Source organism: Corvus kubaryi, unplaced genomic scaffold (assembly GCF_017639235.1).
Source record: "Corvus kubaryi isolate FWS band 111438036 unplaced genomic scaffold, C.kubaryi_AGA036_p1.0 split3-73, whole genome shotgun sequence".
NCBI classification, from domain to species: Eukaryota; Metazoa; Chordata; class Aves; order Passeriformes; family Corvidae; genus Corvus; species Corvus kubaryi.
In genome coordinates, this window is record NW_024582091.1 from 42,891,477 (window position 1) to 42,963,565 (window position 72,089).

The 72,089-nt window shown below is 38.0% G+C and overlaps 1 long non-coding RNA gene across 1 annotated transcript; it reads right to left on the reverse strand.

The window, feature by feature from the left end:
- Positions 1-26,611: 26,611 nt before the first annotated feature.
- On the reverse strand, positions 26,612-54,829 carry LOC121659346. The gene is made up of 3 exons (XR_006014292.1): positions 54,606-54,829; positions 28,101-28,272; positions 26,612-27,265 (listed from the first exon to the last, which is right to left on the reverse strand). It is a non-coding gene; the product is annotated as an uncharacterized LOC121659346 (long non-coding RNA).
- Between the last annotated feature and the right edge of the window lie 17,260 nt (positions 54,830-72,089).

Below are 72,089 nucleotides of genomic sequence, written 5' to 3' on the forward strand. Positions count from 1 at the left end.
CACATAGAAATAAGTGACTTTTTTTCCATTACAACTATTCTCCTTACACTCTAATTCTTCTTGTCTCTTTATATAAAGGAAAAAACTTATTTTTAAATGTGATTTTTCAAAAAGCATTGAGAATACATAGTCATTTAAGACTACAAAATTTTGTCTTTTTTTTTCCTGTACCTATTTGCAGCATTCTTTTCATCAACTTTTCCTGAAATTCCCACCAGTTTCTCCCATTACAAACTCTACACAATTTTTTTTTTTTCTCTGTAAACATCCTGTGAATACAGACTTTAATTAGTAGAGTGTTTTCCCTAAGGGTAGATTTTATTAAGGACCCTCCAAGACCCACTGGAGCTCATCAGCTTTAAGTGAAGCTGAGAAATAGGGGTGGAATGAAAACTGTTAGAGGAAATTCCTTGAAGTATTTCTATCCCATTATACACTGCAGAGGAGTATGCTCAGGTTAGTATCAAGAAGAGTGGCATGGAAATTTTCTCCCATCTTTTATGGCACTGAGTTACTGGTATGGGGTTCATGAAGTTCAGCTGCTCTGGACAGCTTAGATGTGGAAGGGGTAAAAATATTTTCACTCAAAAATGTGAAACATATTGTGTTAAAATTTGGATAAATGCACAGCCACTGTCATAAATGGAAAACATGGGAAAAGGAAAGGGCTTAAACAGTCCTATGGGGGACCATTCACTGGCCTGAAACTTTAGCTCACCATGGAATGTTTGCTCATGTTATAAACATACTAAGGAATTTGGAGTTTGACTTTATTCTTTTTTGTATTCAGTACTGGGTTGTACTTTGTGTTTCACATACTATCTTTGCATTGTATAGATCAAATACAATCCTCTTCAGAGTGATAGAGAAAAGATGAAACCTGTAAGTAATGGCCTGAAAAGCTTCTCAGTGAAGAACAGCTTTTAGTGCTCTTGTCGGAGCACAACAGAGCCTGGTAGGACATGGTATTGAAATATTGCCCATGTTTCCCTCTCTCAACTAGAAGCTCTCCTTTGAAGACTGACAGCTGTGCAACCCTTTTCTGCACTGCCTTGTGATGCTTATTGCTCGGATACCCTGTGAGGATCAGGGGTGAACAGCAGCTAAGGAATGAGGCAAAGCACTCAAAGGTAGTCAAACTACTGCACTTTCCATTCATCAGAACTGCAAACATTTATTCTTTTTAATTTCATTTCTGCAGCATTTAGATGGGGACAACCGCCTCTTCATACTTCCACACAGGGGAAATTATTTCACTCATCTTCCAGTTTGATAGCCGCTGTTTCTTTTATTACCCCCCAACACTGTCTGAGATCTCAAATAAGATATTTATTCAGTGCAAACAACCTCTGCCCTCCAGGCCAGCACAGGATTTCTTAGATAAACAGCTCCATATATGCTAATGATGATGTCTGCCTGGAAGTAGGGTTATAAAACTCAGAACCACCCCTAGCTGCTTTTTTCCACCATAAAAGAAACAGGTCAAAACATGCCCCTTGGGCTTCAAGAGCAGCTTAAAATACCAAAGAAAAAAATCCATGACAGCGTAAAACCCCTGCATGTTATTGCACAGGGAAGGCTAAGTTCTTTTAAAAGAAGTGATGGATGCAAAGTCTAAAAGAGAGATGAATCTATTTTGGCACTTGCAGATGCAGGTTGCTCTCAGGTGCAGCACAATGTAATTCCTCTTACTAATTGACTAATTTATGCATGACAGAACAGTCAAATATGCCTTTCAGGAACATTTGCAAAGACCTGCTCCTGCTTTCCTCTCTTACACTATCAGGTGAGATCTTTCACTGTGACTGGACCATTGTCAAAAAAGAAGGAAAAATGCCACAATGGTGACTCAGACTACAGAGGATGGATTTCGTGCTGAGCATTCTTCCAGGACTCTGGAGCATCTAAATTACACTTGTGTGTTTTGGGATCCTACTTCAGTGCTCTTCTCATACATCCTAACTGCCTCCATCAGGAAGGCAAGACAGAGCTGTAACACCCAAGATTTCCTCCTTCTTTGAGATAACCTTCTCTCCTTGTGACATCCCTTTTTTTTATCCTGACAAAACACAAAGCAGTAGCTGGGGAGTGATACAAGGATCTAAGTCTCATCCATTTCAAGGGATGCTCTATTAAAGTTGCAATTTGGATTGGAAGTCTTCTTATAAGTGCCTATACATTAAGGTTGTTAACACCCTGTACAGTGTTTCTTTAAAACAAACAAGAGCATCTTTTTCCTGCTATTACTCATGGTTGAACGGTGAGGCAAACTAAGTAACAGATCTTTATTCTCAGCTGAAAAGTCAACCATCAGTTGAGAGAGCAGTCACTACTACTGAAAAGATGCAACAGCAATGTCAGGAAACAGGGGGGAGGGTGGGGGTGGGGCTGTTTATGAGACATATGTGAACCAAATGCCCAGACAAGCCTAGCCCACAAAAAAAAAAGAAAACAAAAAACGAACACCAACCTAACTGTTCAGGTTTTCTCCTAGAGACTGACATGAACTTAACCAGGAAAAATTCTCATCAGATTTTTCTCAGGACAGATGGGTATAACACTATTAAAAGTAAAAGGAAAAAATTAACAAAAAAATAGGAATAGCAGGCTCATTACATGCCAGCTGGGATGTCTGGTTATATTACCCCACTCTTGTCTGTTAAATACTTTTATAGTTATTACCATGAAAATGAAACCACTGGGTTTGTGTTGTTTGCTTTTTTTTTTCTTTACAGCGTTTAAGAATGACATGACAGAAATCACATTCCAAATACAAATGTTCTGCAAATTCACTGGTTTAATGGTTGTTAGCAGGCTTCTCTTTGGGAGGAATAGGTCCTCCAGATCAGTAACCATATCAGAAACACTCCCACCTTATCAGCTTAGCATTTGTTCCTATTTAGGAGTGCTATGGATGTGCCCAAGGAGGCTGGGTGGGAAGATGCCCTAGAGAGACGGTACTGCTTAGCACTGAGGTTTCAAAAGTAGTTTAGCAGAGAGAAGAATAAGATGAAAACACTGCCACTGAAAAACAGGAAATTAATGTAAAGAAAGTCCTTCCACTGTATGCATTTAGTCCTTGAAAATGGCTAATTGAAGCACAAAAGAAGAGCTTATGTGCTCAAACATTCCTGTATTTTCAATGTTATGACTTGCTCCCACAGAAAATAGTGCTTCTTTCCACAAACCTGGCTGATCAACAGGAGAACACTGCTTCAACTGAATCGGCAAAAAGAAGAAGGCAAAAGGAGAGAAAAATAATATTGAACCAAATCTCAGCAACAATAGTGCAAAGGCCTGTGTTAGTTTAGTAGTTTGTCTATTTTAGTTTTGGGTTAAATGTGCACAGATAATTTTCTGGTTCATATTAAGAAATAGGAAACAAGTTTCATTGTCAACAAACAATCACCTCCAACCAGGATGTGACAACATCTTGAAATTAAACTCACTCTTGGTCTAAAATAAGTTTAGCAGAAGGAAGCAATTTTCTTGCATTTTTATCATTAGAGATTTTTTTTGCAGTACATCAACAACAAAGTGACCATTTAGACTTATTCTACCAGTCTGGAATTTAGACAATGCTTAAATGGTTATTTTTGCTTACACAAGCTCTTGAAATATTTTCTTTGGTGTTTATGGGCCTGATTATCAAAAGAACTCAGCAGATTTTGAAAATCTGGCCACCACATTTTACTTGGAGGCAGAGGGAGATTGATTGTGTGACTGAAAACATTTGTTGTTTTTTATTTTTTAATTGATACCAAACATTCATCATCACTAGGCACTGTACCTCAGACCTTTGGCATCAAACTGCTAACCTCTACCTTTTGAAATAAGGAACTAATCTGTTGGCTTCTAACTTTATGTCCACAGTCTTTAGAAAAGAAAGAGTTTGTATGGATTGTTCATATACATGACATTTATATCAACTGAAACTCTTCAAATTCTGACACATGTCCTTTGGACAATCAAAATTGAGAATCATGTGCATAGACCAGTGGGTCACAGCCAACACCCATCTGTGAAAATACACCTGGACACCAAAATCCCATTGAGTCCTCAGGTAGGACTGACTACCTATACCTATTGGTAGCTACACATGCTTTAGAAAATACTGCCCTCAGTGAGCATGGAGTGTTCTTTAGCCATTCCACTTTCAGCTTTCTGCATGCCTGTGAAGGTATGAGCCTCACCACAGCCCTACGTGGTTTTATTTTGCAATGCAATGTACCCTCTCTCCACTGCACCAGAACAGTTATTTCTCATCACAGCTGTGCTTCCCAGTATAGCATAGAAGAAATCTGCTTTAACGTCCACAACAAACTTCCCACCCCAGGAGTGAGCTACTCTCTTCAGGTACTGGGGAGGTCACTGGGCTACATCATCAGGAAAAAGCTGCCTCCTGAGAGGACTGCTGATCTGCCTGGATCAACTTTGGATTGGACCTGGAGGAAGCAATGATATGAAAAAACAGATAGAACAGTACCTGGAGATTGCAGCATCATGTTGCGGTGACTGTTCTTGCAAGCAGTCACCTTCCAGTCAAGACTAATGCTGTACCTGTGGAACAAAAAGCAAAATATAGAACAAATATGCTTACATGTTCCCATGTCATGAGAAGAAAACTGTTTTCTCAAGAGCACAGAGTATCACTCAGCTCCATCCTCTAATGACTTCTGAGAGTTCAAAGTTCATCTGATAGGAAACATTCATTATTAAAAGCAGGATAAACTGAGATTACATCCAGTACTAAAACTTGTATTTGTTTTGTCAGAAGATACACCACTACCCAGTTTCACAAAAAATGAACTTTATTCACCTCATTGTTGTATGGGATAGGGTCAATAGGGTTTACAACCTACTGTTGTATAACAAAGAACTGTTATCATATTGGTGTACCACTTGTTTTCCCTGCAAAGTACAGATGTTTTACACCATAAAGGCTGTTAACTCTACCTTGTCAGCTTCTGAGATCCTTGAGACTCTAACCCTAAATGTCACTAACTAGCAGTTCTTCTTGAGAAAGGTTTGCTGCTAAATTACTTTTATTGAAAAAATATGGCAAGTGACACACATTCATGGTAATATAATACATCACCCTCCCCATCATAATTCAGCAGGGTCAATTACCATTTTTGACATAAAACATGCATCTTATCATCACTACAATCTTGAAATGTATGCTAACTCATGGGAACACACTAAATCATTTCTTAAAGAAATAATACAGCATATTGTTTGTAAGGTATAAACCTTTTAATAGAATTATAATCTAGTCCGTCTGTATTTCAGCACAATGTTTGTGTTACTCTATAATCCTGGAGTGTGACATTCTGTGTCATGTATTAAATATTTACTTTTGACTTATTGGGCTCTCAATCTAATATAAAACACCTTTTGGGTCCACTTATCCTCTCATATAAACTAATATTATTTGCTAGGGAAAAGCATTCCATATTCCCAGGGGCATATTAACAGCTGCCTGGCTTAAATCCAAAATCAAAATGAACAACAAATAAAAAAAATTCTTTTCAATGACTATTTTATTTCTGAGGGGTCTAGTATCACAGGAGGCATTATGAAGTATAGCAAATGATTTTCTTGAGTTACACACAAAATCTCAGCCACATGACTCACTATTCTTTATGTTATACAGGACAGTGACTACATCCTTTATTTGACACCTCAATCACTAATTTGTCCAGACCATCTCTACATCAGGAAACTTTAATTCCAAACTATTTGCAAGGAATAATCTGGCCCAAAATCAGTATTTGAAAAAAAATACAACAAATAATGGAGAAACCTTTACAAATTAAGACAAACTTTTCCTTCATAATTTTTCCCACCTTTCAGGCATGGCATATAGCCTTAGACTGCATCTGCAGACGTCGGGAAGGAGAGCATGTTTCCGTGAATACCAGAGTGCTTGTTTTAATGTGACTATGGCACCAGCTGAACACACTCACATGCACATTAGTGAATGACTTGCAGAATCAATTCCTTGGTCCTGCCAAGCACTTAAAAATACATGACTAATGACTTTTAACCTAGCATCGGAATGAACCTGAAACTTCAATGAACACTCATTCGATGACAAAGTTATGGTGGGCTGTCTTTTACAAGCATTTTCATCCATGTCTTGTTCTGCCTTTTTGGCAAAATGTTGTAGTCAAACAAAATTTATGAAAAGTACACAAAGTAATGACCCTCTCAAGGTCATTCTCTTGCTTCTGGTAGCGTGCCACACCTTACTATATAGCTTTCTTCAGCTTCTACCTAAAGTATTTTAACAGGAAGTGTTTCCTAGGAGCCATTAGTGTTGTATAGTCAAAATTTCACATTAACTGCAAATATTTTCTCCTTATAACTGCTCCTTTTAATTTCTTTCCATTAAGATTCTTCATTTACAAACTGTTTTCCTTATAAAAACTAAGCATTACACCAATTAATTTCTTGGCTTTATGTGTGCTGTGCCTATGGACACATCATGTTATGTTCTAGCTCTAATGCTTGTCATGCAAGTTGTAGCTTTACACAACATTTTAGCCTTTATTTTATCGTGTCCTGTTGGGCTTACTGTATAGTGGAAAAAAAGACCTCCCTTCCAACAACCCATAGAAATAAAAACCTGTCTAAATGAAAACAGAAATCAGTATGTTACTTTACTGCAGTCACAAGGAATATGAGCAGCTATGACCAGATCCTAACACAAAATAGTCTTTAACAAGCATCAGTCTATCTGTACACGTGATCACAGTTGCCTAATTACTAGGTGAAGATATTTTTGAAATGTTGTGGATGGAAGGAGTCACTGAGCTCCCTTGCCACCATAACTGAAAAATGATACCTGGGAAATGGCAATTTTCCAAGAAGGCAGGGAGCTGCAGACCTTGTGCAGCTCCCTGAACTGTAGAGAAAGGATAAGGTAAAGAAAGATCCATGAACAAGCTTTGAAATAGGTATTCTGTAAATCAAATTACCTAAAGCATTTCTGGTTAAAAAAAAAAAAAGTAAAAACCCCCTAGGATTCATATCAGCATGGAGCAAGGAAGACAACAAACATGCAAGGAAGTGACAAACCTCAGAGCCACATGGGGACCCATGTCAGTGGGAATCCTCTGGGGCTTGGAAGACTGAGGAGGAAAACCAAAAGTAATACCAACTCTGCTTTGGGAGATCAAGATAGCTCCAAGACCTGCCCATGTGGGAAAAGCTTGAGTGCTTCATACACACAGATAGTCTGACATATGTTTTTTTATATATAACATATGGTCTGTGTGTGGACTGTAATTAAAGGGAATCACTCTTATGAATCAATATATGATCTCACATAAGTTCAATATGTAAAACATATGCTATTTAGGCATATATAGCACTTGCATATAGCTTACATTTATGATGCATCATGGGCAAGGATAACAGGAGACGTTTGGACGACTGTGGATGCAGAGGGAAGGAATTTTCAAGGTGGAAGAAGACAATGTTCTAAAAGAGTGTACAATAGTGGGAATGATGGAAAAGACACAAAGAAAAATCAGAGAAATTACTTAGAGACCGTAAAACCACAGTGTGAGAGGAGGAGGAGGAGTAAAAGGGGTACTTCTGTTTTTTAGCTTGGAGTGCAAAAAGCCTATAGTGAGAAAAATGCATCTTATAGAACAATTTCTATGACAGATGGGACAGAAGCAAAAAGAAAATACAAAATAAAAGAGTATAGGAAAAATAAATAAAAAACCACTATCAGGAAAAAAATAAAAGTAACAGAAGAATGAAAGAAAAATTAATGTTAAAAACAGGGAAGTAAAGGAAAATCAAATGCTAAAAAAACCTCACACTAAAAAAGAAATGGGGAGTACAAAAAAAGAAACAAAAAGCAGTTGATTATTTTATTGATAGCAATTAAATACATTAATACAGCTTGAAAAATAAAGTATCATTTTCTGTGTATTAACAAAGTAATATTAGACATTTTTTCCTCAGCCTTTGTCACATCATGCCTCCTCCGGATGTTGAGATTATACATCATTAGGATCCATTCCGATGAAAGGCACTATGTAAATTTAAACTTATTAGCATAGTAATTGTGACATTTTCACAAATGCATCATGATTCACTCTAATTTATTTGTTATTTGAAATAATTTGCCAACTAATTTCTATAATTCTTGGTCTGCAGCTCATCCATAGTTCATTGTGAAGAACTGAAATTCATAACCTAAGCTATTTTGGTTAAAGAAATAATCACATGGTGATTTTTTTGTTTCCTGATTGGAGGACTGTGACTCTCAGAATATTCATTTTTCTCCATATATCCCCTTGATTACCAATTTAAAATCTGTTTGTAGCTAACAGTCTGTATTTTTCCTATAAAACCCTGTGCTCTAGAAAGAAATCTTGCAGAAAACTTGTTTGTAAGAGTGGATATGGATGGAAAGTGAATAAAATAGTTATATCTACAAAGTCATTAAAATTCATTTAAAATTGCAAATGAATGTTCACAGTATGTTTCTTCTAGCATTTGCCAGCTCTGGAAATAATCATGGCCTAAATTACACCCAGGAACATGTGTGTACACCATATTTAAGACAGATTTAAAATTCTCACTAATTTATGTGTGAAAAATGGAGTTGATAACACTTCTAATTAGCTTGGTTTACAAAAGAGCAACATACTATTGTTCTTCTAACGACAATAACCTGATAGGCCCGAATATATCAGCAGCAAGTGTAGTTGTATCTGTATTTGTGAGTCTTTTTCTAAAATGTAGATTTTTTTGGATTAATTCAATGTTTGATACAAGTAAGACATGACTCATTAAACCTGAATTCACAATAAACACCAAGAAATTTCTTTATTCTTAAGGAAAGATTGTGTCAAACTCTGGGATGAAAGCACTGCTCATGATTTCATCTCACTTAGAAATATTGTGTGCATTTACATTTGTATTGAAGAATTGTCTTTCCATCAGAAAGATTTTAATTTGAATCTATAATCAATGTCTAGTTTCTATAATGGCTAATTTCTGTTTCACATGGCACTTTGCCACATCAGCTTGTGTTTCACCTATAAAGAGAGAGATGAATCATAGCCAGGATACAGCAAGATGCTTCCAGATGCAGACTTAACTGGAATTTTTTAATTACATCCATGTACTCAGTTATTAGTCCTGTATATCACATGTCAATTTTTTGGTCCCCATAGCCATGGCCCATTGTCATTCAAAGACACAGTTTCTTTTATGACACTTTCTGCCAATGAGTGAAGTTTTTGTGAGGCAGAGAGTTTTTGTATAGTCAAAGGCATGAGATACCCAAATTTTGCTGAGAATTTGAAATTAAACTGAAGCTGTCAAGAGCCATTTGCTTATGCAAGCAAAATATCCACACTAGTTGTAAGTTTGTTGTCATGTGTGTCCCCCCAAACTACAGAATAAAGTGGCAGGTCTACACACAAGCAGAAACACATGATGTTCATAGGTAGACTACAAATTTGCACCAAGAATAACAAAGGTTAATTTCTAATTCTATTATTTCATTTTATGTCAACTTGATGCTTGCAAAAATGATAGAATAATTGTCTACGGGAATTAGTTCCTGTGTTCATCAGCTGTAAATTTAGAGTAGCAGTAAGAGGAGTTTCCAACATTTTCCCTGAAAAATGCCTCAAATCCTCATTTTGAAGATCAATAAAAAAATCATTCATCCACTTTTATGTTTCTGTGTTAGATTCCTAACAAGTGGTAACTGTCATGATTTTATGTAGGTAACACACTGTGGGCTTAGATACACAGCCAGTCAATCCAGATGTGTAAGATAATGTTTAGATTAGTGAGCAGATGTTCTAGACAGCTATACTTTAAAAGTGCAGGGAATTTCAGTATTGCCTGCATATTCTGTGGTGCATATAAATATTCTTCTATTGTTTCCTTCACATTTAGGAATTACATTCCATTGAAGCAGGTAAATTTGTGCAAAATACACTATACACTAGATGTTTGATAACGAAATTATTAAAATAAGAAAGGGTTAAAGCAGTGAATGCAATTAGATTGTCTAAATCAGTGTTATAATTTCTCACTGAAAATGGATACAGTAATGGATACATTTTAAATGACAATTCTCTGTGACGAAAGAAGGATCAGGCACTGAGGTATATGAAAAATAATTTTTTTTCTGCTAAAAATGTGTTCTGTTTTTAGCTCTAATTATACTCTTCTAGGAGAATAAATTGAGCAGTTTGACATACTTAGAGGTTCTCCATAGAACATCAATAAATGTCAATAAACTTCAGCAAATTTTCAAGAAAATCAAGCTGTGTTTTGGGAAAACTTGATTCAAGTTATGGAAACCATTCAGATTGTACAGTTTAAAATTATTCTTGTCACTAAATATAACAAAAATACTGTTGCCAGTCTGATTCCATTTTAAGAACCTAGTACTCTTCAATTTAACATGAAAGCAAAACTCTGTGGGCGAAACAAAACCAGAAACAAAATTATTGACGTGAAGTCAATCTGTTGAATCTCATAGAGTCCTATCAGTATCTCTGTGAAATCAAACATGATATTCAGAAACAAGGGGAAGAAGAAACAGTACAGTTGCAGTTTACTACTATAAAAGCTTTCCTTATTGTTTTCCTTTCAAAGCTATCACTCATTCTAAGATTTAATTGGCTAGCTATAAAAGTTGCTGAACATCTATTATAGAACTCAACATGGTACTTAAGCATATATATTTAGACCTTCGCATCTGTTCCCAAGCCCCCACACACTCTTCGATGCAAAGAGAATTTACAATCCGGTGGAAAACCTTGAGTCTCAGATCATAAGACTAATTCAAAACACATTCCAAATAGACAAAGAGTGGGCACAGCTAGAATCTAAATACACCCAAAAAAGCACAAGAAAAATATGTGGGCAACTTCCCCTTATGGTGGACAATACTATTTGTAAAGACTGTGCTTACTATATAGTAAATTACGTATTAAAACACAAATTAAACTAACCAGGTTTTATGTAGAAGAAACTATCAAATACAATGTGAAGAAGGTGCCACCTTACAAAGGGAGCATTGAAGTACAGAACAGGGTTACTGCTCCTCTTTGAATGAGCAGTATACACTCTTGTGTGCAACATAAATTTATTGAATGGCAGTGTAAAACATAGTGCATTTATTAAAGAAATAGACGATAATGTTTCCTCTCTAAAAGAAAAAAGCATCACATCACCGATTATCTTGTTTAACTGGGGCAGAAAAGGCAACTTACATAATTCTCCTAACAAATCAGTAGTGAATCTTTTTTTTTTCTACTGTATCACCTGAAATATTTTTCTTTGCTACTAGGGCAAGGAAAGGCTTTTGAAAGATAAATATCGTAGCTTGCTCCTGTCATTTTTTTCAACCACAGTGTTCCTGAGACTCTCTGACCATAGACATTTAAAAATCAGAGGTGATAGTTTGTATTGTGAGTCTCGGTAGCAATTCAGGTATCATCTCAGCCACACCACAATGGGCAGTCCAGCATATAGATCGGTATTTTTGGAAGACACTTTTGGCACCAAATTACAGGACTGAGAGTGTTTATGGAAGAGGGCTTCCATGGATCGATGCCGTGTGTGTCCCTACTGGGTCCCTTGTGGATCACCTAGGCAGCACTCTCGTAGCACCCACACGTGCACATGATCTCACCTTCGCAGGTGGTCACGAACAGCCGCTCACACCCACAGTCCATGCACAAACTGGAGATAAAGAGGCGAGAGGGGTTCTCTGCATGCAATTCCAAGGCATTTAATGGCAACACACCCAAGGGAACAGAGACAAGAAGAACCGCCAAACCAAAAGCCCGGGCCTGTTTTGTCCCAAAAACTCCCAAAGGAGGGCAGAGCATCCAAATCCAATTGTCTGAGGGCTAGGGAGCAGAGGCAAGGTTGAATGGCACCACAGGGGCCAATGGGAAAAGGGATGGGAGGGGGAGAGGGCCAGTGACCAGCAGGATCTAGACAAAGGGAGAACCTTCTAGCACAGTGTTGTAAGGAGAGGTGACCACTTTTAAGGCAACTTGGGGAGTGTAAAGTGGACTTAGCCACTGCAACAAGTGTTAGATACTTGAATGAGCTGCTTGGCTGAACATTGCTAAGTGCTCTTTAATAAGTACTCTCTTTATTCTTCTCATGTGGAAGGCTAGGTTACAAAGCTGGTGAGCTTTGTAGGTGGAAGCAGGCAATTAAAGTCTTTTTCAAACATGTAAGCCCCTTCAGGAAGGAATTTTGTTTCTTGAATTTTATTTTAGTTGCTTTGAACTTTAACTTTGGTGTTAAATTGTTTTCTTCTGTTTTTATTGGTGTAATTTCTATGCAGACCTCCCACACACGTCTAATACAATATACTTCATGTTGCACTGTGTTTTTCTGTTTTTTCAGGCAAAATTTTCATTCAGGCTTGAGGTTTTTTCTAGGCTCCAGTGCTCCTGAAAAGTCAGCTAACTGCACTAAGAGCAAAACTGCTTCCACTTGGAGGTAGTAAACATGTACCATCCTCTCTTGGGCTCACTCCTGCATCTCCCATACTGACCTGCAACATGTCCAGGAGGGAACTATTTATTGGCAGATCTTCCCAAACACAGGCAATTTGGTCACTGCCTTTGATCCCAGCACAAATCTACCAGGACTGAGAAAAATATGCAGACATATTTCAGCTGATCAACACTCGGCCCAGGTGTACAATTCTACCACTCACATTTATGTAGCTGCCATGAAGATACGTGCATCTGAGCTAGTCACCCTGGGTTCTGTTTGTAATTGAGGGGGGTGAAGTCACTCTGAGATGCATCAGATCTACCATCAAGTGTTAACATTAGAAAAAGTTAAACCTTATGCTGGAAATGCCTAAGAGGCATAAAAGAGAAAGATGTTAGAGCAGGATGGAAGAACTATTGGGAAAGTTTTTTCTGGCAGATGGAGACTTTTCAACTGTCAGCATGTGAGAAAATGGGAAGCTGGCAACAAAGGAAGGAAATGTAAAAGGAAAGAAGGAAATTACTATTCTAAAGAGGCTAGTTGAAATATGTGAAGGCATGCACTACACTGAAATTCCTGGACTCCTAAATGACCCAAAATATTTAAGTATGTTAAGAAATCTGATGTTTTTCCCTGGATTGAATAGCTGTTTTTCTTTCTGGATTTTTCTTTTAACTAACTAAAATGCAGTTGGCTCTGCAAAGCTTGTAGGTTTGACTGTTTTCACCATCAAGTGTCAAAGAAGCAATGAGCTGTAAGCCAGAGCTGTGACAGGGTGAATCTTCAGGGAAGTTTTCCTGGGGACCTTTAAATATCAGCTAGTCTTGAAGAGCTGAAGCTCTAAATTCCCATTTCTATCATCTGGAAAGTCTTTTTACCTAAACAGCATGCAAAAGAGGCCACGAAAAGTACTGATCCTGGAATGTCCTTGGAAGATAAAGGCCCACGAACCCAAAACAGAATGTGCAGACCCAGTGCCTAAAACTTCCAAGTATTCAGCTGAAGTGCTTGGCCAGAATTTACTTTGCAGAGTGTTTGATCTCATGCCAAAGTAACTCTCAATCTCCTACAAGTGCTCTGTTGCAAATCTAAGATTGTATAACAGGATTTAGATTATGGCAGTAGAGTATTTAAGAAATAAAACCTGATCTAATAAGCAAAAATTCCCAATTCACTAACAGTATCACTGTGTCTTAAAACATTTGTTCTAGTTTTAATAGGCTTCCAACACAGTGACCCATACAGACAGTAAGAGAGAATTTTGCTGAGTCAAACAAAGTATTAAACCATCTATGGGAAAAAATGGTTAAAGGAAAGGAAATTAAGAAATGTTTTTGCACCTCAAGGTGCAAGTCTGGAAACATCAGCATAATTAAAATCTGGAATTAGCAATTTTCCTGGGAAATAAGAGAAATTTCATTGTTTTAATAATCTGAATTGCACAATATGCTGTAGGTTATAATCTTAACGTGGCCGAAAAATGGACAAAATGGTGTTGTGTCATTATTGTCTAATTTACATGACACTAGAAGTCAGATGCTTGGTCAATGAGAATTTGCATAGGTCCATTGAATTCAACGGACCCTTGTTGATCTACAGGCAAAGAAGGAAAAGAAGTGCACTCCTACATACAGCAACTGGAGATTTATTAATTATGGAACAAGTGTTTACATCTCCATTTGAATGGAATACCATCCTATTTCTTTTGCAGCTCTTGAGCTCTTCAGTTTAAAGATATTCGAAGCTGGCTTTAATTCAGTTCTGAAGGTCTAACAATTTTTTTCAGAGCCTCTAATTCAGTTCTTGCATTTTCACTCTATAATGAATTGGAACATGTGCTCTTGACACAACATAACTACATGATTACGTATGTAAAGAAGTACTCAGGATCTTAACTCTTCTGTCAAAATATACAAAATGCAAGTGCTAGGTTAAGAGCATATGTGAATGCCATCACAGAAGCTGATCACACATTTTCCTTTCAACACCTCTTTTCATCTGTATTTAGCATTTAGCAATAGTAACATACATTAAATGATTTGGAGCCTTTGCAGGTGTAATTAAGTGAATAAACACAAAAAGAATGGAGAACATTTACCTCTCTAGCAACAACACAATATTTATCTTTCAGATATTGAGCAAATGAATATTTGATCAGTACACTTGATTTTTTTTCTAATGCTGTGAGGGTATCAAGCAGCCACAAAAAACAATCTTAGTCAAAATCTTAGCTAATGTGTAGTTTTCACAAACTGAGACAAAAACTGTTTAATTGAACAACAAATTTCAGAGAAATTTAGCAAAAAGTTTTATTTAAAAAAATAATTGAAATTTAGACAGGGAAAAAGAAAGTATGTGTGTTAAAGAACTGTGGTTCCAGGAATATCCCTATAGAAAGTTTAAGGGCTTAAATTAACTATGATCTTATAGAAAAAGGAGAAAGGTGGAATATAAAAGTCCAGAGCTGCATTTAACACCAAAAAAAATTGCTTAAAAGACAAGGAAGTAACCCTTATATAATTCAGCAAACCTTAATACTTAATTTTAAACCCCCAAAAATATTAGTTCTTAGCACTTCCTTATCTGAAAATATTAATTTCAACTGTAAATAGTCATCAGCTCATCATTAAGGCTGAAAGTTTTTTAATTATTTCTCAACAAAATCAAAGATTAGTCACATTCCCCTCCCATTTGGCAGACCTGTCCTCTACTGGGCCTTTGGCTAGAAGCAGCTTCTCCAAAGCCTGTGGTTTTGCTTGGTTCCCTGGCTCTGAGCTATCTGATCTTCCAAAGCCTATCCTAATGAAAAGCAAAACAAGCACATGCCCATACAGTGCAAAGGCTGAGCTGATTAATGCTTGTAAGGGCTTGCAAACATTAAATGTTAACATTCAGGAAACATTAAATGTTTACATTCGGGAAAACACATTCAGAACTATATGGGCCTTGGAAGCCAAAAGGCGCTCTGGCCTCCAGCTTGCTTGGGTGTTTGTGATAACATTTCTGAGGTCAAATTTTGCAAGGCTGCCCATGCAAACTTGCGACACTTATAGCACAGTTGGCACAAACAACTGTGGGTCACCTTGAAAACAAGTAATTTATGGTTACAGGAGAAGAGATGAGAAAAAGAGATGCAATACCTCCATTGCTGATTGACATTATCACATCAGGATTCCTTTACTCTAACTATACAATATATTTTCCAGTTGGATTTGCTTGATTCATTGGAGGCCAATACAATTATTTTTGACTTTTAACCACTCCAGAGCAAGGGAAATATATTTCAACACTTTTTTTTTTTTCCCAAGAGTATCACCACCTTACAGAACTTTCTGTACATAAATCCTTCTCCATATGATCATGATTTTTGTCAAGAGCCTCTTAAAATGCAAAGCAGTAAAATTTGCTTTAATTTGACACTGAAAATATCTTGACAGTTTTCTTTCTAAAAAGAGGATATATTTCTTAGCCTTGTTTTCAGAAAAGAAAGGACTTAAACTCACAGATATAAAATAATTATTATTGTTCATATTTCAAAATTTACATCAATTTCACCAGTAGAAAGACTGCAGCATATATCTCCATATGATACATATCAGTCATGCTTCTCAAAGCAGATCTAGAAAGTGCTTGTATAATATAATGGTGGCATCAGAATTTGGGTTAAGGCAACATCTGTGGCTATGATTAATTAGACCCAGGCACCAAACTGATTCCACAATGATTGTCTGTGGCATTTATCACACGGCTAGTATGGGAAATGGGAAAATTTGTACAGGGTTGGAACAGTACATGACTCAGATGCTGATTGTCTAGAAACTAGCTCCTCCTTTTTATCCCATTTGTCAATTCAACCACAACTAGAAGGCAGATCTGAAAATAAATAAGGGTAAATGGGGGACCCAGGCACTGACAGATCCAGCTTTTGGTAACTGAACATCATTGCTGCTTGCATGATTTGGCCTCATATTTCTTTGAAGATATTGTTCCTCATGGTTTCTCTGTATAAACTGTCCTGTTGAAAGCAAAGACAAGAGTTATACTGTGGGATTTAGGAGTGCTCTGTTGTGGTTGAAAGAGGGTGAATATCAGCCCTCTCCTTCTTACCACAAACCCAGGATTCCACATAAGGACATCTGAGTCCAAGCAGGAAGGAAGTTGTGGTACATTTTAGTGTATCTATAATGAGATAAGGGGGGGACCAGAGCTTCATTACTACATAGAATATCTATCACACAATATAAACACACCTGACATGTGACTTTGCAAATGTATGAAATTAATCAGCTAAGCAGAATAAAGGAATCTTAAAAGTGTCAAACCAGCACTGTGCTCAAAATTCTGAACTCCCACTTTCCAAATTTGTTCCCTCATGACATATACCTATACTTGCACTTGTCATCCATTAAAACACAGCTTTATTAGTCATGCTGGACAGGCACACAGCAGATCATGAAATTTCAGTTGTGCTGGAATTAATTGCTTGTGGTTGTTCAAGGTGATAAAAGTGGGCTATCTTCTCTCCCTCTCACACATAGTTTCTTGCTCAAACACATTAAAAAACCAGAGAGCTGGCACTCTGAGGAAAGCATCCACATTTTACTATTTTAAATATCAGTGGAATATCATAACTGAAAAAAGGAGATGACCTGAAAAGTTCAGAATATTTCTCAGTCCTTCAAAGTTAAGATATTACATTTCAAAAACCTGATACAATTCCTTTAAAGGGCAGAAGTCAGAAACTTGAAAGCAGCTCATCCATGCTAAGTGCCTACTTTCCAACTGAATCAGTCTTTTTCCAGGACATTCTTCGAGTTGGAGGTCTGTTTCTGAACTATATATAGAGATCACATCCCACTGCAATATTTGGTGTCACATGTGGAAACCAGCTGAAACAGCTGTCTCATATTTTGAAGCCAGGCTATTAATTGTTAAGTACCCATTCATCCCATTCACAAACCTGTATCTACAGAGCTTTATAATATAAGCAAAAATAAATATTCTATGAAACATCTTGGCATGGAGCAGTATTTCCAAAGACCATATTCTGCAAAACCTTAAGCATGCCTGCACAGGGAAATTGCCCATTACAACTACAGTAGAATAAGCTCTCCCTGTAAGCTCTACCAGAACAGCTATTCAATGAATACTTCACTCCAGAATAAAAGTGATTTAATATCAAAATAATTATTCCACTGAGATTTACTTTGCCATTGGTAAGCTGAACAATTTCCTGTTTCCAATTTTTCTGTTCCAACAGGAATACCTACCTGAAGGTTTTAATCGTGTACTAAAAATAGAAAAAAAGTCAAATGTTGTTTGTGCTTTCATTATACTTCTGTTAAAATGAACATTATTTATTTGTTCAAATATGGTCCAATTTATGTGAAATTATTTATTATTTCTACACTGATAGAGATCTTGCAATTCAGCAATCAGTTACTGCACATCTTTAGCAAATATTTCAGAATAATTTGTTGGAAGGATTTTGTTCACAACATTGCTACATTTTCTAATAAAGCAGAACTACCTTCAATGAAATTACTTCCTATGCATATATAAATAGAGATTTTATACATAAAACTGGAAAGTCTTTTGGTACAGTCATGCTCCATTCAGGTATGATAATGTTTTCCTTTTGCTTTAAAGACTTTATTTGCTAGAGACCATGTATTGGAATTCACTAGATAACAGTCTTATATTTAAAAAAGGTTTTGTGTTATTTTTAATAACACAAATATTTTTAAAGGACAAACAAGTGTGACTAAATATTTCTTTCACACACTTATGCCAAAAATGCTAAAATTCAAAGGGAGTTTGAATTCCACTCACATTAGAATTTTGCTCTTACTTTTCCCCTTCTCCATCATGGTCTTCTCATCCCCTTCTAGGATATGACAGGTTAATTGAGGACTGTTGACTTTCCATTGTATTTTCTGTTTATTTTCAGCTTCATATCAGATGCTTATTGTAGATCAAACATTTATGATGGAACTTAATCTTTTGAGTCATGTAAATATCTATGATTGAGATTTTTCATATACATATAATATGAAGTAATTTATGCAGCATAAGTTTAAACAACTAAAGAGCTTTTGTCTTCCACCACTTCCTCTATGGCATATATGAGATACCCTCACACAATGGGGATGAGACCCATGCTGAACCAACAGTCGCCTCAAGCAGTGGCTTGAGGTCAAACTGACAAGAGAAGAGGAAAAAAATTCTCAGGAAAGTCCAGTCTCCATAGAGTTAATTCCTCAGCTGCTTGTTTGAAAAGTGAACAAGGAGAAAGTTTGATTAGCTGATGTATGTGCAGATCCTTCAAATGCAGCAAGGAAATGATCTTAACAAGCTTTGTGATACCCTTATACCTGAACATCCCCAGAAATTTTGGTTTAATCAAAAACATTTAATCAGCCTAAAGACTTATCTTTTTCATATAGAAAATATTTGAGGGAAAAACCCTAATCCCAAAAAGTGTGTAGATGATCGGGCAAAAAAGAGAATGAGAAATTGCATAATTATTTCAGAAAAGGATATAAAATGTGGAATAAAAAATACGGAATTAGTATAAATTCCATATTTCATTTAAAGAAGTTTGTCTACACTTGTGTCCTTGAGCAGCACCCAAAAAGAAATACAAAAGACCACACCCATGGTATTATGAAGTCTAATCTCCTTTTGAAGATCATAACCCTCTTTTAAATCTGGGAAGTTGATACTTGTCTTCAATAAATGAGGAACTAGAGTCATTCTTAAACAACTGCCAGAGGATTCCTTTTCACCCTGGAGGAGACACATAAGGTACTGGCCATCTTGCTTCTTCTGGAGGTTGAACCACATCTGATCTAGTGGGAACCACTTATCACCATGTTATTAGCCATTCTCCTCTGCAAACCCAGCCAAGGTACCAAGCTCCAAGGGTTAAACTCAGAAAAGCAGTAAGTATTGTGCTATCATCGAGAGTGATAAAATCATCATATAGTTATGAAATGAATATTTTTGCTATTGATGTTACAGCTATTTTCGCAAGATGAAATGCATTTTGATTCTTGAAGCTCAATTTGTGTGTGTGTCTGTGTAAGATCTAAATATTTATTAGACCACTGTCATTGGAGAATGACTCTGCACCTTCTATCAGCACTCAGGTAGGAGTACAGAAACTAAGCTTCCATGCTTTAAGCTAGAGCTGTAATATATTAGTGAAGCAGATTCTGAGCGTATCTTTTGTAAGATGAAAAATCGGATACCAAAAGTATGATAAGAAAGGGAATTATTGTGTGAACTTTGACATGGGAAAACAATAAAACCGGTATCTACTAACTCCTTGCTGCTAAAATTGTGGAAGTCATTCTGATGCCTTTCAACAGAAACTTGAGTATGAATGCAGTTTTAAGCACCTATGAAAAGGTGGGAGGGGTGATGCGGGGGTGTTGAATAGCACTAGCATTTAAATGTCAACCCTGGCTGCCTGAAGAGGTATTTATGTGCCTACATTCTCCTTGTTAATCTAGGTCTTTAATGTTTAATGTGGATGTTACTGATTGCTGGAGTGAGATGAATAATTCACAATTAGCAATGTATTCATCCAGCCTAGCTCTTTTTTGCTTGCAGAATGTGCAAGAGTAAATCTAGATTTTCCTGAATTTATTTGCTTTATTCCTTTAGAAGGATTGCAAACAGCCTCTGTCAGAGATTTGTCCACCACAATAGAATTCTGAGCTTCATAAATTAAACTGTAAGAGTTCAGATTATTCGGTGCATTTTTCTGATCTCTGATCATGGTTTCTAATATGTTTTGAACCTCTTGGGGAGTTTCAGTAGATAAAGAAGATTAAGAAGTTTTAGAACACTTTAATTCTTATCCTCTTTAGTCACATAGCTTTTCAGGAATTCATAGCCACCAATATTAGTTTTCTATTGAATACCTTTCCTGAAAACTGAGTTAAAGTTACTTTTTCTTTCACTCTGTTGGGAAGTCTTTGCATAGAAGACATATGAACTTGAGTAAGGGCAGGGGGGGAATGACAGAAGCCTCATAGATCAGCCTCAGTTGCCATATTTGTTACAAACATCTTCATTCTCTTGGACTGCAAATATTTGCAGTCAGTGCATGGCACTGCTACCTCCCAGTCTGTAGAAGTCACCCATTCTCAGTGGGGCAGCTGGATGCCACTGTTGTCCATCTCTCTGAGTGATGTGTATCTCTGAAGGTGCTCTTTTATCCTGAGATATCAAACTTGCACTGCAACAGGCAGCATTAATCCAGTTAGATTACAATAAATCCCTAAGAACACAAAAACTATTTTTGAATCAGTTTTGCACCCAGGTGTACTGCTTCTCTGTTTCCTCTGTACAGTAATAAATGTCACCTATTGTGTAAAATGGTGCAAATAAAGCCTGTTTGCTCAAGCCTTTGTTGAAAGTAAGTGCAAAAGGAATAGGAAATGGATGTAGAACTCAATCAAAAATGAACAGAAGATATTTTAGAGTATTTGTCTAGCTCTTAATGATTAAACAACCAAGATGTCAAGCAGTTGCCATGCAGAATACATTCACTGTTTGTTTGGCAGTTTAAGGCACCTAATGTACTCCAGTGTAAAATGCTGATGTTTTATTAACATATCAAGATTTTTAGTGTGTCTTTAATTAAACATTAAAAACAATTCTCCAGGATAAATGTTTTGATAAAACTCCAGTATTTGTCACTGCTTTCCAACCATGTGCCCTATCCACTAAATCTCTACAGAACCAACTGCACTGTAGCAATGGGAATACTCTAAATGTCCATCTTGGTTTTAGAATAACAATTATTTTGCTTCACTTTCTTCTCTGGACAGTCTCAACTCTTCCTTCTCTGGAAGTGGAGAGGTTCATACTGTCTGGGGTTTCAAACAGGCAGCCTATTTACAATCAGAAATCAGGTGCTTACTTCTTCATCAGATCTTAGCCTAACCTGGCTGGATTCAATGGGGAAATGTCACAGCAGAAAGAGCAGACTCTCCTCTAGAAATGCCCACAAGGATCCTCTTCACTCCATGAAGTGAACAGAGACCTTGAAAATATAAGAGAACACTTCTTATACACATATTTTGCATTTATTATAGCAGCAGATTTTGACATTATGCCCCTGGGAAATAAGACAGAGGTCAGTAACATGTAATAAGGGATCCAAAAAATATAGCAACTTAATTGCTGCCACAAGCAGCTGCAATTGAATGAATATTAAAACATCTTTTGATGTTAAATCTCTAACAGCATTGACATTTCACATACTATCGAGCTTGGACAATCATAATATCAGACTCAAGTGTCTGTTTCTGGTTAGCTTTCATTTCATAAATTTACATGTAATTCCTTGTGTTTCAATGTAGTACTTCAGATTTCTTCCAACGTGAAAGAATATTTAAAAGCCCCTAAAACACCTTTCCATATAATAAATAAATAAATAAATACGTAGATATATAAATTATAGCTCATGGGTATTTCTGCAAAATTTAGTGGATGGGAGAACAAAAGTTTCATTAGTAGAGTTCTTTAACTTAGATCCTTTCATAACTTGAGCATAAGGGTAATACTTGTAGGACACAGGTGATACACAAACCTTTGGTGTGGATTTTGATTCAGGAGAACCTAACTTACACTCTTCCTGGCAACATCACTGCACTGACAATGGATCACAAGAGAGCACATCCAAGGGAATATCCAAGTCAATTGGAGTCCTTTACATTTCTGTTTCTAGAAATACTAACACGTGGTGCTTATTCAAATAGGCTATATTCCAGTATATTTCACAGCATAATATAACTAAGAGACATTCATGCCTTTGAGCACATAACGTTTGAAAAACTGCAGTTGCTACAATAGGCAACTAATCAAACGCATGGAAAAATCTTTCCATGAAAATTTCAGAAGAATTAAGTTTTCCCACTCCTGTGGCAAAATAATACAAAGAGAGGATGTTTTAAAGGACTGTTCTTGTCATAAAACCCCGTATTCATAAGATCTAGGCTGGTCCCTTTGGGATGAATAAAAAATACAGTGCTAGAGTTACAGTAACTCCCCCACTTGAAAAAGAGACTCTGATAACAGACTCCACTGACCTTTCTTTCATTGGCAAAAGCTTCTTGAAATCCAAAGGCTTTTGAAAGTTCTTGCAAGTCTTTTCATCAAAGATCAAAGAATTATTAAGGCTGGAAAAGACCCTTAAGATCACTGAGTCCAACCTTTAGTCAGGCAGTCATGTCCACTAAACCATGTCCTTAAGTGCCACATCTACACATTTTTTGAACACTACCAGGAATGGTGATTTCACCATTTCCCTGGGGAACCTGTCCCAATGCCTGACCACTGTTTCAGTGAAGACATCTTTCCTAATGTCCAAGCTAAACCTCCCCTGGTGCAACTTCAAACTCTTTCCTCTTGTTCTATTGCTTGTTACTTGTGAAAAGAGGCCGACCCCCCGCTGGGCGACAGTCTCCTTTCAGGCAATAGAGAGCAATAAGGTCTCTCCTGATCTTCCTCTTCTCCATGATAAACACCCCCAGCTCCCTCAGATATTCCTCATGACTTGTGCTCCAGACACTTCACCAGCTTCATTGTCCTTCTCTAGACATATGGCACCACAATATCTTGTAGATCTACTGTAGCTCCACAAAACATTATTGCTATAAGACTCAGAATCTTATATTCCTGCTGTCTTCTTAAAAGACAGGCTTTCACTTGCAATGTTCATTGCTGCTAGGTAATATGTGCCCATAATTTTATATTTCCTGCCAATAACGCTTCAAGTGATGGGTCACAGTTGTACAACTCCTAATTTTAAAAAAGCATGACAACTCTAGTAAATCAAGATGAAATTTCTACCAGTTCAATTTACTCAACAGCCATGGGTGAATCTAGCGACCTTGGGATTTTGTCTGCTTTGAATGGTTGAAATCAGGTGTGTGGCTCAATGATGAGATTTTTTTCAGAAGAGAAAGTGAAAATAATCACTTTTTCTCAGCATCTTTCTCTAATCTTGGCCTGGAGATGCCATTAATGAGAGTCAGATGACTGTGCATTTCACTCTGCTTGTTTTTGTCATCAGCTTTCCTGATTTACTCAAGTCTCTCATTAAACGTGAAGTCAGTAAGCATTCTAGAGACCTACATATGTGTTCATTTGTTATCTGAAAATGTACTTGTTTGTTTTCTTTTAATGCAGAAGTTCTGGGGCAGGGTAGCCCTGTACTCAAGGATTGCATAGACAGAGCCTGCCTGCATGACCTCAGCCCTATGCATTTACACTACAGATTTATATTCCTGTGCTCAGCATTAAAAAATAACCTGGTAGCTCCACCTCTCTCACAATTTAGACAGTTCCCATCCAGCTCTACTCATTTTAATGGTGCTTATATTCAGCTGGCACTGGTGAACAAACCTACAAGGGAATTCTGGACAAGCATTGAATGGAAAATTTAAGTTTCTGAGGGACTGATCTGCCTAACAACTGAGACTTCAAGGTACGAGCTTAGACAAAGAAAATGCAAGGTGATTAAGATCTCTAGATACCCAAGGTTGCCTTCTGAAATCATACACTTCTAAAGGAAGGTCACATGGGCACTTGAAAGTGCCCACTATAAAGATTATATTTAATATCTTTGCCTTGCTACTGAGCATTCAGGAGCCAGTCCTGTGAATATGAACTCTGACAAAAATAATTTCATTCCACCATACCCACTGGCTCTAGTGGCATCACTGTTTGATTAACCTTTCGGCCCAAGAGCAGGAAATTGCCAGATCAGTCCAAAATGGTGGCAGGAATAAGAAATATTTGTAACAAAAAGTGATTATTAGAACAAGGGGCATAAGATCAGAATCTCTTCTTATTGCTTCATAAGTAGTAACTTATGCTTTTAGGCCATTTGAATATTTTCTAGGAAGATTGACATATAAAATCTGAATATTTCTTGCCCTTTCAGAAAAATATGTAGTTTCAAGCAACAGTTAGATTTTCTCAGCTGTTTTAATGGTTGTGTTCATCCACAAAATAATCTGATTGTGCTATAAGAGTTGAATAGTACATAATATATAACAAGCTAATTGCATCTCATATAATCTCTATTTTATGATTACTAAATGTATTTCTTTTCTCATAAATAAAAATAGACAACTAAAAAAATTAGACTAAACTGCTGTTCCTATTAAGTAGATGCATGTGGATTTTATTTGCACTGTTCTTCATTATCCAGAAATCAATTAAATTAAATTAAAAGTCCTCTGTATAAGGAATAGAATCAAAAAAATTCCAATACTTTCACACATATGGACAAAACTTGATTTTTATGATATTTCCTGAAAAACCTCTTTTTTTTAGAAGAGCTAGCATTTGAACATTAACATTCATCATCCTTATTCAAGAATGTATGGGGAATTATAAAAAAGAGTTGGGTTGTGAGCTGTAAAACCTGCCTGCAGAGGCACATGGCAGCACAGAGGAGCACATGGTGGCACACAGAGGCTTGTCTCCACTGGACCCTGGGCGGAGGAGGTATCACATGGCAGACCCCCACGGAGAGGAGCCTGCCCGGTGCTGACGGACAGGTGAACAGCGAGTGACCACCCCATAGAAGGACATTGAGGAAGTGTGTTGCTGATGTGGCAACACGGGATAGGTCATGCCATAGAAGGAAATGCTTAGTAAGTGTAAATGCTAAGTGTACAAAACCAACTCACTCCTTTGAATTGAGATTCCCTGCCAGTCTGGATCTGAGATTCAATTGCCCACAGATCTGGACCTGTATATCACAAAAGAATCAGAATTCTTATTCTTAGTGGGTTTTCCCACCTAAATAATAATACCTTAATACCAGTATTAATGTTAAGGGACTGAAAATAGATATGAATGGCCAATTACCAAGAGGTCTCCAGGACTAGCTAAACTAGTCATAAGCCCAAGGAACTGCTGTAGAAGTGGCTTTTTCCCAGAGGCTTATGAAGATAAAGAAGATCACATTTAATTACTGCATAAATAGGATACCATCTCATATTTCTCAGCATATGTTCTCACAGAAGATAAAGGTTACTTTTGTGTTAATTTCCAAACTTGTTTTTATACATAAATTATCATTGGATGGAATTAATCTGTCACTTTCTTTCAAGAGAAAAGATCTTCAAAGTACCACATAGAGCAGGTAGAGTTTATTTAAGCTGAAATGTAGAATTTCTCCAACAGTCTTCCAAGAAAACTTCCTTAATCTTTGCCCAGTTCAGAATGCAGAAACATGGGGAGGATCCTGGCGAAGGTGGTGATGGAGAATGAAGGGTAAGCAGGTACAGATTTACTGTGCATGAGGTGGGGGTTACTTTCTTTGCCACAGATGAAGTGTATTGAATGGATAATACTTTTGTCATATTCATCAGAGGTCCCTATTGCCACCATGAGCTGGCAGCCTCCCAAGTGTAATTGTTGAGACACAGGAAAGACAGAGTTATGCAGATGTTGAGCAATTGTCAATAAAGATCAGGGGAGCTGTAGAGGGAAAAATCCCAGTAGCCTAGCACAGTATCTCCATAACACAAGACTCATTTTAACCTAGTAAGTTAAACATTGCCAGAGAAGACAAACAGTACAGAAACACAAAATGAGGTCAGGAGATTAAAATAACAGTGCCAAACACAAGTGCATGAAAGCCAGGACTTCAATGAATAGCTTGCTTCTGATTTTTTTTATAGTACAAGCTTCAGAGCAGCAAGTACCTTTGAGTTCAGTTTATCCTTTGGGCTACTGTATCCTTTTTATTTTTATGATCAGCTGAAATACAATACAAATACTTGTTGCAGTGGGGATACTGCAACACGCATATATCAAAACAGGAGTCCCGTGGAAAGGAAATATATATGGACAGACAGATTCTTGCTAGCTGTTTCAGAGAGATGTTTATTTCTCCAGCCGCATGGCCGGAGCTCTGCCCAGGAACTGTTCCAGTCACGGGACCAAGGGTCCTTCTGCCCGCGCAGGGAACACAAACCAACCAATGGGAACGAGGCTGAGCAGGGGCAGGGAAACCCCGTGTCTGTGCCCTCAGGGCCCCTCTCCCAGGGCTGCACATCGGGGGAGGGACCCCAACAAATACTCACCATTTTCTTCTCACAGTATTTGTGGGAGACTTGCTTTTGTGGGCACAAACTGCTACTATCATATTCACCCTACTTGTCCCCCAGAGCTACAGCGTGAGCAGGCAGACAGACACACTCTCCTAATCTCTGAGACATCTCTGGTACCTTGTGTCTGCTGAGGAAAGGCAGGGGCATCACATAGAAAGGCAGTGCATGTATCAAGCTGGCCTACTCACTTGCATTGCTTCAGGTCAGGAGTCATGTGCTGCTCTGGCTTATTCAGGTGGAAACGGCTAATAAAGAAGGGCCCTGTACTACCCAAAAACAAAGGAGGCAAAACAGAGGGATAGAGGGAATGGAGTCACCAGCTCAGCATTGACAGAGTTTATACAGACCAACGCTTAAGGATATAAAAGCATAGGGAAGGAGGTGTCCAGTTGTGGGTAGGCGTTGTCGGATGGGTTGCAGGTAATTAATACTGGGAATAAGAAGGTAAATTTGAAATGTCATTCAGCCAAGAAATGGGATTTCTGATATTCTTCTTCACACATCTTCAGTCTGTCCTTCACAGAAGGGAAAGCGCTGCAGGGGAATCCCTGTAATATTCCTAGAGGGTCTCGCAGATGGCAGTTTACTTGGCATTCCTCCTTCATACAGGAAAGAGAAAAAAAACAGAAACCATTATTAGTGTTGGGTATTCATATACTAATATATCAAGGACTGTTAATACTCACAGGCACCTTCACTGCTCAAAAGGGATTTTAAAAAAACTAGCAATATAGTCTCTACAGTATGTTTCCATAGGATACTATTCCTTCAATCTAATACTTTCAATTTCCCTCCCTCAAACAATCCACTTCTTCAAATGTACTTCAAAATTAGCTGGTTGTTATGCAGTGGTAAATTAATTGTCATACTGCTACCAATTTTAACCAAACAACTAGTGTGGTCCAAAGGAGAACCCATCCTATCACTTGTACCAAGGCTGAAGAATAGAGTTCTGCATTTAACAAACAAACAGAAACTCTACCTAGTCTGCTTTTTCCTCAAATCAAGACCTGTTTTAGTGGAATTTATTTTAACTGTATTTCATTACTGAATGTCATAAAAAAAGTAATAAAAAGATCCATATTCGTTTCCCTTGAAGTGATGTGAAAACACATCTTATGTATTTATAATCTTTTTAGGTTATAACTTTATGATCAAACAGCTGTTGAAACAGTGAATTTTATCTTCATAATCTTATCTAGTGATCTCTCTTAAAAATTGATAATATCTTTTGTCATATTAATAATCTACAAATAGCTACACAATATAGATGTACTATTAAAACAAAAGGACAGTGCTGGCACAAGGACAAATGAAAATAAGCTGATTATGAATAAATTTCGGCTGGAAATCAGAAGAAGGTTTTTAACCATCTGGGGACTGTGGTTCAAAAATAGCCTTCCAAAAAAAGGAAAGGAAAAAAATGAAACAAACCTGTAGTGAGGGCAAGGAAGCATTTAATTTCTGGAAGAATTTGATTCCTGCTGTCTCGGCAAATGTTGCTTTTGAAGGCATATGCTCTTTGGTGTTCTTGCTCAGTTTGGGAGAGTCTTTGAATTAACTAGTTTTTCAAAATTTTTTTTCCACATTTATTCTGTCCTTGACACTGTAATAAAGAACAACACCCTTTAATGTCTATTTTAACACTTTCAGAAGACTTTTGAGTTTTGAACATTTTGCCATGAAAAACTGGAGATCTCTTCCAAAAACCCCACAACATGTTCTTGGGAACTCCACATAAGGGAAATTATATTGTCACGCTTGAGATAGATTTGTTCTTAGAGCTTTGCTCTTCACTACCTGTTCTAGATCACTGCCAGCATTTCACGTGTCTTTTCATACCAATGAAAGCTCCTTTATTTATAAGAGGGAATTTTTTTCTAGAGTAGAAGATGAAGTTCATGTCTTTGAATTTTCTCATTCTCTCCTCTGTGGGCTGCTCTAGCCAAAGACACAAAGACATTGACATAGAACATTGTAGTTATTCCCGTAGAATTTGCTAGCTATTTCAAATATGCAAATTCTTTCTGCATGTAAGTCTTTCCTTCAGCATATTGTTTCCCCATGTCAGCCTGTACCCACAAAACACTTGAATTTCTTACATGTTCCTGTTTGCCCTAATAACAGAAAAAGCCTGTACTCATGCTACTTGTCAGATCATTGACATTTCTCCTCACTTCACTTGCTTTTTTTTTAATTTTACCTTTTCTTTTCTGTATTTTTCCGTGTTTAGTTGTGCTCTATGTCTCCTTCAAGGACCACAACATGTTTTCCTGCTTGTTTTTCAGCAAAAGTGTCAGGTCTCTGAATGCATTTCCTATTTACCTTCTATTCCTGCACCAAAAGTTATTTAATTTTTAATGAGAAAGTCTTTGAACAAGACTTTTTATCATTATGAAAAATGACTGTATTGTTTTCTCTTCTTATTCAGTCAGAACTTTTTGGAATACATGTTTCTAGAAAATTTATTAACTTTTTCTGACTCTAAGTCTGCCTGCCTGTGCCCCCCCGGTGCAGAATCAGAAAAATCAAACAGCTCACACTTTCACAAGACAACTGATTGTGAGAGGCTCTAATTCCCTCTTTTAGGAGAGACTTCAGACCTCCTGAAGATTTACTAACACTCTTGCTGGCCAAGTGCTATGTTAAAGCTCCTTTGAAGCCACTCAGCTCAGTGTTCTCTGGGAAGGCTTGAAAATATTGTAAGCACTTGGAGTTTGTATTTTCCCGTCATGTCTCTCTTTACTCAAGACTTACCACAACCTCCTCCTGTACAGGCTCACATGTGTGTAGGTACAAGTTCTCAGGAAAACTCTACAGGCAATATCTGTAACTGAAGCTTTTTCACCTTGTTCATTTTGAGCAAGGAATTATTTCAGGAATAATGAGATACTGTGAACAAGAGTTTCATGCATATAGAATTGCATATTGCTGGTGATGATGTTAAAATATCAGCAAAGTTTGTTTTTTCTCCCTGTTCTGCCACAGACTTTACTGTGATCCAGTCAAGTCAGCACTCCAGTTCTCCCAATGAATGGTCCTTCAAAGGTATGAGAGTAAGTTCCCCACTGATTGGTTGATGCTCAGGTGTTGTGCAGACAGGGAAGCACAAACCTAATATAGCATCTTTCTCTGAATCAGAAGGTTCTGCTGATTAAAGCATGTAGTGACAGACAAATTGGAATGGTTTTGAACTGGAAGATAGTAGGTTTAGAATAGATACAAGGAAGAAATTCTTTATTGTGAGGGTTGTGAGGCACTGAAACAGGTTCCCCAGAGATGTTGTGGATGCCTCCTCCGTGGAGGTGTTTAAGGACAGGTTGGATGGAGATCTGAGCAACCTGGTCTAGTGAAAGACCATGGCAGGGGGATTGAAAGTAGACAATCTTTAAAGTCCCTTCCAACCCAGATCACCCTGTGATTCTTTAATTTTTATCGACAGTACCTTTCTTAGATTGTTGTTAGACAATCAGTGGAAGGTTCTGAATTCACTTGAAATTATCTGAATGTTTCTTTTTTCCTATCTAAATTATACTCTGACTAATGTTGTGGGTAAAGCAGCATATTTTTTCTTTTTTTTTTCTGTCTGAAAACTGCACTTTTCATAGAGACAAAAAGCACATTGGAAGTTGTTCCTATCTCAGTCTCTATTCTGAGAGTCTCTATTCCTATAGTCTAGGGCATCCAAGGCCACTTATTTGATTATATTTATTTGAATATTTTCGGCTATTATTTAGAGAGTTTTGTCCTTCCCTCAAACAAGAAAACCTTCATTTGTAAATAGAAATACTTGCAGATCTTTAGTACATGAAGAAGGTGAGGAGGACATCTTTGGGGATTTCTGGAAAAGTTAAAGACATTTATTGTAAAAAAATGCTCTTCACACATACTGGAGAATATATTTTATTTCTGCATCAAAACAATACAGTTGCATTCATTAGCAGTGCAACATCAATATTCAAAGGCTTTGTAGACTCCATGATAGCGTACCTAGTTCAGAATTATCAGAGCCCCACCAGATGTAATGCATACTAATCTTATTACACATTGACAGCTTACACCCTAATGGGTCTGATGGAGCTGTTATGATGTATTGTGTCATATCCTAATAGGGATATAGCACTAAAAACAGCTGTATCTTGACAAGCTCCACACAAACTAGATCTGAAGGATCAATGACTGTGTATGCTGACAGTGCATATAAGCTAAAAAAGTTTATATAAAATGAAAAATTAAGTGCTCAGGAGAGGTCTGCTTTAGTAACAATAATACTTTGTTCTTATCTAGACCCTTCTGTGTGAAGATATTGAAAGACTTTGATTAATTGAACCTTACCAACACTTCTGTGAGCTGGGAAATATTTTAATATCCCCCATCTCACACTGAGGCACAGATATGTTCTGTGACTTGTCAAGGTCACCTTGCAAGTCTGTGACTGGGAACTCAATGTTCCTTGCTTCAGCCCGAAGCCTTAGGCAGAGAGTTCATCTTCTGCTATTGCTTAGAAATATTAACAAACTCAACTTTCACCCAGTTATCACATTCAGAGACCATTTAGTAATGTAAATTCATACTAATTCTAGTGCTAATCCTTCAACACTGGTAGATAATAGAACTGATGACTCTGCCCTTGCCTTTCCTTAATTCAATTCATTAGACTGGTGATAGTATTTGTATATAATTTTTGGAATTTAATTTTGAGTCAGGGTGAAAGCAAAAGAAAGATTTTATATTTTCTTGCAGGTTCAGAGGTGTCACAAGCCTGTGCTTCTACATAATTTAATGCAGTCAGTGTGACTGAAGAAAGAGCTGCAGGACCATAAAATATAAAAACAGAGAGACAGTTCAGGTGCAGTGTAAAATGAGATTCTTGTACTGGTATCATCCTTTGTTTTTCCCATGGGGAGGAGGGGGAGTTGAAGTTTTGAGCCTTTAAACTCAAAAAAAAAGGAAAAAAGACCACAATATTTTAGTACAAATGAATATTTGAATATTGAACCTGGATGGATGCTTCTGGTTAGAAACATTTAAGCCAGCTAGGAAAGTGAATAGGAGATACACCATACTTGTTCTCTGTTGCTGCTGCTATACAAGAACAGGGTACAAAAAGGCAAAATATTTTAAGTATAATTGGCGGAGAATGCAACCAAGAGATCTGTGCAATAGAGTTAATTTTCTTCTCACCATGCTATCTTTCAGCAAAAAATTTGCACTGTCAAATAATTGATGTGCCAGCATTATTCAGAAGTGTGCATGGGCATGAATTGTGCTCCTAATTGTCCCACTCAAAGTACAAGCCGCCAAATATGGCCTTCCACCAACAAAGATCAGCCAAAGGAAAAAGATTTTATGTGGCTTCCTCCAAGGCTCTGCGTAGGCAGTTTTACTATGTCCTTAATCATACATATTTACAACAGAAAGAAGAGTGAAAGACAGATACCAGGAGATGAGAAATAATATATTAAAAGATATTGGCACCCATTTAGAGCAAAGAACCAAGCCTGTCACTTTCATGTCATCACACTAAAACATAATTGCTATTACAACTTATATGAGGCTTAAAAAGTCATGAAATATCAAAATGTAATGAGTAGTTTAAGACATGTGCTTGAGAAGGTATAAATACAACAATTTCCAGATCACATCCACAAGAGCTGCTTAATGGTCAGTACAGCAGGAGGAAAAAAGCCACGGCCTAAGGGGATGAGAGACTTAATGTCAGTTAATAATATTCCATGCAGCATATACATGTACGCTTCCTAAAGAGAATTGCAAGAGGATAAAAGGATGAAGAAATAATAGGTATCCCAGTGGCTCTTTTATACTGGCTTCTCAATTTAATCTAGTCTGCTTATTATAGAAGAGGAAATAATTCAGAAAATATATTTAATTCAACAAATTTCTTCTCTAATCCAAAGGAAAATTTTCTCTAATTTGTTTAGTATTCCAAATGACTTATGAAATGTTTTTTGCACACAATGATGGGTCTGAAATGACTTCTGAGATTTGCTGTGTAAGTATGTAAACCATATTGATTAGAGAGAGAGAAAGAGAAAGAGAGAGATCTGTACTTCGGTGAGTGTCGATTGAAAAATCAGGTACCCCATTTAAATTTAGCAATCCATTCAGTCATTCTGTAATTTAATATTACTATCTACTGATTATTCAAGGGAGTGAGATAACAGAGTAAATTTACCTGCATATTGCTATTAGTATCAGGAGTACTTTGTGTCTGTAAGCCTAATTATCACTATGTGTTTTACACGACCATTATTTTCTATCAAATCTAAAATAAATAAATACATAATGTTTTTTATAAAACTATCAATTTATCTTGTAGGTATGTTTTTCCTAGGACAGTGCAGGACAGTATTTTAACATGTTCCTAATTTTATTTCTAATCAAAATAGCAGAGAAGCACTTGCTTATCTTTAAGAATGTAAATAAAATCTATTTATTTCATTGCATTATGTAAGTGTCCTAAATAAAAATTATTTTCTCAGGAAAATAAAAATTATATTTAGCCATCTTTTCACATAAAATTACACTGTAAATCAGAATATTTGACTATTTTTAAGCCTCCATGTAGAATCCCTCTCACAGTTGAGTGTAATCATAGACACTGAATAACTAAAAAAATCCTCATTATCAAAAGTATTTATTAAAGGTATTATTAAAATAATGCAACAGTCTTTATTTAAACACCCTGATCATGTATCCTAAACAACCCAAATTACCTGTAAGACCATTTCTGAATGGAAAAATTTCACCTCGATTTCTCCAAACAAGGCCTACTGGAAACTGATAGTACTTTATAATTCTTGAATGGTTCAGAATAATAGAGTTGCACTTCATCATTTGTTGCAATGTTTATTTGAAAGATCTATAGTATACAACTTAATGATACAATTAGTATACAATTTAATGATGTCAATGTTTCCCCTATGCAACACACTCTTCCTGTGCCATGATATCTAAAACTTCATGTGGTGCATGATTCTTGGACTGTCCAAAATAAAGGAGAGACTACTATGTCTCGCAGGCAGAACAAATGCCAATACATTCCTTTTGTTTGCCATCTGTTCATTATTTTCCCATATAGTCTCTTTGAAATAAGAAGTTTGCTGTGCCCTGGTATTTGTTCTCTAACTCAATTATATGTATGTTCCTTACCCTGGAAAGAAATGCTAACATATTTTGTAATATGTAACTCAAGGCTCATAATCAGGTGGCTCTTCCTTACAGAGGCCTGTGGCTATGTAACTTACCAGTTAGGTAAATGACACAAAATGTGCCACTGGACTTCATTTATTCCACTTCTATTTGCCTATGATATTTATCCCAGAAACCTATTGACTTGTTACCACCTCCTTAATTTTCTGTACATGACTGTGACATTAATCTGTATTTGTTACTTGTTTTACTGGCTGGGAAAACAAAATGGCATAAGGAACTTCTTTGTCCTTTCTGCCAAGGGATCACTGCTTTTACCCTTCTTGTATATTCCATTTTTAGCATTGCCTAACCTTTTTGGGACTTGCAATTTACTTGTTGATTTACCACATTAAGCAGAACCTATAGACTATCTTGATCTCTGCATAGAAATCATTATCTAATAGCAACACTTTCACAGTGTCTGAGACAACGTGGATGCTGCAGAGATATATGCAGCTCTCATTGATGAGACCATAAAAAAGTCACTCTTGCTTAAAAAATAGATTTGGCATTCAATAAAAGAAACCATATACAAAATTCTTTGACTGAATAAGGGAAAAGGATAGGTAAGAAATGCCCCTGAGGGGCAGGTTAATGCTCATGCAGCCCAGTATGCTTCTTCCAGTAACAACAATGACACAAGAAGCTTGGTCATTTTCTGCAGTCCATTTCCCACATGGATGTTCTCAGTGTGGGGAATGGTTTAATTAATATTGTCAGTGGGTACAGTCCTGCCCAGTACTAAAAGAACTAAAGGGATCTTTGTGAGAGAGTTATCTATGACTAACCCTTTTCCAAACCTGCCAGTAGAAGTTTCCTCCACCCTTTCTAGTGAGTCTCAGTTCAAGAAATTCACTATGTTAATGACTATATTCACTGGCTTTAAACAAAAGCCTTACTGATTTCAAGTTCCCATAGATCTAGGGTTGTGGGACTTTTGTGAGCAACCTTTGTGTATTCAGTTTATCTACTGCCTATATGATTTCATGAACCTCAGTCATAACCTTCCTCGGCCTTCTCTTCTTCAAATGAAGTGTCCTAGCCTTTCAGTGTCTCTGCACAAGGCAGCTGCTCCATCATCTTGAACATTTTTCTTGTTTTTCTCCATACTTCTTTGGATTCTGCTATACCCTTCCTCATATGTGAAGACAAAACTGCACATGATACTCAGGATATGGGCACATCAGTTTTCAGAGTGATGCCCTGCTGTCCTCTTATTTCAGGCACTCTCTGTTCCCAAGGATAATCTCATTATTAACTTTTAACTTTTCTACACTTGCCTAACACTTTTTTGTTTGACACTGAGACTTCAGAGAAATGTCAGCGATCCCTTTCTGAGCTTTAAGTGTCAGTTCTGAGTCCAGCATCATTTCAGCATGGTTCATGTTATTTTTTTCTAGATGCACTTCCACTGACTGAACTTGACCTGCTGACTTTTGGTCTGCTCAGTTTTATTTTGGAGGTTCTCACCATTGAAGCCATTGGTATTGAAGGCAAATGACATTGATTGTCAACAGAGAATTTATCCACAGGCTTGCAGATTTCACTGTTCATTGCCTTCTCCAGAGCAGAGATGCTGATTAAAACTGGTCCCAGTATCAATTCCATTCTGAAATGTTGCCATTATTAAGGCCTATCATAGATTCCTCTTCTAGAAAAAGCTTTCCTCTAGTCCCATGGCAACACAATTTCTGTAATGAGCCTTTGGTGTGGAACCTGATCAAAGACATTTTAAAAAACAGTGTGTATTATGTCCATTTGATCCCATTTATCCTTATTATTACTGAAAACATCCTTCAAATCCAGAAGCCATGTAACTTCTTCTAAACAGGTTGTTTTCATTCATACATATATGCACAGTCTTAACAGAAATGGAAATCAGGCTCACTGGTTTGTCATCCCCAAGATCATCTCTAAAGCTCTTCTGACAGATGGCACATACAACAGCTGTCCTAGTCCTTTAGTTCAGTGTCCATTTGTAATGACATTTTACATCCCTTAGCCAGAAGTGTGGAAATTTCATATTCAGAACTCTTGGTTTTATGCCATCTGGTCCCGGTGACCTTCCTAACCTGCCTGACTGGTCTAATATTTCCTGTTCATTTACTTCAAATTGATCTTTATCTTATAGACAATCTGCTACAGAAATGCATCAGGTGTGAGAGTCAGAGCACTAAATGCCTATACAGAGATTTCACTGAGTTTCCCTGCTATGTCTTCGTCAACCCTGCATGTCCCTTCTATGCCCTTGCCATGAAGTAAAGATTAAGTCCTTGATGATGCTCGCCTTATGAATTATCCATCTTTGTCAAGGATGAAAATTAGTTGTCCCAATTGTTAAGTGAGTGGAGTAAATTTTGAAGTTTGTGTACATAACCCTAATGTATAATCATGATGTGATCTTAGTCCTAAATAGAAGTTCTGAATAGTAATGTTCTAAGGAACACTAGAACATAGAACCTAAAACATAATTTTCTATTAGGTACTATTTTCACAATCTGCATAATTTGCAAATATTTAAAGACTTTGACATCCTTCAGAAAAGCATAGGGCTGAGATCGCACACTGAAAAACACACAGAGTTCACTTCCACAAAAGGTGTATCCAGGAGAATCAAAGGGCAAAGGTGTGAGAGAAAAATTAGATACCACTTCAACCAAGACTACAGCAGTTTCATCCCCTTCTTAATGGCTTTGGAAAAATTAAGTTCTTACTTTTGGAAATTAAGCCCTCCAAAAAGATCAACAACATTATTATCAAAGTTTGTGTGCTGCTACATGTGTGCTGTTCCTATGAAGCAAAAATTTTTTCAGTTTCTATACTTCATGCAGGCTAGATTTTAGGAAAACTATGGAATATACAGGAGTGTAAATCAGAAGCACTCACCAACCAAAGCAGAAAGAAAGATTATCAATTGCCTTTGGTAATTAAAGTGATAAGAGGAAATCTATGTTATTTCACTAGAACTACTTAAGCTATTAAAGAAGATTTAGCTCTCACACAATGCCTTTCAGTTTTAAAATATTTACAAACACAAAGCTGTAAAAATTCTGAATGATATCTAAGCCTGCACAGGGAATAGCATAAGGTTTATATGCCTCTTATTGTGTACTTCAGACTATATTTTGGAGGCATTAGAGTGTTTGGGGAGTGATGAGAGAGTCAGAAATTCTTCACCTCAAATGGGTGTTTGAATTAGAATTTGGGACCCCTAACTCCCACAGCTGTGCTCTGCTCATAACAACCTTTTATAAGTTTGGCTCAAAAGTCTGCAGGTCTGAGTTATTTTGTTCATGGAAGAACATATTTCTCTCTGAGAATAACCACCTTTTTTATACCAAAAAGTTGTTATTGGTTTATTTATTGTGAAAGCATCAGTCTTTATTAAACATTAACATGCATTATTAACGTTTAATTTTAAAACAGAATTTTCAGTTAAATGTTTAAACTTGGGACATATACCCAGGAAAAAGTGTTCATGAACTCATGACACACAGTGAGAGTGAGATCAACCCTCAGAAATATGTCATAAAAACAGATTACTAGTTCGATGGCAGTTTGAAATCTTTTCTTCTGAAAAATATTTTTGTATAACCTCAAGGAGACCAGAATGTACTGGCAAATGCTTATACACAAACAACTGGATGTTTCCAACTTCATGTATGGCATTAGTTCTAGTAGCCTCAACATTTCCAACTGATGTAAGTAGTTTTAAACAGATTCAGGTGATATTTGAAGACCAAGGGCTGCTCTGCTTCTCAAAGGGCATAAATGTCCGCTATTCTTAACATGTCTTAAGAAGTTCCTTCTTAAAAGATATGCAAAGATTTTTTATTAGCACACTGATTTTACTTAATGGTAGGACACGAAACGAAACTTTGGCCATCATCACTCCTTAACTGAAAAGACAGAAATCGCACTACCTTATAACAGTCCATTAATTCACATCTGCACAAATAACTGACTGGAGTGGAATACTGAGGTAATATTTTGTATAACTCTATTAAACTCCCTTCTCAAACTTTGGGCTAACTCTTTGCTGGAGCAGAGAGCACTCTTGGCTTTTTCTGAGACATTAAGCATAATTAAGCTGTGTGCAGTAACTTAAAACCTGAAACTAAGTACTGACTACATTTCGCACACCGAGGTGCAATTTCTATACTCAAAATGTCATAAAACAGTCTAAATATTGCCTGAAAAAAGACAGAAAGCTTGAATATAAATATAAACACTAAATTCATTGATAATTGCTCCTCAGCTTAACAGTATATGTTACACATATATTCTCATGTGAGGTCTTTACACAACACCTTCATGTTTAATCTTTAGCAAACATATCAATTCTTTTACCTTTGAATTCTATTCAAATACAATTTCATGTTCTTTTTAGTTCACCTAGACTTTAAAGATTTGAGAAAACTGTACTGGTGTCTGTTCTTTCTGAGAGTTAGACATGAGCTCTGCGAACAAGACCAACCTGCTATCTTCTCTCCATCAGTCTTTGAACACATGGCTCCCATCCAAACAGAGTACAGATAGGGGGGTTTTGGTCAGATATGAATACCACTGCCTTCACCCAAGGTGGTACAGATGGAGTTTCAGCATACGAAATAATCATCTCTAGAATTCCCTAAGACTATCATTCTGCATGTCATTAAAAACACTAAATAACCACCATAAGTAAGTTTACCTCACTGACTTCTCATTCTTTCTGCTGTCCATGTCCGAGACAAAAAAAAAAAAACAAAAGACAAAACAAAAAAATAACAAAAAAAAAAAAAAAAATAAAAAAAAATAAAAAAAAAAAACAGCATGAATTTCATTAGTAAGTCTGTTAAGCTCTTTAATCTTTGGAACTAGTGGAAGTTTCCCCCCTGACCTGCCAATTGAATCCATAAAATATACCGAGAAAAGTTTCCCTGAAAAATAAAGTCAAAATAACATACAAAACTGAGGAGTTCGTTTAAAAACCTTATTAATATATAGGACTCAGTTCTTGCTCATCTCTCAGATATCCTTGACTTTAACTCCAGCATTTGAACTACTCCCAGCTTGAACTCTTAAGGTTTGACTTCTCAGATTATGAGAACTATAATGTGAGTAAATGTCAATATACCGTACATGATTGTAGCAATGAAAACTGTAGTTGTACATGGAGTGAATTTTATCCTATATTATGCAAACCAAAACTGGTGGATCAAAGATGAGTCCAACTTGAATGAGAAGACTCTAGTACAGGGTGTTCACATTGCCAAAGTGAAATTTGTTTAAATTGCCTTTGTGAATGAGAAGGAGGAAAATTACATTTGGAGAATGGGAAATAGAGAGAGTAAAGTAAAATCAGTTAATCCTGGATTTAGAACAGTTGTAGTAATTTAAGCAGAATTCAAAGGAATGCCCATAAAAACAGGGAATATAGCAGGAGAGCAGAACAAAAAGTAATGGAAATTGTTTTCTATTTGAGAATAACAAAGAAAAAAGGAACTGACTTCGCAGTGTACGAAGAGAGTATCCATGCTTCAGAAGACAAACTAGAGGTACAGCAAAGACCCTGGGACATACATTGGCCATTTCAGTGCAAACAAAACATCCATGCAATCCAGAACATTGTCAACAGCAATGACCATAAACAGATACAAAGGGAAACACAGCAACACAAGAAATTTTACTTTCCCCACTATTTTCAGCTATGGGGATTTCCTGATTCTGATGTGATTTGTCTGTTTCATGGCATTCAATACATCTCTCTTTCAATTTCTTGTACAGTTTCTCCTGTAACACATGTAAAATTTCTGTATCTCCAACACATTTTGGAAAGGAAAATTCCATAGTGCTGTTTGTGACCTTGTCCTCTAGCAGTTTCATTTTATGGTCTTTTTGTCTTAAATTGGAAGAAATGGAGATGAAGAAGTTCAGACCTTAACATTTGTATCTCTTCTACTCTGTTTTTTTCCCCAACCTTAAACAAAAGAATGCTGCTATAGAAGCTGCACAAGATTACTATAGAACTGAAAAGTTAGCACAGCATTAATGTTTCTCTTACAGATGGGGAAAGCACAATGTCATATTTGAACCCCAATGATGTATAAGTAGCATATGTCCTGTACAACCCCGACAATGTGGCTATAAACTAAAGTCCTACTATATTTAGAGCACCGGTTGACAAAAAGGCAACCTAAAAAGTGATACTTTTCACTCTCACAAGCACCAGTTAGTGGCCAACAAACAGTAATGTGGCAAGGGATGTCAGGTAGTCATCTTCAAGTCATTTCACATCATGAGAGTGTGAAATTAATTTACAAATTAATAACTTTATAAAGTTAAAAAGTAGGAAGAAAATATGTGGGCCTGAAAGATCATGGTGTTGGCTCAGAATACACAGGACAGGCAGAGAATGGCAAGTTGATAATCACCATTCTCATCATTGCTATTATTATTATACAATCCCACCCACAATTCAGTCTGAAAGTGTCCTTGTTAAAGCAGCTGTGGCCTGAAGGATAAACAACAGTACACGTAGTCACCATCAGGGAAAGAAGGAACTCAACAAACAAAGCCTCTTGATTTGCTATCAAGGTTGTCTTGTTTTCAGATGACCTGCCTTTTTCTGAATTCCCCTTGGTAAAGGTTATTTGCAAATGCTTATTAAACACTGCTTCTTAACATTCTCTCTGTGCCTTGTGATTGTAACACAAAACAAATTAATAAACTTTCAAGCTGATTGTTTTATTTCATCTTTTTCCAGATTTCATGGTGATATCAGAAAAACTTGACACTCTCTTGAACTCTTCACCTCAGAATCCGGCATGTGCTGTATTTCGTATACCCCCTTGGGATTCATGTCCTCTAGTTAATCTTCAGCATGCAAGAAAGCTAAATGGAAAGCAGCTTTTCAGCTAAGAAACCTATCTGAAGAAAAATGTTATATTTTCTACCCATCTTAGTTTATATATATAATTTTTTGTTTTCTGTAGCTCATTCAGTTATTATATTCATGACACTATTGGTCAGATCACTAACTAAGCATGTTCTACACAGTGCACTATCTGATGATACATTACAGAAAAACCCAATCCAATTACAAATATTTGTGAACAGTTGAAATTCAACCATAAAAGAAATATGTATAACATTTGTGCAAAACTTGATATAAATGGCATACAACAACAACAAAAAATCAACAGGCGAGTAAACCTGAAAGACACTGCATGATGAAATAACTGCTGGACAGAGATGTCAAGACAGACCCTAAAAGAACAGGGAGGAAAAAGCATGGGATCATTCTGGATAGGAAACTCCAGGTGGAATCATCAACAAGAATCCAACAAAGAGTATCTCTAAAAATGGAAACAAACAATGGAAATTTCAAAATACCAGCAAATATTTTTGTGATGTATATCCTGCTTTTTCTACATTCATCCTACTTTCATATTGTTCTTCTTGATAAAATAAAGGAAATTGGAGGGGAATAAATAGTTCTATATCTTAGGTGTTCTATATGGACTGTTGCATTCACTGCACATCCTTCAAAAAGACTTGAAGTTCAATGCTTATAATTACCTACATTTCCATTGTAAGGTAAGATTTCTGCTGTACAAAACTTTCTCCCTGTTATGAATTGAATGCTTTGCTTGCACTACACCTTTTGCACATTTGATCAACAAATGTAAGACTTCATTAAATCGCAAAGAGCTTAAGCTAATACAGAAGGGGTTTATTTTTCTAGGCATGGTTTGCATTATAACTACCTGCAGTTCATTTTATACCTGGAGAGCTTTATTTGCCAGGAAAAGAAAGGAATATGCTTATCTTTAATATATGATCATTAAATAAACATCTTTCATGCAAGAGATTTGTTATATTAAAGAGTATTAAAATTATATCAGCCAGCTCTTTTATTTTGAAAGACTGCATACAAGTGAGGAAATACAGTAATAGAGATGTAGAGAGGTATAAATAATAAGAACAGCTTCTCTCTCTCTCTCCAAAGAAAAACTCTATTATTTTACATGCTATCCTGACAGTCCTCCCTGGGATGTAAAATTACTCCAATCCATAGCTAACTTTGGGTAAGATACTTTGAGTTTCTACCATGGGTATGCAACTCCGTCTAATTTTCCATGAGACCCAAGTATCAACCTCTCTTTTCAGTCCTAGATCAATCAGGCACCCCCAAATGTCCTATTTTTCCAGTGATTCTCACACTGTTAATGAAGGGAGAAAATGTAACTAAGCTTCTCTAACTGCTAGCAGCAGCCAGTTGCATGAACGTGATTTGTCAGCTAACAAATCTGTGGTTCACTAAGGACTATTAAAATTCTCCTTGGGCCCAAAAACACTTAAATTTTTCAAAAATACAAAGTATTTCTCTTGTACCTTCAGAATAAATCTTCCAGAAAAGTGTGTCATATGGGTGCTGGCTGTTTAGAACCATTAATTTCAAGCAAACTGGTCACACAAATTAACTGTTCTCTCCACCTACCCTACACCATGCCCTGAGCTGACCATCCTTGAGTCTAACTCTTCCCATTCAGAAATGGGAAAACAATAAACTCTTGGGATGATCCGTTATATCAGTGAAGACAGGCAGTGAAGAACTTCTGTGTAAAACTTTCCCTCAAAAATAGCAAAAAAAAAAAGGCAACCACATAAAGGAGCAACCTCAGAAAAGCAGAATTATTGGTAGGTCCAGAGTGAAATCATGGAAAGCATCGGTCCCCCACACCAGATCTAGCAACACTCTGTTATGCACTGGGTTTTTAATCTTAAGAGTTGCTACGCCTCTTGATCACTGTTAATGGAGTATTTGCCCTACATCAATATTACGTGCAATTATTATCAGAAAAGTATTGCCCTAGATCTAATGCTAGGAAATATCTGAAGAGTCAGGGTTCACCTGTGTTCAAAAGAATGTGTTACAGGTAATACGTTTTTCTGAAGAACTCAGATAAGGTATTACTTGCGGATTTTTGGGGGGGGTTTGTGGGGTTTGTTGTTATTATTGTTTATTTAAAAAAGTTTAAAAACATGAGTTCATATGAGCTGTATGAAATTTGTTGTATAAAATTCTCACTGTTTTGTTAAACGAGAAAAAGCAAGCTTTAGTTCATATCCTGTTCCTGCGTAAAATTCATTTTCATGCACAGTTTCTCCCTTTCCATGGGTTTTGTTCCACAGAAACCCTCATTTCTACTGGTTTCAGTCAAGCAACTCTAGATTACTCAGACAGAGAAACAGGTTTTTCAACAGTTCTATAAATCTCTGATACTCCTCTGAAACTGCTGCCAACAGGTGGTAAACTGTTATCATTCGCTGCAAACAATTTTGCAGCACGGGCATCAGGATGCTACACTAACATTTAGTGCAAAACAAATGGACTTGCAAAATTCCTGGGACCACACAGTAGGTTTATTCCAGCCATGAAGCAGCCGTCAGATGGCAACAATTTTGTCACCACTAGTACAGAACATAATGGAATATGTGTCCTGGAGCTGAAAAGCTCCATAACTCATTAACTATCCCCTGAGTCATGCCTGTCACCACTAGCTTTAAGTTTTAATTTCCTTGCTTTCACTGGTTGTCAGGGCTATTTGACTATATCTCTTTTGTGTTTAATCAGCAGTACCAATGCTTTTGATGAGCTTATGTTGCTAACCTGGTGCTCCAGGAAGCCACAAACATAGATTTGTTTATACAGGAACAAATTAAGTACAGCTCTTTACTTTGAGACAGAAAAAATAACTAGTCCTATGAAACATAACATCTTTAGTAGAAATGCTTTGGAGAGCTAGATTATCAAATGTAACAGTTCAGTGGTTCAATTCATACCTGACAGGCTTCAAAGAATATATATGCAAATTGATCTCCCAGCTGCAAGGGTAATTAACATGGGCTGCTGCAGGGGGCTCTTCTTCCACCCATTCTGTTTCATTATTATTTTAGTGACTTTACATTTTTCTCAAGCCACTGTCTTTTGGTATGGAAATAAATTTAACTTCCTCCTTTATGTAAACTTCATTACACCACAATCAGCAGGGAGTCTAGCCTGCTGGAAGTGAGAATGTTTGAAAACCAATATAGCCTGACATAAAGCTTAGCGCTGTACAAATACTTTTGTTGTTGATATTCTTATGTGTATTTTTGTGGTTTTGCCCAGTACACATCTTGTAGTGTTAAAAGGGACTACAGTAAGCTCAATTCATCCCTTGCACTTAAACCAGTTTAACAACACTGAGACAGAGCTAGCAAAGGATGAGGGAAGACAAAGAATCTTGGAACATGCTGTTTAATCCATCTTTTCCTAGGGCATTAAAATCGTATTTGTACTCAAGCCAGCACACTTTTTCCCCCTCCCAAAGCAAGAAGGACACAGCCCTAAGGGTAGAGCACTTCACGCAGTATTGGACCTGTTGGCCATGTACTGGGTCATGAACTGAAGTATGTGGTTCTGTTTCCTCAGAGATGGGCTCTCTGAATTGTATATTGTTAAATGTTCTCCATATGGTTATGAAGAAACACCAAAACTATTTTCCCATTATCCAGTAAGAGTGAAACTTACAGGGAAACAATCACATTACACACGTCTGGGAAAACTATAGACATAAAAACATTACTGCTTTTGGATACCTTTCATAACTAGAAACTTGTGTACGAAGCCATTTCTACAAACTATGAAGGAAAATCATATGTTAAATCATTTTAAGCAAATGGTTATGAGTAGATATAAAGTAACAGGTATATCTGTAATTCATAAGTGGCTAAACTTTCCTTTACAGAGGGTCACTCAAGTCAATTGATTTACTACAGAGATAAATGTAATCCAGCCCACAGCATGTTTCCATGTTACACATCTTTATATCAAAGTTTGATAACGTTTTTTTCCACAAAAGCCTTTACAAGCTTGAAAGAACAGTGTGTATGTGAATGCATGCATGTGCATAAACACAAATCTGTGTTAAATAAGGTTGGGGAAATCCTGTCAATTGTTATACTATTATGTTAAGCATTCAGGCAGTTTCCTCATCAAATCAGTGTCAGCTACACAGAAAAACTTCAGTCTGTATGTTACTAGATCTAGGCCAGTGCCCTGAAGGGCCAGGTCATGCCCTGTATTTATTCTCATCTGATGCCAGAGTGCTAAACAACTAGAGGATCTCTTCTGCTGCCTACACACTATTGCATATCCAACACTTAACCGAGGTTAATTGTATGTATGCGAAGAGGGCTCTGGTGGGAGTGGGAACAGAAACACTACTGCATGGCTGGATGAGGCCAGTCCCAACTCTGGATATCAATTCCACATCTTTCCAGAAAGTCAGTAAATGAACTATGAGATGGAAAAAAGAAAAATATGAAAGAAAGAGAGAGAGCATGCGTGCGCATGCTAGCTGTTTGAATCAATTTAATATTTATGAAGATATATTGTTTTAAGCATTAACAGATGGGATTTTTCAGCAGTGCTTTATAGAATTAGGTACCTATTTTCCCTTGAATTTTATTGCTGGTTGAGAGTTTATCCTTCTTAACCTCCTTGGAATAAGCCAACCTGCATTTTGGTCTGAAAAAGGAGACTTCATAAATTACGTGTTGCCAGTATGGCAAATTGCACCTTTATGAGGCAATTTCTGGCAGATTAGCTGATGTGCATCACCACAGCTTCACATTCAAGTGATTTGGACATGGCCCATAATGAATAAGGCATTCCCAGCAACAGAACACTGATTTTGCATTATTATAAACCAGGGGTTGACAGCAGAATACTGATTTTGCATTATTATAAACTCAGGACTGAAAGTTACTGCTGTCTGGCAAGTGTTCAGCAATCATTTGTTGGCAGTCTCAGTTGAAGGGCGAAGGACTGGGAGAGCAGGGAATCTGAACACACATCTTTCTGTATGAAAGTCTCTCCAGTCAGTGTTGAGAAATACTCTCAGCCCAGAGAAGGGGCTGAGGGTTAAGCTTCCCATCATCACTCCTGCATCATGGAAGAACAAAATTTGCATTTTCAGAGTGGACAAACCTCCATGTCCCACAAAACTCAGGTTTTAAAATAGTTACAGAGAAAATGGCAGACCTGTAATAAAAGCATGAAATGCTGACAGGATAAGCTAACATTCACAAGCAGGGAGCAGGGACTGATTTTTTTTTCCACCTCTTTCCAGTTCTGCTATAGAGCTGAAAAGGATGAAGTGGCCAACAAAAATTCCTCTTCTGTAATTTTCCACTCAGTCTGCAGAATGGTTATTTAAATGCCACTTGACCTTGAATGCAAAAATAATCTGTCCTTTATCAGTCGTGTCTTTTCATGGCCTGACTTAGAGCATCAAATTTACATCCCGCCTTACTGTTATAATGTTATAACTTCTTGTTATAATGAATGCAAGCAAGTACCTGTGCTCCAGAAATGCATTCCTCTTCACTGTATAAAATGAGGAATGCAGATGCCTTTTGTCTGTCACTTGCCATTTGACTCTGACCTATGGGCACCACCGCCCTCTGTTAGATCTGGCTCAGAAACCCACCCCTCCCTTCCACTCAAGGCCTCCGTGTTTTACAGGAATGCAGTGCTCAGGCTTTTGAAAACTGAAAACCTCAAGTCATTCTTATGCAATAAAAACATTTCTCCTTTTTCACCCTGCACATGTCTTTCTCCGTCCACTCTTCCTATTATCCTGTGTTACTAAACTTAGCAAGATTCCTCAAGTGAAAAAAATACCCACCTGAGTAAGAGCTGGCAAGGCCAAGCACTTAGATTATACAGCTGTGGATTCAGCTGAGTCCTCCCCTCATACTGCACAGTGCAGGGCTGGGATACTTGGCAAGGGTGGGCTTCTTGTGCAAAACTGCAAGGCAGACAATGGAGTGGGATATGGAACAGGCACAGCTTTGACTCCTGTTTAGCACACAGGAGCAAGAGGCAAACAAGAGGAAGGAAAATTTAACTGTGGGGAAGGGAAGCTTCACTAGCCCTTCCCACCCACTCCCATTCACATGAGAGTGTGTGCTTTTCTGGGCAGAGGCAGTAACTCTGTGCTTGAGAATGGTTGGCATCTGCTGGGGCTGTTTCTGATTCTTTTGGAGCATGCTCTGAGACAAACTGCAACGAGAGGGAAATTCAAGAAAGAGTAGAATAACATGGGTAAAACAACATCTCCTCACAGAATAATTAATGCACATCTAAATTATTATGCATTCAGTTAAAATGCAAGTATAAGATTTTATTCCCCTGGCTCTTTACACTGAATTCAACACACTGATTATGCAGCCTGGAATAAAGATGTTTCCCTGACAAAACCTAACTCAATGATCTGCAAGGCTCCTGATAGAACCTTCTAACAAACTGGAGAAATTATGGGTCTGTGGAAAACAACACTGCCCTTCTACATCCCCACCAGCAGTAGTTTAAATGAAAATGCCCCAGAACAGCTGAGGCCACTGTAATTCTTTTGCCCATTTTCAAAAGGCCTTTCAAGCACCACGCAGGGTGCACTGACTCTCCCTTCTGAACACTGAGTTGTGCAAAACTGATGTCCTATGTCCTCACTGCAGCATACAGTCTACAAGCAACACCGCTGGACAGCAGAAGCCACTGGGCTTTCTCTGTGAAAGAGCTGCTATTCTGGGATTCTTTTTGTCAAGTCATGAAGGCAGGAGAAACAAATGTCCTCAACATCTATAAGGAGCCACCAAACTGCAGATCTGAAGAAAAACCTCTGATTAGACACTCTCCAGCTAATGTTGGATCAGTGTCAGCAGAAAAAGCAGCAAGTTGCACTATGCTCAGCATGTGCAGAATGGAGACAAATGTATTGGAGAAATTGCAACTTACCAAGGGAGAAAAACTGATCAACTCCACTCTCTTACTTTGATTCATAGTCTCAGGACCTGGTAAAAATATCAAGACATCAGAAACACATCCCTATTGTGCCTCTGAATGGACTTCTGGAAGGAATTGTTCTGTAGTCAGGAAACAGCTGCCAGGGTCCTGCCAACTCATATGGTCAATAACCATTTCATTGCAGTCCAGCCATTAAGCCAGACATCCCCTTGTACAGACCTATCCTCAGTTTGGCCTCCCCTTCAAGCACAAAGTTTATTTATCCCTTTTCAAAGCCACCTTTTTAAGCAGATATTTACCTTCACCTACTGTGCCATGAAGTATGTCTGGGCATGACTAAGTGCCCCAATGAACTGGCATTCTTCTGGCCAGTATAAAGCTCAAGGCAATTTCTTGTAATGTCTTCACTGACTTGGAAAGTATCAGATATGGGTCATTTCACATGTTTTTAATGAAAAAATTCTCAGCAAGACCCAGCACCTGGACATTTTCAGGTTAGTCTGTTTCCTGCAAGACAGCAATGTGTCTTAAATAATACTACCAAGTTGTCAAGTGAGGGTAAAAAAAGAAGAAACATTTGGAATGCACACACTATCACAGTGTCAAATTTTTTTGTAAAACAAAAAGAAATATCTCTCTAACTTAGAAATATGTTGGTCATTTAATTAGTTTTGTCAAATAGATGATTCTGCCCTGGAAAGTGATGATGCAGGATGGTATTTCTGAATCTGGTTGGTCTCACCATGATACAAAGTGCCAAGGAAATCTTTTACTGCTCCTGTGACTCTGTATTTACTCCAGGTACCTCAGAAATTCCCGCAGCACTAGAAAGGTGCTGTTGATCTCACCCCCCAGCCCCCAGTGCCTGCAAAAAAGCAAAGTAGGAACATCACAGACATAACGTCCTCCATGGGGGGGGGATCCTGTTAATCCAACACAGAGCTGACAGCTTAAAAAGTCCTGGGGACCCTTCACCTAAATGTTTTCAAGGGCTGAAACAAAATATGAAAGAAACCATGTATCATTAAAAATGTTCTAGACCTTTTGGCACACAATCATATGTGCTGAGAGTGGTAAGTGAGGGAGTTTGCAGCGATGTCTGCAGGTTGAAAAACCTGGCAACGCTTCATTAGAGTCCTCCCCCTCCCCAGTTAAGGTCCTGCCAAACCTACACACAGAGCACAGGCGGTATTATGGACAAGTACAGGTTAGACAGATCTATAAAAGCGTTCTGAATCCTTGACACATGGAGCAGCCAGTGTAACACTTAAGAAAGGACACACCTTTGGCTTTTCTCAGATGACCTACCCCCAGCTGTTGCCAATGGCTATGCCCTGATACCCTGATAGCTGTGTATCACCTGGTGGAAGGCACGAGAGCCGATGCGGTAACCCCACAGCAGGTGAGTGGGTCCAGTGTTTTCTGGGCTCCCTGGCAAATGGGTGCAGTTAAAGTTCCCACATTGACTACTGCAAACTGTGTCACCTGCTGAGGATCAAAGCCTTGAAGGATCTACCCTTTTCCAAAACAACAAAACTCAAGGTTTCTCTGAGTCTTAGTCTTCTTCCTTTAAAGCACAACTGGGAAACCTGAGCACTGAAACTGCAGAAACAACGAGAACCAAGAAAAACAGCCAGGTGATAATGAGAGTTATGATGTCCTGTAAAAAGAAATATATTTGCAGGGCTGAATAGCTTGGAAAAACTCTGGGGAGCAGGGAAAGGGAAATGGAGGTGAAGGCAAGAGTGTGTTAGTAATTAGATGAGAACAATAAGTCTAATATCATTTATTTCCTTTACTTGGTGTATCAGTTCCCTGGATATGAGGTTAAGAACATGTAGGAATAGCAGCTGTGGCATCATTTTCAAGACAATTCCTGGGAAGCTGCCCAAAACACACATGGCCAAGCAATGTTAGGGGATGTAAAAGCATCATCCTTCTCACAATGTCCTGATTTTTTGCAATCATAAAACAGACCCTGCATTTTTCGGGTAGCTTGGGGCTAATTCCAGACTCCTGGCATTCTGCTTTTCAGGTATTCCTTATCAAGTTCAGATATGCATACTATTTCTTCCTTGCTTCCCACTTTGTGTTTGGAGGTGACTACAGTTCAGTGATGGGGGTTCGTGAAGCTCAGTGATTCAGGTAGCTTTTAATTCCAAAGTTTTTGCATGAAGGATTAGGTCCTGTAAATATCCATACTGCGACATAGAAAAATACTGCAAAAAAGTCTCTAAATGATGTGATCACCTAAATTTTGGATGGATGATTTTACTTTTAATTTTTAGCACTCAAACTCTTAAAATAAAGGCCACATTGACACCTTGTACAGCCTGGCTTTCTTTCTTAACCCTATTTCTCTTTCCTAGACCAAGTTTTCTACCTTGACACCCCATCTGTTTGGCTCTGCTCGCTCACTTAGAGAAACATAGAGTCAGTAGTTTAAGCGCAGGGCTCACACCGAAATCCAGTGCCAGGTGACTTCCAGCCACAGGGACAAAGTCAGAAAGGCTGGGCTGGATTACCAGCACTACTGGCAGCACCCCACTGCCCACATTAGCCACCTCTAGTCTGTTGCTGGTGTTCATGCTTTTTTCCACTTCAAACAAAACTACATTTGTTATTTTAGACAATACAAACACTGATTCTTCAGTAACCTTGTTCTTTTTGACTGAGGCAGGTGAATTCAGCTGGCAGATCAATGGGTAGTCTCTTTTGGGAGAGGAAAGGGCTGGAGGTGATAATTTCTTGATTCAACACAACTAGATGAGGACATGAGAATGAAACTACCACTAATAACTGTGGTGAGAAAATCCAAAGCTCAAATAAGCAAAAATTTTCCCTTTTCTTGGAAACAGCTACTTTATCTAAGTGCTAAAGCAGTAGCTAAGTGCACAAAGATCTTTGCATATTTGTATAAATGGTTTTTTAAATGACAATATTATGAGAAATTGAAAGTAAAAGCTTTATTATATATGTCTATATTTCTATATAACTCAGTTTCTATTAATATTTTACAGGTTCTGGCTTCTGGGATTATCATATTACTTACATGTACATTCATACCCATTTAAAGATAATTGAAAGTTGTGATTAATGTGATCATATTTTTCTCTTTATGAAGAAGAGGTTTTTAAAACACTTTTATATTAGAATTTTATTTTTTAAAAATTTTGGGAGGATTATATTAGAAGACTAATTTCCAAGAAAAATTTTCTGGAAGGTATAACTAGCTTTTTCAAAACAGTTCCAGTAAAGAGGCAGAAAACTAGCCCTACCTACTGTTTTTATTACTTATAAAAAATTGCAGGTACTTCTAGATATCACAGGGATGTATTAATAGCTTCTGTCAAGCCTAAATTTTGTCACCAATCCCTGCTATTTTCCAGTAGCAGGAAGCTGTGGACTTAATGTTAGAGATTCTCTGGTTTTCAAGAACAAACATTTTTCCTCAAACCCTTTACAAAAATGTTCCATAAAGCTGTGCCTTCCCATGCAGTGACAGAATATCCTTTCCCACAAGAGTCTCCAGGAAATTATTCCCATAGATAATTTACTCCTGTAAATTCTGTGCTAGGAGGATCTTGCACACATCTTGAAGTTCCTCTGCTAGTAAATGGTATCAGCTGCAGAAATAGTAGATGTAGACAATGTTTGTAGACATGGAGCTTACATCCCAAGATGCAAAATCTTGCTTTAACTGTGAGATCTACATTTAAAAATAACACCTACTTACATCGAAGGCCCAGTGGCTACATGGATGAATGATAAATGAGAGCACAACAGATTCCTATGTGAGAGGAGGAGGAGTACTTTCAGGACCTGCAATTTAGCCAATACCAATTCCTACTACTGTTTCCCAATTAGCCAAAAGAGGGGGCTAGTTCATTCCTTTTTTCCATGATTTTAAAAAACATGTTACTACTTCCTGACCTTGGGTTATTGGAATATTTCTGACAGAAAATGAGCTGGAATCTTCTCCGGCGGCACCTTTATTGCTAGCAGATTGACTCACAGTGAGGACCTTTGCTTTCCATTTTGTTCACAACACTTCCACCTGCATGACTGTGCTTCATAATAAAAGGCCTCTGCCTAACCATGTACCCCACATCTCCGTTGGACCATTTAATGGCATCAAATTGACTGCATCCAGCAAAGAAGACCTGTTGGACGGTGCAGACTGTGCATCTTCAGCAATGGGAATGTGCATTATACTGTTCTTTGCCTATAGCCCAGCAGAAAACCAGGAGCAGAAAAGTTGTTACGCAAGTTTCAGCTTTAAACATCTTTGACTTATTGCTGTGATTATACTAATTGCTCATCTTCCTAGTGGGAGGTTGCAGGAAGCTGTTTTGAAGTAATCAAGCTGAGATGTGGTCTTCTATTTATAAGAGGACTAGAAATCTTACTCTCCCAAAAAGAGCATCTAATTGAATCTCTAAAAAAGAGCAGATACGATTTCTCTTTCTCTTCCTTGGAATCTCACACAAGAGCTTGTGACTTCATTCTTCCTCACTGTGAATGTCTGTGAGTGATGCTGCCTGACAGTACTACGGGCAGTGTATGCTCTCCCTTTTTCCCAGGCTTTGATCACACGGCAAAACCTCTGCACCTCTGTAGGAGCTGCAGGATCATCTAATGGAGCTATATGGTGCCAGATGAATGTACTTATCACACAACTCCTAAGTATGAAAATAAAGTTTCGTATTTACACCAAGGGTTTTTGGCCCAAAGCAGTTTAATGCTGTAATGTACACATAGAGCACCAGTTAAAAAGAGGAGCTCCTAGCTGCTGTACAACCGTAGCCCCAAGGAAGCTCTCCCCCTCAACTGATGGGAAAGGGTAACTTGGGTCAAGAACACTTTGATCTATGCTTATCACAATAAGGACCACTGTACATTTTTCCTCATGTAAGACCTTTCACAGCAAAAAAAAAAAAACCAAAAAAAAAAACCAAAAAAAAAAAAACAAAGGCCAAAAGCCTTGTATCTATCTCAGACAAATGAAGGCAGAGCCCAGCACCAGCAGGATTTTAACCAATATTTCTAACTGAACTATTGAGAACCTTTGTGTGATAAAGCCAGGGTAGCCTTCCTCAGAGCAACAAGATCATTCTGCTGAGATGAGGTTAAATTTTATCATAGATTACAGGCATGAGTTTGCTGTTGTAGATAATGTTGTTATGTTTGGGGTTTTTTTTCCTAGTTTATGACTACAGTTTCTTGGTAAAACTGGGCACGTATTCTTAATAAGTTGTTCCAGGAAAGTCAAAATTACTTGATAGCAAAGGTTATGTTTTGCCCAATGCTTTCAACCAAAGAAAAAGAAAGTGGAAAATCTAAGTGAACTGTTCTGACATTTCTGAAGCACTTCATTTACAGGCACATGCAATAAACACAAAGGAAATAAAGAGCTAAATCCACACTGGTACTGAAGGAAGCAGCAGAAGTGACTTTTTTATCACAGTACATTCACTAGTAGGGATTTTACGGAGGCTGAACAAAACTCAGGTTAAAATCCCTCCTCAGCACAAGGGGATTTGAAGGCATGTGTTTCATCTCCCAAGGAAACATCTTACTCAGTGACTGTTCTGTAAGGTACCCCAGGGTAGAGAAAATGCAAGACAAGATGCTTCTTCAGTCTATATTTGCCTTGAATATGAATATGGATTTACAGGAGGGGCTTTAAATATTAATTAAGATGGCTTAAAGTCTTGGTTCTTTAAATTCTATCTAAGAGCTTCTTACCTAAACACTGGTATTTCTGGATGTAGCCCCATCTCACCAAATGTCTCCCAAAAATTGTGCAACAATATCAACAGGACTATGGATAAAAACACATCCCAGACTAGCATGCACGTCAAAGCACTTTCCTGGCAATGATATTCGTTTGAGATATCATTTCAAATCACCTTTGGCAAAAGGATCTCTACTGAGGTCTCCTACACCGTGTATGAATGCCCCCCAGCCGAACTTTTCAGGGACAGGGATTGATGGCTGTGTAAGGCCTATTTTTAGATATCCACAGATACCGGATGCTGAGACACAAGGAAAGAGGGGTTTAGAGAGGAGAACTTAGCATGGGAAACAGGCAGGATTAGGGACTACCATTTGATTGTTTTATTAGACAGACTCATAGGAGTCAGAGGCCAGGGAGAAAAGATTGCTCTTGAAATGGGATTTGAAGACAGTCAGGAGGTCACTGAAACAAACAGCAGGGTATCTGTTACAGAAGCTGAGATTCACAGGAGAAAGACTAGCAGAAAAAGGTCCAAAATTAAAAGTCCTCATCTCCCTCTATACATCATCACAAATCAATACAAAACAAGTAATTCACAGAAAGAGGCAATTTTGTGTGTTTGTTTGCAAGCCCTGGTGGGTCTATTGGCTGGAATGCCTATTGTTTCTATCCTTGGCATGACATACACGGCACAGGTATCATGATGTATATAAACCATGAAAAACTCCAGTGTGTTTCATTACCATGAGAAATACAGGGGCTGGCTGCTTTTGACAGCCAGTGATGCTATTAGCTAGCCTTTTGCGTTGGTAGCTGGAGAAAATTCAGTCAACATATTTTAACCTTCTGAGCAGTCCCAGCACACTGTGATCTTACCAAAGCAGCTGATAACAACAGAAGTACAAGCTCTGCGTCAGACAAACAGCAGCTGGGGGAAGGGAGCTCTGCTCTCATTCCTCCCCCACGCCAGCCCAGCATGTAGATCAAGCTTGTCATCCCTTTCAAGGCAAAAGGCATTGACAACATCTTTCTTCCTCAAATAACAGAGAAGGAAGGGATCTTACCACTGCACTGGATTATACAGTGGCGAAAATACACAAAAGCACTGGACAGCTCAGAGAGCACAGGGAGGACAGTCCAAACCTACCTGATGCTGGGACTCCAGCATAGACCTTGCATTATAAACTGAATTAGGCTCTGCTCCAAGACAAATCGTGAACTCTGCTGACTTAATTTCAGCTCTTCTCTGCAGCCTTTCATTAGGAGTTGTAAAGGTTCCTTCTGAGCTCTTTCAAAGTAAGGAAACCCAAGTGGTCTCCAATTTCAATTGTGCACTGTGATGAAAGTAGGCTGTCTGGGAGGAAAAGGGGGGTAAACTGGCCAGCCCTTTCAGTTCAGCCTGGGACTCACATATGTAGGAGTGCAGGAATTCCTCAGCTTCGCATTTGGAAATGGGCCCGGGTCGGAAAGTAAAAATAGAAAAGTGTGTATGCAATTCTAAGAAGCTCAGCTGCAAGGAAGGGGGAAAAAGTTTCCTGTAGACCTTGATTCAAACTTTTTCAGAAATTACAAGGACAAAGATGAAGCAGCTCCAGGGCTCCATTTCATTTTGGAAGTCATAATTCATTTTTCTGCACAGTGGAAAACTATTCCAAACCAAATGAAACTTTTTTTAATCTTGTTTTATAATTTGCTTAAAAAAAAACCAAAACACTCAGGTAAAATATCCATATATAGTTTCCATGGTTATTTTATGTCAGGACCACATTTTAACCATTAGCCTTTCAACACAACAAAATGAGAAAATATCTGGTAAATGAAGAGAATTAACAATAGATAACACTGTTTCTTTAAGCTCTAGCCTTAGCAGAGAGCAGCTGTATTATTTCCCTCAGGGAATACAGTACAGCTTCCTTGCTCAAATCCCAGAATGGGTGAAACAGGTTTGCATGAGCATGTGTACCAAAGAGAACTGAGTTTAGAGCAGGATGCAGAAATCATCTGTATATGTAAAGCTCATGCAAATTCCCTGTAAACACCCTCCACCTTGAGAAGGTAAGTACACAGGAAACCAAGGAGTAGCCAATACGGGATTAAAATATCCATCTCTTGATCCTGTCTTCTCAGTGATGGATTGTGCAGGACTTAGCCAGCAATACCTGGCTGTGTGAGTGTGTGCATGTATGCAGATACAGCTACACACAAAGGAGACAGCTGCAAGTGAAGACACAAAGGCCAGGACACCATTGTCCTTGTCCCTGGGTGTGTCCTTACTCCTCCCATGACAGAGCACACCAGGGCATGCCCTGGAACACCACCCTGGGTAGAGTAACTTAATTGTGCCTACCAAAAGCAGCCTCGAGGTAGCTCTGCAGCAAAGCCCCCATGGCCTTCCCATGCCAGTTACCAGGGGCCTGAATGGTTTGACCCCTTGGCTTCTGGGGCTTCTCATTACCCCATAGCCCCCAGACTGGCACTACGTGTCCCACAGCATGGGACCAACATGGTGACAGGGTAACTGCAGGTGAGAGGGACACAGAAGATCCCTTTGCGAGGCTCCTTCCCATCACTGGCAAAATCTACAGCATCCCTGGACGGCCAAGGAAAAGCTGTGCTTTGCCTAGGACTTACTAGACCCAATAGGATAAGGTCATCTTCCTGGACCTTTTCAGATATATTTTTATATCAACACACAAATGAGGAGGAAACATAACTGCTGAACCCCAGAGGAAGGATGCATGCATGGGAAAATGCATGCACTTTCAAAAAAGTTAACAGCACTGTCAATTCACTGATGTCCATTTTGATCCAAGATTCTATTCTATTCCTCTTTCACAAGTTTTTTTGGGGGAGTGGGGGGAGTAACAGTATTAAAGTAATTTTACATGAAACAAGAGCACTCAAAATTTCAAACAGATCATGCATGAAACAGCAGAAATGTAAGAGCAGCATTTCAGCAGTTCTACTTGCAGAATCAGAGCAGAATATAGCTTAAATGAATAAATAAAATTACAAGTAATTTTGTTGAATTATATCATTCAGTTTCAGTTGTGTCCCCCAATTCAAACAGCCTAGTGATTGATATGTTATTGTGAATTTGTGTATTGTGTCTGTAATTAATGTGTTTTGGAATGACCCTCGGAGAGTAAATCAATAATGGAAATAAGAGACCTCCAGTGATTTGGATTTCTGACTCTTCTCAATCAGTTTTTGAGTGGTAAGAATTTATATTAAGAACAAAAATCATCCCGAAATATGTATGGTAACAGTTTCCGCAATACAGGTCCTCACATCCCTGAATGTTATTACAAAGTACTTTGTGACTTTCAGGTAGGTAGGGGAACAAAGGCAGATAGGGGAAGGAAACAGGTACACACTTTCCAAAACAAGTTTCCAGCCTTGATCACCTCAAAGCCACGAGCTAAATGGCATACGAAGAGGATCTATGAAGAACAAACTAGCTGTGAATACTCTTGATTTGGGAAGGAGTTCACAGATCAAAACTCATGAAGCTCTTCTTTTACAATGGAGTAAGGCAAGATCTTCGAAGTTCATCTTTCAGCATTCAATCAGCAGGAGGCTGAGGCAATGCAGTCCTTTCTCCTTGCTTTCAGAGTGGTCCACAAAGCCAAGTCCTTTCATTTGAGGGTATGTCTGGATGGTAAATCTCTTTGTCTGATATTGTAACCTTGAAAGTTTCACTATTCCAAGCACTGCTGAGGGTTGTGCTACTAAAGTCGTGCAGGAGCTGGAGGCATCCCTGAATATCCCCATCACTATCAGCTCTATATCCTAGAGCAGCAGCATGACCACTGTCTTGTTCTTGGTCTTCACATTGCTTATCAAATCCAAACAGAAACCCAGAACTAGATCTCCTCAATTCTAGTGGAGAAATGTCTAGCTATGTAACCAAAGTTTTCTAAACACTCTGTAATTATCTTATTAATTTAAAAGTCTCCAGGCTGGCACTAGTTCATTCACTTCCCTCATCTGTGCTGCAACAAAAGAGATGGGGTTTAAATTTTCACAAGGATTTAGTGTTGCTGAGTCACTGCTACTGAGCTCCAGTTTGGTTTTGCTGCTTTCAAGCTTCTTTTACTGTTTGTTATGAAATGGATAGTGCTCTGCTGTAAGGCTAAATGGGGCAGGGAAGCCTTGATTTTGCTGATGAGCAACTTCATTACTTTGGGGGCAAAGAAGAACAAATTAGTTCAGCTGCAAAAAATGAATATACATACTTTAAGAAGAAATTACTCAAATAGTGAGTATGTATAGGGCAGGTGACAGTAGAAGTCATAAGTATCACTGTTACAGAGCTGCTAAAGTGGGATAATATTTATACACTGCAAACAGATTTATGCTGCTGAGAAAATTTGACTGCTTTTGGGAGTAAACCTCAGAAATGTGTTCCTATGCAGGCAGCACAGTGGACAAACAGACATTTTGGTGTCAAATAAAATGAAATATAAAACAATATAGAAAGGCTCAAATGCAAAAGTGAGAAGTGGATATTCTGTATTATCACTTCTCAAGCCCCTTGTTTGGGAAAGGGTGACTGGGAAGAATATTTACTACTCTTTGTTACTATCATAAACTCAGTGCCCCAGAAGAAGCAAAATGGGTATACCAAACATAAGGAAGTTGCTAGTAGGAGAGATTACAGTCACAGGCATGTCCTCCTCTGACTGCTAGTCATCAGCACCCAGTTCCAAAAGCACATCCCTTTACTCTTTCCAGTACCAAGCCTGCATTGATGGCAGTCTAACTGTGACAGGAGGCGTCAGCGTTCCGTGTACAGTGATCAGCTCTCAACAGCAATGCATTCAAGTATGGATCAAAAATGAGCCATGGTTCAGCCAATCCTGTGTTCCATTCTGGGGAGAATGTGGTGTTTAGACACACAGGAAAACAGAGGCAGCACGTAAAATATGCTAAAAACAGCACACATATGGCTGTTTGTTATTTATTGAGTTCCAATGGTATGTTCAGCAACTTGCATGGGAATCTTCCAATGCAATTATTTAAGTCGTTCCAAGTTATAGCATCTTATTTTTCCACCCCAATATTTACAGACTGGCCTGATTCATTAAGCAGCCTCCAGCTCTTACAGCCTGTGTGGAAATTTTACCAGCAGGATGTATGGGATTTTGCATCTTTAGTATCTGTAGCCAAATGTCCACGACCTGTCCCATGGATATATAGATTGCCCAGTTCTTTTGAATGGGCAAGACCAAATTGTTCTGCTTCACAATAGTTCAGAGACTCCCCTGCTTCCATTGGTTTTATTCCCAAAATCACTAGGAGGTTAAAGGGAAGAACAAACAGGACAAATGCATTCCTGATGTAAGCAGATGAAACCTTATAACCTCATTTTTCCTCTGCCCCCATTTTAGGACTTGTCAGTTGAGCAGCAGCTGTTTACACCAATTATGAATTTGGCCTAAGATTTAGAAATAAAGCAGCAGATTATATTCCATGGAGAGCACATTAAAAATAAACAATGCATTCATGTGTGTGGCAGAACTGAGTCTTGAGTCCTTAATTATAGGAAACAGGAAATGCTTTGGTTTCTCTCCTTCTCAAGATCAAAATTCGTTAATAATTACACCACTTCTTAAAGGTTCCTTCTCCCTTTGGCTTTACTGCCACTGGGGAGGGGGAGGGAAGGGTGGAAGAGGGGGGAGGAAACCAGGGATCACCATAACAATATGAAGGTGGAAAAGAGAGACATTAGACGTTCTAAGATAAGAGCAAGGAAAGCCTTGCATGATAAAATCAGGCAGTCCTTCCCTTTCTGGGCACACTAGGTCATTCGGGAGCATCCAGGAAAATTCTTTTACTTCATTATGCTTTTTTTCAGAGCCATATTTCAGAAGCTGCGGAGGACTATCAAAAGACATTCAGGAGCTGGGGTGCGGGCAGTCTTAGCAAAGATTTCAACGATCTTTAAACCACATGGCAAGTTCTGGAAAGAGATCCAGTTGGAGGTGAAGATGAGGGGACAGGAGTTTTTTTTAAATAAGAATAACCTGGCACTCATCTATTTTAAGACATTGTCTCCTCTGTATTTGCATTTCTTTCTTTTTAAACTAAACAAATTTAAAATTAACAACTCTTTCTGTAATCTGAGCCAGACTCCCAAAAATGCTGCATGAGACAACTCTGTGGCAGCATTTAGTCTGTTGCAGGCAGTCTGCAAAGGCTCAAACCCCATTAAAACACCTTTATTAACATTTTTTTAGGCCAGTATAATGACACACTTTGTACAATACCATAAGTAAAGAGTGAAAATCCAGGCTGCACATTCATTGTAGAAAGAAAATTCATCTCCTGTCAATATTGGGGAAAAAAGGCTGAAAATGAAGATGTAAAATCAGGTTCATGTTTAAAACATCTAAACTGATATTGCTTTAGGAAAGAAGCAACACATTAAGAACAATGTGTGAATATCCACTGACAGCCCTGAGTGCAGAATATTGTTTCAATAGTGCAGTTTGCTCATATACATAAAATAAGTAGGATTCAGTTGGTTAATAATTTATCTGGTGACTTCTTAATCTTGAACCAAAAATATCCTTGAATGTTTCCAGAGAAGCTGATATCAGGCATCCACAGCAACTGTAAAATCAGCCCTTTTTCTGCTTTACACTCTCTGACAGTTCATCATAGTCTCGGCTCTGCAAAAGACATACATACGTGATTAATTTAATGCGAAGCAAGTGGTGCCATTAATATCATGTGCCTACGCCTTCCAAACTCTAGGGCTTAGGTTTGCCCAGTGCCCTCTCAACACAGACAGACCTCTTGGAGGGGCTTTGAGTAAATCTGATTTCACAGAATGAAGGAGAGAGGAAATTTTTTTCTCTGTAAAGAAAATATCTCTGCAAGCAGTAAAACCCAGGACTGTCCATAGGGGCTTGCAGGATTCCTTCTCATGTCTGGCAGCAGCAGGGCAGTACCCAGCTGCAATGGCCACCACCAACACTAATTTTTAGCTCTGAACACTCAGGACTAGAATCAAGAGGATTGGAATCTGAATAAAAGTTCCCCAAACAATACAAATAGATATACAGTTGTTTTTCCCACAGTGTAGCAAGAAACCTCTGCCATTTGCACCTTTTGGCTTCCCTCAAAGAGTCCTGGCCTTGTTTTCATTAAATCCCTCAGAGAAAGCCCCGGGGCTAAAGCACTGAACATTCAACTGCTGCTGGTCTTCCAGCAGATATCATTAACCCTTTGGCTACTAATTCCCCTCTGCTGAAAAAAAGGATGTCTGCTCTTGGGCTCCTCAGCATTTATCTGCTGTCCTGCTGTCCTTGAAAGTTCAGGGTTCAACAGCAGCTGAGCACTTAAGCAAGTACTTACTGCAGTTTGGTGGTCAAATAGATGAGAATGATTACCTCAGAGGGCTCCTTGAGCGTTTTCAGCCCTGCTGCTGACTCACTAGCTGTCCCCAAGCAGCTCCGTCCAACTTTGCTGCATGATGTGCATTAATACTGAACCTGTGAGGTTTACTTACCCACTGGTGTGAAAGGCTTTCCATCTCCTGAATGGGAGGTAGCAATGTGAGGAAACACACCTCATGCTATCGTGGATTTTAAACAATATACCTAATCAGGGATTTTGGAGGGCAGGTATGCTGAGCACATGCATTCATCTGCAGCGAGCATTGATACTTCACCTGTCCAGTTGGACAACCACAGTGAAAATTTCTTATATCAACCTTGCAAAGAGTGGGCTCCCTTGCTGCAACAAGACAAAGTAAAACACATTCACACAGCCTGGTACAACTCCCATGTGCTTACACATACAGTGGGCATAGGTATTTGGAATTTAAATAGATTTGTAACACAATGATGTAAAAAATAATATCACTCTTGTTGTTAAGTGGTAATTTCAGAACGTCGAGGAGAGGCTCTTAATGAGTTTACTATTGGCTTCCACAGAGAAGATGATAGGACGGGGACGCCGGATCATTAAACGTTTGGAATTATTATTCCTTTAATATTGCAGTGACCATAAAGGCCAGCTCAGTCTCTGCTACAAAGGATTGTACAACTGTGTCTTCATTTTTCCTACAGTTTATTTGGTGCTTTTATTTTTCTAAGTTTGAGAACATCCAGCTATATTTCTGCCCTGTCACACTCCATAAAAAGCTTTCAAGGCTATATTTAGTGAGAATATAGTGTGGATATTAAAGACACTGAACAGCCACCCACCACATTGTATTATCTTTTGCTGCAAACCACCACAGAAGTAATTACCATTCTAGAAATCCAGCTTGGTGTTACTGACTAGTTATCAGAGTCATCTAGCATAATTCTCACAGAGAAAAAAAAATGGCTTATGGTAAAAGGAATAGATTGCCAGTGTACTCTGAAATATGCCCTTTCCTACTCCCTTCCCCCCTACCTTCCCATTACTCTGGAAGAGCCTTAAGTATTAAACGTGTACTACAACCTCTAGAAAGCAGGATGAAGCCTGAATTTCTGTTTCATGAGTTGTCATATGCTCCCTTAGTAATTTTTTTATGCAAGAACTTCCTTAAAGTGTAATCATTAATAACATGCTCTTTGGGTGGCTCAGATGAGTCTCAGGTTTCCACAATAAGCATACTTGCTTGTGATTGCCTCTGGAATAAGAGGATTTGAATACTAATGGCCTGCTTTTCCACTAACAGGTAACACTTAAGATTCAACCCCTGGCAAGCTGTTTTACAGCCTGACCTTCTTTGAACAAAGATGGCTAAGGCAAGCACAGTTTCACTCACAGACAGACGACACTGACTCCTGGCAAACTGTCTCTGAAGTCTTGCACTGGTCTGAAATTTTTTGAGACCAGCTCTTAATTTTCTCTAAACCTGTTTTCACTGCTCAGGAGGCTGAAAAAAAAAAATCCAAACCCCACAGTTTTGACAGAAATTATTCCAAGTGGCCTAGTGGTTTGGGACACGGAACAAGGGTGCCTGGAGGATCCTGAGGTCAAAAAACCACTGTTCACAGTGGTTTAGACTGAACTAAAATTCCTCGCATCTTAGATATTTATTTTAACATATCAGGAACACAAGAAATTTACACTGGGTTATATGAGCAAGACACAAATGGGTAAGGGGAAAGCTTCAGAAAAAGAAGAGGGAATTAAATTGCTTTGGAATACAGTGGATTTTCTCAGAGGAGAAAAAACTAGCTTGGTTCCACTTAGCATGCAATATATTAATTATTTCATTATTTGTTGAAAGAAATAATACAATATTTTTCTATATTATTTGATTGGTTTTGCTGCATTGTTGCCTAGGGCAAGTCTTATAAATTGTGAAATCAAAACAAGCATAAAAATAGCATAAAAATCTCCAGGCACATACATCATCACACATACAGGTTTAATCTGCTAGCATCTCCTGTGGTCACATCAGGTGTTGGCTAAGAGTTCAATTTCTGCTTTTTCCAACAATGACAAAACTGCTAGCTCCTGCATGAAATATAGGTCATTTGGAGAGACAGATAACAGGTATAGAGATATCGACTTACCTACATATATATTCACAGAGAAAAAGAAAGGAAGATAATCATAATATATATATTCTTATCTAGAAAATAATGTTTGCATTTACATGTAGTATTATTTATTCCCATGGTGAAATTATTAGAAGTTTCCTTCTCATATTTAGTCATGTTTTGAATTGTTTTCAGGATGTTTAGACTCTTTTCTTCAAGTTGTCACCAGCTCATTACCACAGAATTACATTTTACAAACAAGAGCTGGCTAGAGCCAACTTGGCTTGGTTACTGCTGCCTGAGGGAATTTGAAAAAATTATAATTTCCTTGCCTTTGGAAATAGACAGGCATGGACCCAACTGCAGGCAATCTCACCTCTTTACTGCCTTTCTGAGCTGAAACAAGCAGCTTTTTTATTCCTGGAGTTCTCCTATTATTTGAAAAGAGAACACATGTACAGAATATTTTTGTCCCAAAACACAGCACATCCGAGCAGACATTAATTTTCATCTTAATGAACCTCAAAATGCAGTCCTGAACAATAAGGTCCCCTTTGCAACCCCTAGTAGTAATTACTGAAGTTCTTCCACTGCAGCAGTGAATCATGCCATTGCAATGAGCGCTCAGAGCAGGAATTCCACAGAAGGTTCAAAGCAGCCCAACTCCTTGCCTCTTCCGAAAGAGGCAGAGTTGATGAGGGCACTGACTGCACCCACAGCATTTTCTCATAAGGGTCCCTGGGACCTAAATCTTGTCATATTTATGATTGGCCCTTCTGCACCTCACCCGACAATATACACACCACTACCCCTTACACACACACCTGCACTGTAATAATTTTGTAATTAGAAATTTATCTTTTTGTCTAACAAACACTGTCTTCTGCTGCCTTTGATCATTCTGAAAGCGTCCCTCCTCAGTTTCAGCTTCATAATTCCCCTTCAAAACTTCAGCCTCCACTTCCCTTTAATGCTGCTTTTCCAGAAAAGGAAGTGCTACCTCTTTAGAAAATTAGAGGCAAACTTCAAGGGATGGGCTTCCCATATGATTGCTCAAAGGTCAAAATGATGTGGGGTTTTTTAATAATTACAGTTAGATAGTAACTGCTGGTTAGTAATAAATTCAGTTAGCACATCTTAAGTTGACTTGGCATAAAAACAGGATATTAATCACCAAATAGCCATCATTTACCTTCAGTTAAAGCATAAATTAGAATTCTGAATAGATCAACCTTATATGCTTATTCCAAAAGCAATCTCTAGGACAGATTCTCAGGCAGTAAGAGCTTCCAAAATTTAATTAAATTCAGAGCTACATCAATTAGCACTAGCTGAGATATTGGTCCAAAGGATGATATGTGGAGCAAATCGAAAGCCATGTACCTTAATATCAGTAAGATTATCCATACTTTTTGTTCTGATGGAATAGCAAGCCTGTCTTGAGTGCACAGGACCATTTTACGATGCTTTTCCCAGGTGGAACTGTACAAAAAGTTCCAGTGCAGTCTGCAGAATAATTCCTTCCTTATCATGTTTTAAGCGTAATTGGCTACCTGTACTTGTTAGAACATCAGGATAATTCCAAGTTAGTGGTTCTCAGAGCTAAGACCTTCTGCAACAGAAAGGCAAATTATCTAAAAGGTACGACTTCATCCAGAGCGCAAGAACGAAACCAATGTAGCCGTCAACTTCAAGTGTTCAGGTCTTCAAACAGAGGAATTACATTGCCTGACTGCTGCCCAAGCTTGTCAAAGGCAGAAAAGAACAACTGCGCCCTTGAATAATCCTCAAAACACAATGCAGAGTTCCATGTTTGGTTAACTTTTCTTGCAAGAGAGAGCAACAATTAAAATAAAAGAGGATAAATGTTTTAGAAGCTGTATTTTTTATTTCCTGGCTCATAATCATTCTTTTGGGGATGATTTCAGACAGTAGTGTCTGTGAAAGCAAGAAATCCCACTTTTCAATTTTTGCTGTCATTTTCTTATAAGATTCTGGTCAGAAAATGAGACTAACATTTTACAAAAATGCTTGAAACGTTTTTGTCACTGTCTCAAAATGGATAAAAATGTGTCAGAAAATTTGACAAACATCAAGAATGTGCCTCTACGCTGTCAAGAGCATCCCCCTTCTTGATGAGCCAAGACATGTATTACTCCCAATTTCACACTTCTGCCTAAAGCTCTGTAACTTTTTCCTGCAGGGAGTCCTAAACCTTGAGCTGGGAGATTTTCCCCCGATTTGCATTAGGTAGAGCACAGACTTTTGCCACATTAACAGAAAGGCTACTTATCTTGGAAACTGACTGGGCATCTGAACACTGCATCATCTGAGTACTTTTAGATGTTCAGCAGCTGAAGCGTCCTATTGAGGCTCATTCCCTTGCAGAACAAATGTTGCTGTCTGAGACTGCTCCAAACATTTGTTTGGCACACAAGAATTCCCTCTCCTTTTGAAGCAGTATTAAAAGCACTGTCAGCTCATTAATGGATTTTTTTTAACTTTTCTTTTGGCAGAAGTGAAACTATCACTGAAGGAAGTATCTTGTAAACATTGAAACAACCACAACAGCATTCCATGCATACACACTGGAAAATAAAAACAAAATAAAAGCAGCCTTTTGCAATGAAACATGTCTTTCCTGAATCAGCAAAGACTCCCATGACCTTGCAGACATTCTTTGGAATAGCCAGTGAGAGCTGCATGAATCTCATAACAAAATAAAAGCACCATAGTGCAAAGGACAAATCATCCAGGGTTAGAGGAGAGCCATTGCTCTGAAAACACCAAGCACTGAAATCTTACCCATAGATTGACTTGTGTACAAATGTCACCATGCCTACGTCAAAGGCCAGATTTCCCAGAGGACTTGGCTTCCCTTAAAGAAATACAGTAACTATCAGAGTTTTAAAGACCTCAGCAAGCCAGAATTTCAGTAGGACTTATTCCAGAGGGCCAGCGCTGATATTTAGATGAGACCACCTGGGTGCCACAAAAAGTTTATGTGTAGAAAAGTCCTCCTCATAGATAGCATGATGATCATTCTATCTAGAAATGTAGAAATGTAGGAATGTGATTGTTACCCTTATTCTCCCTCCTCCTCTTCTTTTTCCCTTATTTTTTTTTTTTTAATTTGGGAAACAAAAGACATTTTAATTCAGCCTGATACATTCTAGGTATGAAAGGAAGTAGTTTCTAGCTGAACTCTGTAACCTCTATATAGCCAGTCTCTCTAAATAATTCTGTATTTTTCCTTGTGTTACTGGTTATCTCTGAATGATTTTTTTTTTCCTCCTAGGTATTCCTTATGGAAGATGTGTTAGGATAATTCAAGGGCTTTTCTAGAATGTGGCTGATTTTGATGAAATATTAACCAAAAAAAACCAAAAAAAACCTAAAAACTCACACCTCCCAAAAGAAACACCAGCAAAAGACCTTTCTCAAACATGCTCCACTTTAAATTGCCTGTTCTTCACAGGACAAAGCAGAAGCAGTGGAAAGCTGAAGTCCTTCCTGCCTTTAAAAGATCAATATGGTTTTCTATATTGTATCTGTTTCTTTTGAATGTGACTAAAACCCAAATTACCCTACTTAGATGGTACTTATATGTATGTACAAGAATAGGCGAACATGACACATTTATCAAAGTTAATCTCTGTGCTTTGAAAAATAATTTGTTAAGACTGGCATCTTGCTAATTCCAAAAACCTCCAAATCATTTGTTAGATCCTTGCAAAATCAGACACTTCCAGGCTTGCAAGAAAGGCTAGATAAAAATTATTTTAATGAGAAGTTTGGTGCTGTTGAAAAGTGACAGCAATAGTTTGATGAGATTAGATAGGTAGGTAGATAGACAGGTAGATAGATACATATACACAGAGAGGTACTGGGTCTCAGAATGAAACTCCCTGAAATGCCCTAGCCTCAGGTGCTCTCAGTCTCAAAACAGATTTGTGATATGGACTTCACCATCAGTCAAGAAGAAAACTTAATCTAGGACTGCCATGTAATGTATGGGACAGTTTCTCCTAAGGTGCAAGGTTTATGTAAGATAGCCATCTGTCTCACTCATGCTTATATCAGTTTGGGCAAAATAACTGTGGTCCTCATCCTCTCTCATAGCTGTCAAAATGCACTGAGCAGTCAATGATTCAGACACTCTGAGCAATTACCTAGAGCAGACCAAATTCTATGCATCTTACCAAAAATGACAGGAAAGCTGGAGCTTGTTCCAATATCCTTGCAAGAAAGCCTACAACAACAAATGAGCTTGCACTGCATTTGCAATAATTTACATCACTGAAAGGAATGTGTATGAAAACGGAAAAATAATCAGATCATCATGGCACCAGTATTTTAAGCACTTTGTCTTAAAATATGATCTATAATATAGAAGATTGCATGGAACATCTGGAAAACAAGACTAGACAATTATTTCTGTTTTCACACACTTGTGTTTTAAAGCTTAGCCTCTCTTTTTGGACCATACTTCTTTGTGACTTGTATAAGAATATTCATTTACTGGTGGTGTAATTAGTGCATAAAGAGGCAAAAGGGAATATGTCCACTCCTTTGTATATTTACTGTACCCACTTAGCCATTCAGTTGCCCAAATATTGGATAGGTGCTTGAAGGCACTGGTAAAGTTTCCAATTTTACATTGGGAATTGGGCAATATGCACCCCAATGTATGCATAAAATATTCTTTGAAAAAAGCATGACATCCATGATGTAAGTCAATATTTCATGAGCTTGGCTCTGAATTAGTGTGTTTCAGTTGCAGAACAGTAGTACAGTTTAGAATATCCTAAAGCACTTGAGTAGCTAGTCCCATTTTAACAGGAGAATAGGGAAAGCATCCATCACAGACCATGTGTTTTCCATTTGAAATACTGTGAGAAATAGTTATGGCATTGGAAAATATGTTTTCTCTGAAGAAAGGAAAACTGAAATTTCACAAAGTCGATGAAGAACTAAAAGTTCCTTTCAACATCACCTACATTTTCATTCTAACTTAGGAGACTTAGCTTTATCAAACATGGGTGGGTACCCACGTTTGAAAAGGGGGCAGTTTGAGCCACTGGAAAATGAGGAACATGAGAAAAAACCATCTCATTTGACTTTGTAATGGTACATGCCAAATTGTAATGGAACAGGGAGACAACAGACCTATCCAGCTTTGTTTTCACAGTTTAGTTAATTCATGCTTTTCTTGGATGATTTATATAAATAAATACACAGTGACTGACACAAAAGAAGGTTGTATGGTCACATAGCAGCAATTTTTGAGGCTGGTGAAGGTCTCACATATCTCTTGGATATCATCATACATCCAGTAAAGGCAACAAGGAAATACACACATTCATCTGTTCCTTTCTTTTTCCAGGGCAAATACAGTGAATCACACCCATCCCTCTCTCCATCAACCCTTCCTCTGTCACTGTCTTGAAAGGACAGTGGGAGAACTGCATCAGAAGAGCCATTGTAGTCAGCTGCATCCTGAAAGAGGTAATTCACGAGTGCTGCTGACATTCCCCGGACTGACAGCTGCCTACACAGGGCACTGCGTCACTGCACCGCGCGCTCCTTACACAGGTGCTGCCAGGAGCAAGGAGCTAAGAGAAAGTAAGGCATAAATCCTGTTTACAAACCACACGTGCAATGTCTTTCAGTCCATTTGTGGTCTTTCCGTAGCTCTATTTAGTATTCTGTACATCTGCTTGGGGGGTTGATTTTTTTTTGCCATAGCATTTCCTATCATATCAGCTACAGAATTCCCTACATGGAGGTATCCATAAATTATACTGCAGCCTAGGAGTTTCTAGTGTGTGAACAAAAGGCACAAATGCAAATGCAAGATGTTTAATTCACTGTTTATGTGTGATGTTACCCAGGTGCCAGTGACATCCTTCTGACCAGCGCAGAGGCACAAGGGACCAACCCAACATACATTTTTAATGTGATCAGCTGTGACAGCACATACACAGAGTAGACCTTGCGGCCTTAAAGCCATCCTTTTGGAACACTTCTAGGGGCCCAGAAGAAATGGTTTAATTAATCTTCTTTTTTTTCAGGATTGCAGCTTTTTTTTTTTAATATAAATTATGTACACTGAAAACCTGCCAATTATAGCAAATTAAGGGACTTGGCAAGTGCATCCCTTGGAGACAGATGGTAAATAACATTCAGATTCTGAGTTGAAATAGGGCTAGCGATTAACTGGTACAGGATAGAAAAGCAGTCCAAATAAATTAAATAAAAAGGGTTGATATGAATGCAAGTACTGTAGGTTGCTTTTTTTTGTGTGTGTGATAATGATGGTACCAAAAATATTGATGATTCATAATTAATATGCAGCACCCTCTGAGTGGCAGCAGGATTTTAGATCTTTAGCAGTATTTTAAAAACCAGTGCCAGTTGTTTATTTTGCTTTCACAAGACTGGAAACAACTGTCATTTCATCCTTTCTTGAGGATCTGCCAGTTAAAAAGACAAGAGTGCAGCCTCACAACAAAGAGAAGGTGCCCCTGCAAGTAGGAGGGGACCACAGGAAAAAATTCAGAGGAAACAGTTCCTCCTAAGATGCAGACTACTATAGCCAGAGTGGAAGTACCTGAGGAGAGTACATTTGTTTCCAACTCGAGCTGCAAATGAAACAGGAGTGATGACCTCAGCCTCATCCCCTACTGACCATTTCTCCTTTTCAAAAATTTACTGTACCTACTGTTCAAAATAAACCTGTTGTCCCTGGCACAGCAGAGGTGGTGCTGATCAGAAATACACTGGCAGAGTTGCAAGATGGTAGGAAGAACTCACAGCACCAGCGCACGCTCTGTCTGGGAACAAGGATTATTGCTAACCTGTTAGTCTCAGCAGCACTAAAATACACCAAACATAATTTGGTTTAAAAATGCAAAAGCACAAAGAGATCTTTTTAAGAATCCAGCCAGAGATAAAAAAGATGACAAAGTCAAGAGTGTGTTAGTCATTTAATATGTACTCCGCTTAGAATACTAAATTCAGGAAATGACTCAATCACGCACACAATTACAGCTATTTTCTAATTATAAATGATGCAGTACGCCAGTACTGATGCAAAAACACACCACAATCAGTTCCTGCAAATGTTCTTGCAACAAGGCACCATTTCCAAGGGAGCCTTCAACCTAATTATGGCAACAAAGTATGCCTCAGGGCACACCTCTCTATATGATTTCATTATTCTTGTACAGTGACCTGACAATGATGTCACCAGAGTGCTACTTCACCTTGCATGCTCCCAAGCACATGATACGAAGGTTAATTGCCTTGATATACATATAAGGGGTCCACTTTGTCTCAGATGTTAGATGCACACAGAGCAGTCCACTCACCGGTCTTTCCAAAATAAAATTTGCACCCAGGAAGAATTAACATGGAATAATGTTTATATGTGGCTGAAAGACTGAAGACAGGTGGTAGCTCACAGGATCTCTTCTAAGAAGTGATTTATTTATTCAAGAATAATTTGCATGGCAGTTAGTGACTTTTCTCACAAACAAGAGGCTGAAGCTTTAAAGAAAACACATGAAAAATAAAACAGGAAAAATCTCTATTCCACTGGTTCAGATTATGAAAAATCAAGATCTGGAAAAATTCAGAGTGATGTTTAAGATCAAAATCTGGGCTACAAAGAAGTGCCAGAGCTAGATGCACTAGGGCTAGGATGACAGGAAGAATCGTCACCTTTATTTCAGCTGCCATGTTGAAGTTATTTGTAACCCACTGCTAAAAAGGAAAGTCACTCTTCATAAATCCCTCCAATACCCACTCAAATGCAGCAAGTTAGAGCAATAGAAGCCAGATCTTCAAATGAGGGACTCCAGTTTTCCCTTGAGATTTATTTCATTCATAGCCTTGCATATCTTTTCCTTCTCAGTTTTAAATCCAGACTGCAGTATGTCAGTGGTATAAGATTTTCCTTATGCTGAAAAAGAAATTTTATCATTATATAGCAATATCAGATACTTTTCATACAACTACAAAAATTCTGAAGGTTTACATTTTATTGTTCATACTTTGTTCTATTTTAAATTTTTTGTATTTCCAAAATTCTGATTTAAATTGTGCACTTAATATCTTTCCACTTTAAAAAGTTATTTTGCTAGCAAAGACTACTTCACAAAAGCTAGAAAAAACTGACTCAACTGAATAGCAGCATTTGAGTCAGATTTGTGAATATGCCATGAAATTTTAAGAAAAGCGTGGAAAACCTCAAGTTTCTCTGATACTTCTCAACTACAATAAAAACCTTGATAAATGTAAGTTTCAGTTTCTGACATGCCTTTATATCAACACATCTTATATGTTCAGACTAGTTTTACACCTATAATAAAAGGAAAGGCCTAAATGTTTGTGCAATGTGAACAAGTCTATCAGGCAGAAATTCCCAGTCTCCAATATGCAACTTTATTCGTCTTCAAATTCTACTCTGTTTTAACCAATTTGATCAAAGGGTGTTCAAGAGAAAAGCAGGCCCTGCAATGTCATTCACAGAGCTCAGTGAAATGAGGAAAGTTAATCTGAACAATAATAATATTACTAAAAATTCCACAAACAACATTAAGATAATTCTAAATATTGTGTAGTTTTTTTCTTTATACATGGACAAGATCTTTGAGAAATATTGTTAACTGATTTTTTTTTCATGGTTTGCTGGGATTTTTTACTTGTTCAAGGAAAATATTTTATGAGATCAAGAAAAAACACACAGAACCATTAATGGCAGGGTGGAAGGGGAGGGAGAGAACAAGATCATATTTGCTAAAGGCCACAACAGGAATTCTGGAATTATAATAACAGCTTTGTTTATGGTGTTGTGTTTGGGGTGTTTGTATATATATTCCTGGCTGTTTAGTCAAGAACTGGACAAACACTGCAAAGCAACAGTTCACAAACTCTTTTTTTTTTTTTTTTTTTTTTTTTTTTTTTTTTTTTTTTTAGTTCTGAACAGTTGTTTGTTTTAACCTTTTCCAAAATTTTACAGGAAAAGGATTCATTTCTTCATTTATTTATTCATCTGTTTATTTATTTTGGCATGTGCATGACTGCCTGGAGAATGGCTGCTCTCCACATGAATGCCAGCATTCTCATATGAC